The sequence below is a fragment of the Ambystoma mexicanum genome, chromosome 5p, assembly GCF_040938575.1.
Source record: "Ambystoma mexicanum isolate Mex_15411 chromosome 5p, UKY_AmexF1_1, whole genome shotgun sequence".
NCBI classification, from domain to species: domain Eukaryota; kingdom Metazoa; phylum Chordata; class Amphibia; order Caudata; family Ambystomatidae; genus Ambystoma; species Ambystoma mexicanum.
Genome location: NC_090930.1, coordinates 263,072,474 through 263,144,562, shown reverse-complemented (window position 1 = coordinate 263,144,562; position 72,089 = coordinate 263,072,474).

The window sequence follows — 72,089 nt, the reverse complement described above, 5'->3', positions numbered from 1 at the left end:
TGGGTGCCCCACAGTGCTGGGGGGGTGGGGGTGGTGGGAGACATGGGTGGGGGCCTGGTGGAGGGTGTCCCACAGTGCTGGGGGGTGTGGGTGGTGGGGTACATGAGTTGGACATTGGTGGGGGCCTGCTGGCAGGTGCCCCACAGTGCTGGGGGGTGGGGGTGGTGGGGAACATGAGTTGGACATGGGTGGGGGCCTGCTGGCAGGTGCCCCACAGTGCTGGGGGGTGGGGGTGGTGGGAGACATGAGTTGGACATGGGTGGGGGCCTGCTGGCAGGTGCCCTACAGTGCTGGGGGGTGGGGGTGGTGGGAGACATGAGTTGGACATGGGTGGGGGCCTGCTGGCAGGTGCCCCACAGTGCTGGGGGGTGGGGGTGGTGGTGAACATGAGTTGGACATGGGTGGGGGCCTGCTGTCAGGTGCCCCTGCACTGCTGGGGGGGTGGGGGTGGTGGGAGACATGGGTGGGGGCCTGGTGGAGGGTGCCCCACAGTGCTGTGGGGTGGGGGTGGTGGGGAACATGAGTTGGACATGGGTGGGGGCCTGCTGGCAGGTGCCCCACAGTGCTGGGGGGTGGGGGTGGTGGTGAACATGAGTTGGACATGGGTGGGGGCCTGCTGTCAGGTGCCCCTGCACTGCTGGGGGGGTGGGGGTGGTGGGAGACATGGGTGGGGGCCTGGTGGTGGGTGCCCCTGGTGGCTGGGGGGTGGGGGTGCTGGGAGACATGGGTGGGGGCCTGGTGGAGGGTGCCCCACAGTGCTGGGGGGGTGGGGGTGGTGGTGAACATGAGTTGGACATGGGTGGGGGCCTGCTGTCAGGTGCCCCTGCACTGCTGGGGGGTGGGGGTGGTGGGAGACATGGGTGGGGGCCTGGTGGTGTGTGCCCCTGGTGGCTGGGGGGTGGGGGTGCTGGGAGACATGGGTGGGGGCCTGGTGGAGGCTGCCCAGGTGACTGGGGGGGTGGTGGGAGACATGGATGGGGGCCTGGTGGAGGCTGCACCTGCACTGCTGGGGGGTGGGGGTGCTGTGAGACATGGGTGGGGGCCTGGTCGTGGGTGCCCCACAGTGCTGGGGGGGTGTGGGTGGTGGGAGACATGGGTGGGGGCCTGGTGGAGGGTGCCCCACAGTGCTGGGGGGTGGGGGTGGTAGGGAACATGAGTTGGACATGGGTGGGGGCCTGCTGGCAGGTGCCCCACAGTGCTGGGGGGTGGGGGTGGTGGGGAACATGAGTTGGACATGGGTGGGGGCCTGCTGGCAGGTGCGCCACAGTGCTGGGGGGTGGGGGTGCTGGGGAACATGAGTTGGACATGGTTGGGGGCCTGCTGGCAGGTGCCCCACAGTGCTGGGGGGTGGGGGTGGTGGGAGACATGGGTGGGGGCCTGGTGGAGGCTGCCCATTCACTGCTGGGGGGTGGGGGTGGTGGGAGACATGGGTGGGGGCCTGGTGGTGGGTGCCCCTGGTGGCTGGGGGGTGGGGGTGGTAGGAGACATGGGTGGGGGCCTGGTGGAGGGTGCCCCACAGTGCTGGGGGGTGGGGGTGGTGGGGAACATGAATTGGAAATGGGTGGGGGCCTGCTGGCAGGTGCCCCACAGTGCTGGGGGGTGGGGGTGGTGGTGAACATGAGTTAGACATGGGTGGGGGCCTGGTGGTGGGTACCCCACAGTGTTGGGGGGTGGGGTGGTGGGAGACATGGGTGGGGGCCTGGTGGAGGCTGCCCCTGGTGGCTGGGGGTTGGGGGTGCTGGGAGACATGGCTGGGTACCTGGTGGAGGCTGCCCCTGCACTGCTGGGGGGTGGGGGTGGTGGGAGACATGGGTGGGGGCCTGGTGGAGGCTGCCCCTGGTGGCTGGGGGGTGGGGGTGGTGGGGAACATGAGTTGGACATGGGTGGGGGCCTGCTGGCAGGTGCCCCACAGTACTGGGGGGTGGGGGTGGTGGGGAACATGAGTTGGACATGGGTGGGGGCCTGCTGGCAGGTGCCCCTGCACTGCTGGGGGGTGGGGGTGGTGGGAGACATGGGTGGGGGCCTGGTGGAGGCTGCCCCTGGTTGTTGGTGGGTGGGGGTGCTGGGAGACATGGGTGGGGGCCTGGTGGAGGCTGCCCCTGGTGACTGGGGGGTGAGGGTGGTAGGAGACATGGGTGGGGGCCTGGTGGTGGGTGCCCCTGCACTGCTGTGGGGTGGGGGTGGTGGGAGACATGGGTGGGGGCCTGGTGGAGGCTGCCCCTGGTGGCTGGGGGGTGGGGGTGCTGGGAGACATGGGTGGGGGCCTGGTGGAGGCTGGCCCTGCACTGCTGGGGGGTGGGGGTGGTGGGAGACATGGGTGGGGGCCTGGTGGAGGATGCCCCTGGTGGCTGTGGGGTGGGGGTGCTGGGAGACATGGGTGGGGGCCTGGTGGAGGCTGCCCCTGGTGACTGGGGGGGTGGGGGTGGTGGGAGACATGGGTGGGGGCCTGGTGGAGGCTGCCCCTTGTGGCTGGGGGGTGGGGGTGCTGGGAGACATGGGTGGGGGCCTGGTGGAGGCTGCCCCTGGTGACTGGGGGGGTGGGGGTGCTGGGAGACATGGGTGGGGGCCTGGTGGTGGGTGCCCCTGGTGGCTGGGGGGTGGGGGTGCTGGGAGACATGGGTGGGGGCCTGGTGGAGGCTGCCTCTGCACTGCTGGGGGGTGGGGGTGCTGGGAGACATGGGTGGTGGCCTGGTGGAGGCTGCCCCTGCACTGCTGGGGGGGTGGGGGTGGTGGGAGACATGGGTGGGGGCCTGGTGGTGGGTGCCCCTGCACTGCTGGGGGTGGGGGTGGTGGGAGACATGGGTGGGGGCCTGGTGGAGGCTGCCCCTGGTGGCTGGGGGGTGGGGGTGGTGGGAGACATGGGCGGGGGCCTGGTGGAGGCTGCCCCTGGTGACTGGGGGGGCGGGGGTGGTGGGAGACATGGGTGGGGGCCTGGTGGAGGCTGCCCCTGGTGGCTGGGGGGTGGGGGTGCTGGGAGACATGGGTGGGGGCCTGGTGGAGGCTGCCCCTGGTGGCTGGGGGGTGGGGGTGCTGGGAGACATGGGTGGGGGCCTGGTAGAGGCTGCCCCTGCACTGCTGGGGGGTGGTGGGAGACATGGGTGGGGGCCTGGTGGTGGGTGCCCCTGGTGGCTGGGGGTGCAGGGGGACATATGTTGGTGGGCAGTAGTGCAAGTTGACATGTGGGTTGGCTGGTGGGCATGGCCATGGTGGATGGGGTGCCTGCAGGACATGTGCTGGGTAGGCCCCTGTGGTGTGAGCCACCTGCAGGGGCCGTGGAGGCTGTAGAGGGAACACCTGGGAGGACCCACACGTGCAATTCACGTGTGCTGCTCCCGGCGCACCCCTGTAATACACGTACCCTGATGAGATCGCGTGTGGAACTTCCCGCGCACCCCTGGAATACACGTACCCTGCTGATGTTGCGTTGGATACTTCCCCCACACCCCGAAATACACGTACCCTGATGAGATCGCGTGTGTGACTTCCCACAAACCCCCGAAATACACGTACCCCGCTCAATCGCGTGTGTGACTTCCCGCGCACCCCCGAAATACACGTATCCCGCTCAATCGCGTGTGTAACTTCCCGTGTGCCCCCGAAATACCCGTACCCCGCTCAATCGCCTGTGTAACTTCCCGCGCACCTCCGAAATACACGTACCCCGCTCAATCGCGTGTGTAACTTCCTGCGCACCCCCGAAATACACGTACCCCACTCAATGGCGTGTGTGACTTCCCGCGCACCCCCAAAATACACGTACCCCGCTCAATCGCGTGTGTAACTTCCCGCGCGCCCCCGAAATACACGTACCCCGCTCGCACAGGCCCAATTGCTGTATGTTGCCACTTTTGTGATGCGCTGGGACTCTACCGCCTGCCATCGTGTGGCAGACGTGTTTCAGCTTGTGCGTGTCTTTGGCTGTGCGTGGCTTTGCCCTATTCGATTCCATGAATACGTGTGGTTCGAGTGCGTGTGGGCGTTCCGTCTGCTTCCCTGCAGTACATCCCCAGTTACGCCCTTATTTTCGCGCGTTGTTCACCATTCCGCGCGTTACGCCCCGTGTCCCGCCCACTTTCTGGTGTATGCGCCGAGGTTGTGCGCTTTCACTGTGCGCGTCGCGCACGCCTTTCGGGATGTTGCAGTGACTTGTGCGCCATGCACGGGTTTGGCGCACATCCCGAGGTGTACACGCGCAGGGACTTCCATGAATCGCACGCGTGCGCGTGCGCCTGTTTTTTTCCGCTTGCGCCTGCTTGCGCGGAGATTTTCGGCGCACGTTTGTTCCATGAATCGGCCCCTTAATGTACTGACTGCTTGAGGTTTCTTAATAAAATTGTGCAGTGGTCAATACTGTGTAAGATTCTGCAGGGAAAATGTGCCAAGGACGAGGTATCTCGTCCTTGGGATTACCTCCCCAGTGCCAAGGAAGAGATAGCTCGTCCTTGGCATTAAAGGAGTAAATGTTAGAAGGCTTTGCATGGTGAAATACTGAAATTACCAAAAAAGGCCTTGGCACTGGGGGGGGTGGAACCCATGGCAGTTAAAAGTATGTTTCCATGTACAATCAATAAATTCAGTGCTACCAGTGAAAACATGTAAGAATATAAGTAAGGAAACACTTGGTAGTATGATGTTCTTCTTGTTCGTTATTCTTGGTACCCATAACAATCTTACTTACGTGGTTTTGACTATTGTAGTGTCAAAACTCTGGGTTGCCATTGGGTGGAAACGTATTTCCTTCACTTGGACCACCGTTCCCCCCTTAATGTGAGATACTGCCTTGTCTGCATCCATAAATGGACTTCCAAGTTCCATGTTTTTCTAGTGTTTCCTGCCTTCCTCTGACTGTACCTCACCACCTGAGATTGTCTCCAGTACTACAGGACCAGTCGAAATACACACCTCCTTGCCCCCACAATTCAATTTGGAAGATGCCTTGGGTTCAGCAGCACTTTCACCTTTTTCACTTCTGGGATGGTGCTGGTGGTTGCACCAGGTACACAAGATGGTGAGTATTTGGTAGACTACTTCCCCAGAATGGGAATGGTTTGATCCCATCCTGAGACACACTGATAGTTGGAGGTGGTCACTTATTTACTTCCTCCAGATACTTTCTTTGAAACCATTTTCATTATGCTTTCTCAGGAACTTTAAGCTTGAATTATTGTTCTGCCTACATATAAGGGAAAAAAAACTCTAAATCTTCATGCACTTGCAGTAGTCATTTAATTCGGAAAAACACAAATGTTGCAAAACGTATATTATTGTGTACGCTTGTTCAGATGAAATGGAAGGTGCCTAAAACAGGAGACGTGGCAGTCGAACACCTCTTCTACAGAATGGAAAACAAAATCAGTTTTGATTTGGATTGGTGCATGTGAATATCCCTGTATGTTTCTTTCTATTTGTTAGTGTATTTCTTCAAGGTGACATTTCCTTGTGTATGTGTCAGGATATTCCAATTTTGCTGCAGGGTTTGCACTGTCCCAGGTTAGAGTCAGTGGTGTCTCCTTTTTGCCATTCAATTTGGGTGTTTCTTCCTTTTCTTCATTCAGGCAGATTTTTACTTGGGGGGTGCCAGATCCTCATTGGAATACTTTAGGGCAGCATGCCAAATTTGCAAAGTAGTCAGATGATGATTTGCTTTTGTATAATATTGTGAATAGCCACATGTTCAAATGAATATTTGGTTATCAATCTACTAAAAGAGCAGAGACGTCATTTCACCAAAATGCCTGGGGAATCGTAAGTGACATCACTCAACCCTCTGATGACATCACCAGAAGTGATGTCATTTGACCCCACCTCCAAGTGACATCACGTCAAGTGATGGCAAATGGCCTTCACATTTTTCAGATGCGTCTAGCAAATGTGTTTCCAGGCGCTCTAATTTCAGCCAGATAATAGAACCAAGGCACAGAGGGAGGCATGATTGGTCCACGACCACACATTTGGAGAATGTCATTTTCCAGATTCAACGAGGGGTCTATATGTAAAACATACATAATGCAGTTTTTGTAACAGGGTAACCGAAATCTCTAACAAAGGCTACAGCTAGTGTATGGAACATATATAGATCAATGGACACAGAAGTATGCAATATCTGTGATGTTGCTGTGTTAAACAAGCCAAAAAAGTACTGACCTGAGGAGGCGTGTGCTGCTGTTTACCCAGGAGAAAAATGCTGCACGAGCAAGACCTGAAAACGAAATAATTGACCAAGATTTAGTTGTGAGGGACCGGAGGGGGGGGTCTGTACTTCCGCTCTCTATTTGGTAGAGGAGAGGCACAGAGGACCCCTGCCAAGATTCTCAATATTGGCATGTGGTTGAGCAATCAAGGCCTAGCTTCTCAGGAGGTGATGCAGGTTGGTTCTTAAGTACAGTGTAGTCCCCAAGCACCCATAAAGGAATGTCCACACACTGTATGGTTAAAACACAGTCTTTATATAATTAATAGTCAAGGTTATATACAATATCACGATAACGCACTTTGTACTCGGTTATCTATAATGGCAAATATACAATTCTATGTGGTACCACAATTACTATTAGATTTCTTTAAAGTGCATCAACTCTATGGTTCAATAGCACACAAATCAGTTCGTAAAGGAAACCAATAATAAAGGTAAGAGGAAAGCAGTTGGTAAGAACAATTGGCAGAAATACTGGTCACTACCGTTAAACACAGTTCTGTGTGGAGATCCCACTACCCTGGGAAAACTGTAGAATAAAGATACACGCCCAGTCCATATATTGTTCACAAGGGACTTCCCAATAGTTCTGCAACCCCAAACTACCTGGCATTGTAGCGTTCCTCATCGGGGAATCGACGGCCCTTCTTGAGTGCCCTCCCTTTAAGGCAGGAGTCACGGGTCATCGAACGTCCGATGGAGAACAGGGTGAGCTACGACGGTGAAGTGGCAGCTTCGTTCCTAGCGGTGCTCGTTGACGGGGAAGCGTAAACGTCCTGCAAGGAAGAGGCGTGCGGGGCACCTTGTTGTCGATAGTTCTGGACCGCAAAGTGTTTGAAGAACTGTGGCCCAGGAAGGGCGTCGAGGCACGGGTGTCTCTGTGGTCTTTGGGTGATGGGAAACCCACTGGTGGATGCTCCTTGGTGTGTCGATGGTCAGGCCTTCTCCAGTGGGATACAGCAGCGACGATGCAGACAAGAGCGTCCTTGAACCTGAAAGTTCTTAGGCAAATGGGAGCACGGCGGCTCTGGTTGGCAACGGCGGTCATCGACAGTGGCGGACAACAGTCCGGGAGCTTCTCCTTGGGATTCCGCGGCATCTCCGTCTCGGGTCGGCAGCCTGTCGAAGGTCTGTCTACCAGGTAGCTTTGGCAAAGATCAGCTGGTGCACGATGGTCCCTTGTAGCTCGGGAAGAGGGCGCCTTACTAGGTCCTCTCTGGGTCAGTCCTTGGAGACACAGCAGTTTTCAGAATGTGAAGGAGAGCAACAGCAATTCTTCTCATCAAGCAGGGCTTCAAGGTCAAGCTTCAGTTTACTCGTTACTCCTCGTAGTGGACTTCATCTTCTGAACACGATTCCTAGCAGTGAGAGGTCCCCAGATATACTGTTGATCTCCCATTCATTCCGCCAGGTCATACTCAAGCATCCAATCACGGCAAAGGGCATTCATGCAGGCAGGCAGCCAATCAGGAGAATAGTGCATTCAGGCCATTCACTTCTCTCCAGACACTCACAACAAGTTATGTGTATTGGGACGAGTACCCAACCATTCAACACTCCACACTGCATTCATACTAGTTTCGGGCAGGGCTTTCTCAGTAATTGAGTCAAACACCAGATACTAGACATCCACAACATAGAATGCGTATTCGTCACACACTCCATTCACCCAGGTCCCACCCAAAGGCGTACCCACAACATACGGTCATTGGGAAGGCTCCAGCCAGTCTGGTCAGCACTTCTCCACACTACCATATATGGAACTTCCACCCAACAGCCAGTCAGGGGGAAGGGACAGAGTCAGGGCTTCCTGGGACTTCGGGAAGATCAAGGTAACAGGCGATGGAGGGCAAGAGGCCATGTGGGCCATCTTGTCTCCATCAGGAATCTTCCGATTCCAATGACAGGGCCTTTGCATCCCAAAATGGAGGACGTTTAGGGCACCAGTCAATTCAGCACGGAGCTGCCACCAGCCCATACCCTGCTCTGTGGGCTACACACAGGTGCCCAAAACATACATGAGGGGAACAGGGTTGTACCCCCACCCATGGGTGCTATAAGGGTATCCTATGGGTCTGTTCGCCAAAACCAAAGGAGAGAGCTGCACCGCCAGGAGTCCCACATGAACTCCTGCGCGGAAAACATGACAGAACACATGATAAAAAACAGTAAAGGACAAGGATACGGAGGCCCTGTCCCTCCGATGCATTTCCAGCATCACATTAGTATCAACAAAATTCCATGGTTATAAATCTATCTATGAGTCAGGTACCACTACGATAGAAGAAACCTATTACACTGGTCTGCGTGCAAACAGGAGAGTGCACCTGATAATCTTATCTTTGCTGGATTATAATACCTGAGAAAGGTTCTTTCAATATACCAAAGACCCCCCATCATTTTTATTATCTAAGGGTACTACTGGGTGCCAGAGGACTTTTAAAAAGTTGTGGGTGTAAATATTTGCGACAAGTATGTGATTGCGACTGAGCATAGTGAGCGAGCCCCGACCTAACAAAAATGGGTTTGGGGGACGGGGGATCAGGGAGATTCTTCTCTCTCCCCTGTGAAAATGTTTTAAATAATGGGTTAAAATGGTCCATTACACAGAACACTTTCTCTGAAAATGTGGGTAAAAGTCCAACAATTTGGGTAAAAGGCCAACACTCAGTTTTGAAGGGTGTAGGGTAAATCATGAAAAAAAGTACAATAGATGCAAGTCACCAAACATGAACAGGGCTTTTCCCCATGCATTATCATGCCGGTGCCTGCAATATATGTCAGTATGAAAACCCATTTTTATGCTGGCTGTGCCCATACATTTCCATTCTGGCTCCACCAACATATGGTAGTATTCCCATATATACTCATGTTCGATTTAAACTTTTTTTATAGTATCATTACTGGCACGGGCACAAAACTGGCTCTGCCAATATAAATTTAAATTGATTAAACTTAAATTTAATTTACTCTGTCTAGTCTATAAATCTCTCCATGATCTGGCTCCCCCTTATCTCTACTCTCTCCTCTCTTTCTATAATCCCTCCCGCTCCCTCCATTCAGCCGACCACTTCCTTCTCACCCTCTCCCCTTTCCCATGTGCCTCCTCCCGTTTCTGCTAATTTCAGCTACTAGCCCCCCTGCACTGGAACTCCTTACCTCTCTCAATCCTCTCTATACCTACCTTTTCCTCCTTCCGCACTTTCCTGAAATCTCTCCTTCTCCATTTCCCACCATGAAACCTTCCCCACCTCTCATTCTCTCCCCTTCCCTCTAATATTCCCTATGATCCTCTCTTCCCTTCCCATTCGCCTTATTCTACCTCATTTTCACCCTTATACCCCTCCTGTTTTTCCCTCCTCCTTTCTTCCTCACCCATTCCCTCTCCACTTACAGATTAATTGCTCTACTTACTGTTTTTATTGGTTCGATTCATGATTGTAAATTGCTTCTACTGTTATAATGTTCTATGTATTCTGTTGTTATAATGTAAAGCGCTTTGAATGAAAGCGCTATATAAACACAATAAACACAAATACAAATACATACAATATATGCCAGTATTCCTATCTAAAAACATGCTCCCATTGGTTTGGCCATTAAAATTGCCATGTCACAATACGAAAACATGTCCACACTGGTTCCAATGTAAACCAGTCTAGACCCATAAGAACACTTATCATACTTGCTTCATCATAGATGCTCAGTTAATAAAATGTCATGCTACAGTAAAAAAACATACAGGCTGTTATACCAAAACAACAGTATAGTGAGGTCACACTACTTCTCATACTTGCTTTTTTAAAGATGCTTAGTAATAAATGTCATGCCACAGTAAGCAATGACTAGACTGACTGCACCAAAATGCCAGTCTAGCCAGTTAATGACACATATGAACTTGGTTGTGCCCGAAATACCAGTAAAGCATGCAAAGTCAATAAAGGATGTGGCAAAAAGGCTCCAGTGATCCCCAATCTCCCAGGGCCTTACACACACATGCATCCCTTTTCACCCACCGGTTACTCACCCATACATTCCCTCTCTCACTCGCTCACACTGGATTCACCACACAGGCACACACCAAACCCCACCCAGAACATTCAAACACACACTAGCACATTCATACTCATTCATCCACTAGTCACTCACTCACAGCTTCTCTTACATCCACTCATTCCATTCTTTACACAGGCACACATCCATCCACCCAGAACATTCAAAAACACACATCACATCACATCACCTCTCAGTCACCCACCGGTCACTCACACCTTTTCCTACATCCACCCATTGCATTTTCTACACAGGCACACACCCACCCACCCTGAACATTCAGAAACATGCATCACATCACTTCTCATTCACCCACCAGTCACTCACAGCTTATCTTCATCCACTCATTGCATTATGTACACAGGCACACATCCACCCAGAACATTCAGAAACATACATCACATCACTTCTCATTCACCCACCAGTCACTCAAATCTTCTATTACATCCACTCATTGCATTCTCTACACAGGCAAACACCCACCAGAACATTAGAAAACACACATCACATCACTTCTCGTTCACCCACCAGTCACTCACAGATTCTCTTACATCCCATTCTCTACACAGGCAAACACCCACCAGAAGATTAGAAAACACACATCACATCACTTCTCATTCACCCACCATTCACATAGATACATCTGACACATACTTCACACATCATATATTTTTTTAAAGCCTTGCTACCTTTTTCTTCCAGCTTTGGTCCATCCTTCCGGGCCACCCTGAGCTCCCTCCATGCTGCTCACAAAGAATGTGAGCTGCAAGGAAGCCGATGGAGAAGGGGTTGGAGCTGAACATGACATGCAACATCTGTGACATCTGCGTCATCTGCAACATCTGCTCCAACATCTACTGAGCACCTCCCTGGCCCAGCCTTCACCGTGATGGTGAGGACTGGGCCAGGGACCCACCAGACCTGGTGTGGTAGGGCCCCATGCACCATGGACGCCCCTGCTAAACCAGGAGCTTCTGGTTTTTTTTTTACAGCAAATAAAAAAAGATTTTATTTCTTTTAAAGTTGGGGCCACAAGGGAGTCCCCAGGGGTTGCAACTGTTGCCCTGTAAAATAGGCACATGACAACTCCATTACACATTTATTACACTAGTATAGCATGTCCACACTTAAATAACAATGGGGTGGCTAGTTGTGCATTGTGATGACAGGGAAACTGCAATCTGACACATACATTTGATAGAAAAACTTTTCCAATGATTAGCACCAAAGGAAAAGTGCACATAATGGCTGTTCATGGTACAATGGCTGCCATAAATACAGGACAGACTGTAACCATTAAGATGGCATATGCAGTGCCTGTGGTAGTGTGGTGCCACCTCTTCCTTTGTGAAAATTAATCTGTCCCATGGTGGCTTCAGTCAAGTGCCCACAAGAATCCTTCCCATGGTACCGGCACATTAATGCTCCAGAATATCTAAGTGAAGATTTGCTGTGTGCCACAGTGTGTGGTCCTATAGAAGTCTACAGAGACATAGTGGGGATTGTAGGATGACACTGAATGGACCTGCTCTGCAGGGAACAAAAGAGGGAAGTGAGCCCCTGGATGAGACCTGACATGTGGACCATCATGCCCATCATGCTGCAATCCTGATTAAGACCCTCGCTTCTCGCAGTGCGTAGCGCATTGAAAAGTTGGTCTGACTCAGCCCTGTAAATTGATTACAGCTTGTGGAATAATGACACGGGGGTAAAGATCACAGGATCGTGTGAGACACAAACTCACACTAAACATCCTCACACTTCCTTATGCGGATGGTGGCATCCAGCTGCCTGACTTCCAGAGATATTATCTAGCAGCACAATTGTCACATGTCTCAAAGTGGCTATCTGATGAACCCACGGCTGAGACAGACCTCCTCCGTCAGCTAACTTCACCTATACACCCCAAAGAGGCAATATGGAGCACACGAGTGGGACCCACTAACCCGCCCATTATAGTAAAGCTGGGGAGACAAGTCTGGAACAAGGTCAGATCTCTGCTTGCACTGCAACACTCATATGTACCTGAAATTCCCATGCTAGCAGATGTGTGCAAAACCCCCGCCGACTTACCAACAATGAGGAGCTGGGAGAACTATGGCCTCATGATAAAGGAAAATGGGCCAACTAGACTAGAGATGACAGCTGACTATTGTTCATATCATAATAGTTTTCTGTTTATTGTACAAATGCATGTCATACAAAAATATATACAATGTTTATGTTCATTAGTCGGCTCCACAGACCAACCGCAATACATCCTTTCCCAAACAGTTCATTCACAACTCATTCATACAGTTATCATGTTTACAAAGAAATAGAAAAAAGTGATGTTCTGTTTAGATCACAATAATAGGTCAGACAGTTGTAAATTAAACACTCAATTGTTTTACAATGTGCCCCTCTGTTGGTATTCAGGGGGTTTAGAAAACCATTGTCAACATGTTTCGGTTGAGTTCTCTTAACGAGGATGAGACAGTCCCCTCGTGTCGTGACTTAATATTCAACCTTCTTCAGGACAGGAGAGCAAACGCCAATTCCGCGTTGCCTCTTGGTGAAAAACCAAAGGTGGGGGGTGTATGTGGCAAGAGAGCCTTTGATCTCCTCTGAATCTTTCAGGGCCTGGCGAACTGGTGGGGTGGAATAAATCCCGTCGTGAATGCTCCCACGACGGGATTTATTCCTATGGCCTCTACACATGGGGAGACATGTTTGATGAGGGGCTGTTCAGGGACTTTGACTCACTACAAGTGAAGGACGGGCTTGCCCCAGGCCAATTCCTTTGGTACCAAAAGGTGAAGCACGTAGCCAAAGAAAAATGGACCATGTGGCCCGAGGAGCCGGAATCGCACTCCCTTGTGCAGGAAATGTACAGCCTTAGTCACGGCTGGAAACCGACATCGAGGCTATATACCCAGATAAATTTCAGACCCAACCCAAGAGGTGCACGCCTGAAAGAGAAGTGGAAGACCAACCTGGGGACTGAAATCACGGAGAGTGAATGGACAAGAGCCCTGCTATATCCGAAGGAGGTGTCACGGAACGCCAGGTTCAGACTGATCCAGCTTAATGTCCTTTATAGGTCCTACATGACCCCGCACAGGATAGCCACATTCAACGACAAAGTCCCCCTGACATGTCCATGGTGCCCCTCCGATCATGCCGACATGATCCATATGTTTTGGGCCTGTCCCAAATCACAGAAACTCTGGCACGCTGCTGAGCAGACCTGCAGGAGGGCCGGACTGGAGATGTACGAATGGACACCCAAGGAGTGCCTGTTGCGCACTCACCCGAGGCTGAGCAAAGTCAGGTATTTGGTGAAGCTCATGGACATGGCGTGTGTATTAACGAAGAGAACGATCGCCATGGCCTGGAAATCACCAACAGGCCCCAGGTATGAACACTGGATTAAGGAGATGGAGAGATGGACCGCCGCTGAAACTAGAGCCTGGGAAGAAGGGAACAACCGGAGTGGAGAAGTAGGGAGCACCACATTGGAGTCCTGGAAGGCCCTCCTGAGAGACATGATCTTTTCGACAAGCTACAAACCACCCTGAGTTTACTCCTCTGACACTAACTGTAAGCGTGAGACACAGAATCGAACGTCAACCCACGCACACCTCGACGTCACATCCCACAGAGAGCCAATGAAGAGCGACGATGTCGGCCCTGGGGTCCGAATAAGCGGGGAGGAGTTCGGCAAGTCAGAAGGAAAAAGGACAGTCAGAGTTGTTATTACTGTTTGTTTATTGTTATCTGTAGTTCATATGGCACATGAGAAACGCAATAGATGATGTGATGCACACCATGTGTGCAAAGGTTTTTTGTATATTCATAAATGCCAATAAAAACATTCAAAATTTAAAATAAAGAATGGGGGACAACCACAGTGAGATAGGACAAGTCAGACAACATTACAGAAGTGAGCATTTCTAAGCCAAACAACAATGCAGTAGATATCTTCCATCAGGGCCACTTTTCCCAGCAGTATAATACACAAACCCACAGATTAAAACATCATAGCTGCCCCATTTCCTGTAGATGAAAGCTGCACATTGTTACAATCTATAGTACTTTTACGTGCCTACTGAATGTGTCGTGCTGTAAAAGGCTGGTCAATCGAATGAATAAAAAGGGGGTTATACTACTTCGGCCTACCTATTTGTCAACAGGATGCTGCCATTGCTAACCGATTTTTTTCAAATACCAATCTGTGCTGAAGGAGACAATGCTTTGCCATCGTCTGCGGGCAATACGCTCTGCTGTCCCCTGCAAACACAGATCCTGTGTACCCCAGGAAGAGCATTCCACCCTCTTAAAGGGACATGCTCCCTCAGCCATGATCTTTTCTTCCACATTGATTTGCATAACAGAAAACATGACTTCAAGTATGACCATGAGAAGCGGTAAACACACTAGCACTGAATCACACATCAAAGCCCTAGATATGGGGCAGAACTCTATGCTCTTATACCAGCAACCTCATCAAGATCCTCATATGCCACTGATGCAAGATATTCTACACACCATTAGGGCTCCCAGGAACTTGGATGTACAGTAGAATCATTGGAAATAAAGCTGATTACTGGGGGAGCAGGCCTTGGAGATGAGGACTGAAGAAATGAAAGCACAATCCTGCCAATAGAGTGAAGAGGCTATGGGAGCGAGAGGAGGGTCAAGATACTGTGAGTTTTCTTAAACATTTGACCTGAAGGAAACTGATCTTGCAATGTTTCACATTTGAGCATTCCCATTGAGTGCTGATGTATCTTCCATCTATTGCAACCCTTTCTTGTGCACTCATTTTGAAAATGATGATTCCATGATGAAGAAGCCATACATAAGTATGTGATGACCATCCAGGATTTCATATCTGTCACAACCTAGCTGCCCATGTTTTCGAGTACACACAAAACATTCTGAAAAGAAGGAATACCTTCAGGCAGTGAAGGAGAAGCTGAACTCACAGTTTGAGATACGTGCTTATTTACCCCCTCTAACAAATGGTATTTATGAAATAGCACACCTTCCTCGAGCCACCTCCAGCAGAGCAGGAGCAAAAGGACAGCCAGAGCCTTCACAACACTACCGGAGTGACATGAGTTATTCAAAGGGATGGTCCATAGTGGCCTGTTTTTGAAGGAATGAAGACCATCATTCAGCCACAGCTCTATAGTTTCATAAATGTCAAATACCAAGTCCTTGCTTCGAAACCTCAAAGTAGGTTATGAAGGGGAATAACCCAGCACTATTGCACAAGACTGAAGTTGACACACATTGCAAAACTGCATGCGTGAATACATGTGGTGTTTGCCCTTTTCTCTTCTTAATGGGGCCTGCTATGTATTTGAAATATCTGTTGTTGTGCCATAGTAACTGATTAGTTCACCTATTTACTATTTAGGTATCCCATTTTATAGATTGTTATATACTCCAACACAGGTCTGAGAGGGAGTAGAAAGAGTTAGTGTCAGCTCCTTTCATGGTGGTCTTTGTATTCTGGCCTCCTACACTCTTGGTTCTGGGACCTTACCAGAATTGGGAGAAGGACGTCATACACCCAAGTACCATGAGTGTGCTCCGATCCCTCCACATGACGATCCATCTTGATAGATAGGCTGTGAATCTAGCAAAGTTTGGTTTGCTGTATTTCAAAATGTATTTAACTTTTTCCTTTTCTTTCCTGTGTCTTATCCACTGAGAGTTCAATGGTCAGAGGTATGCCATAGCTGAAAAAGAAGCCACAGTTGAATGTAGCATTACAAGCATCATATAGATTTGTTGGCATGTCCCTATATGGGGGATGGGAGGACCACACAAGGTCAATTATCAATGAGTTTCTCTGATGTACTTGATAGCTGAAATGTCATATCTGGTATCCGTGCTATTCATGCGGTGCTTTTATGAAATTCACCTTTTGTATTCTCTATTATATAATAGGTGATGTGACATGGCAAGTTCATCGTCTCAAATAGATACAGATAGCTATACTTTTAGAAACCCACCTTGTTGGTAAAGACTTGGGGAAAGTAGCTAAGACAAGTAGAGGTCAGATGTATACCGTGTGATATTCATCCAATTTCTGTGGTGGTTCTCCCAAACAGAGTTCCGCTCTCACAGACCTTAATGGCTGATTTGTAACCTGATCAAGCCGATTACATAGCTTACACGTATGTCTGATTAATGTCTATATGTACATCGTTTGGCTGACTTGAACTTCCTCCTTGATATTGGGTAAAATTCTGTTTGTTTAGTGAATGATATGTGGATTCTGGGGTGGGGATTACAATGGTACAAATGACCCTCAAATAGCTATGTCCAAAGTGGTCAGGCCATCCGGGGAAGTAACAGAAAGTAACAGCAAGTGTTTTACTGAAGGCCATAATACAGATAAAATGGGTAGATGTTTGGTTCTCCTCTTTTTTCTCCCATTGTGCATGAAGTTCACACTACGCTTGACTACATATTCACACAAGAATAACACTTCCACATATTGAATAGACTAAGCTACTATGCCAGATTGATTTCTAGAGACCCCTCTTAGTAGGCAGGATTGCCTCTCTTTAAGTCATGAGGGAAGTGAGCCCACTGGATGAGCCCCGACTAGTGGACCATAATGCACATCATGCTGCAATCCTGGATAAGACCCTCGCTTCTCACAGTGGGGAGGGCATTTAAAAGTGGGTTTGACTCTGCCCGGTAAATGGATGACAGCATGTGGAATAATAACGACAAGGAGGAAAGATCTCAGGAGCGCTCTATAAATACAATAAACAAACAAACAAACAAATTTGCTGGATCATGTGCAATGAAGAATGGGGGCAACCACAGTGGCATAGGACAAGTGAGACAACACTACTACACTGACATTTCTAAGGCAAACCACAATGTGGTGGATATCTTCCATCAAGGCCACCTTTCCCCAGCAGTATGTCCCATGGCAAGGTCATGAATACCCCTGCCTCATTGCATGTCATTGTAGTGCCCATTTAGCATAGGGCTTTGCATGTGCCACCATATCACACTCACCAAAGTCATGATCCTCCCTGCCCACATGATTCGCCTTGTGTTTTGTTTTATATGTTTTTAGCAGTGGTAAATAATGCGGTGGAAGCAACAAAAAAAAGTTTGACATGAGGGCTTGTGCTTGCCTGCATGCAATTTACATAACATGGTTACCAGGACATAGAGTGTTTCCCAGAAATGGGCCTAGTTTTTTTCCCCACTGGCACTTCCATGGCAGGCTGGGCCACACCCTGCCATCAGCATTTTCATTAGTCTTGTTTTTGTTCCCTGGACTTTGAAGCACCCAGGAAACGTAACGAAACAAATAAACATTTGTTGTTTATTTCGTTTAAGTTTCCTGGGCTCCAGATTCCAGAGAACGAAAACAAAGCGGGTGTGTCACCATGGGCTCCAGCAGGGAGCCATCATCAGACAGCTCACTTGCACTTGTGGTGGGCAGGAGCTGTGAGCAGGGCTCATGACCAACGAAGAGGACATTCCTCCCTTTGGTTGCTTCGTCTGGGTTTGGCATTTTTCTGCATGTCTGCATTGCAGGGGTGGAACATTTTGGTGGGGGTTCTAACCCTTCAATTGTTGGGAGAAGGGTTAACTTCAGAGACTGTCGGCGGCAAACGTACTTGGGTGGGGTCATCAAACTTCTTTACACATTTTAATGAGAATATTCTGGTGCAACTTCAATGTTATAAGTGGTTATCTCTCTCCTGATACCAGATACTTAAGGACTACTGCGAGAATGAGCTGCATCCCCTACACTTCCAATCACCCCACTGACATGCAAGTGCTAACACCTCATTACTATTTCAATTGCCTAACATTGTATGCATACACATGCAGGTGCTAACAATGACCTGCTTTATACTAGTAATGCCTATACAGTGGCATGTTCTAATTTGCATTTTTTATTTCATTTGTCAGTGTGTTTTCTTTTGGGCAGCAACTTCTGGCATTCATATAGTTAATTTCTTCTTTTCTCCCCTCTTGCAGTAACATCACTTGTGGGCTTTTTGAATGGGCAGCAGCACGGAAGCATGATGCTTGCGCTAGTATTCTGCAACCTAGGAGGACCTTCGAGGTAAGGCAGATGTAATCATAAGAAGCAGCATTAAGATACACTCATCTGTTTGCAAATGGGAGAGAACTTTTATTTGGTAGAACATGTGACTGCTCGAATTGTGATCGCACTGGTAGAAGTGTGTTATTGTAATCATGCAAAAGAAGGACTGTCATTTGCATCTAGTCATCTAGTGCCAGAATATGATAGCAAATGTGATTCAACGTTTTCCTCTCTTCAACTACCTAGAGTTCTGCACTGAAGCTGCCTCCTGAGGGTCTTTGCTGCGATCGAGGGAATTCAATCAAGCCAAGGTAAGCCGAGGTAAGACATGAATGCATAAATGCAGATGCTGGCACTGCCCTGAATAGACCTTGTCTGTGGTTAGGCAGTCAAAATACCCAACCCCAGGGAGTTACATTTGCAAGTAAAATATGTTTCAACCATTTTTGAGTTTGAATGTACACAACCAGTGTAGTGTGCATTGTAACCTATTTAAGTGCTGTAAGGGTTTTATTTAAGTGCCCAGTCTATAAAGTGCAGCCTGGCAATAAACAAGTAAACTACAGGCATTATGCTCTTTCTGAAAACAAGAGATAGTTGATCTGTTATGTGTGAGGACCACTGTTGCTGATATATTAGTCAGGTACAAACATTGCAATTGTCACTGCAGATTCTGTCCTATGAAAGGCTTACTTCTTATTTTACTTTTAACAGACACAGAAGTAGCCAGCCAGAGCCACCACAAGAGCAAGAGTGTAAAATACCATGCTTAATGAATGCAGTTGATCAGCTATTAATACAGCCATTCATGGCCGTATCCACTCAAGGAGAAACAGGAAGTGAAATGATTGGGACGCAATCATCCTGAAATACATTTTGAACAAACTGCAAAAGATCGGGGTACAAAGTATTCACGCAAGTTTTCAGCGACTTGGTATGAGAAAAAGTACTGGCTTAGCTGTAGCACTTCTAACAATGCAATATTCAGGTTTCCCTGCTTGCCAGTTGGTAGTGAGGTTGTCTGGAAAAAAGAGGAGTTACTGACTTAAAACATTAGTCTGGGAAAATTAAAAAACACAAACTTTGCAAATCCCACATGGCTAAAATAGATACATTTTACCAAAATGTCAATACTGTGTGCAGTTTTGTGATGCCTTTGAATTGGCATAACGAGGTCACAATGAAACAAAAGATTATTTAGAGGCTTATTGGATTTAGTTTCAAACCTAGACAGTACAATGGATGTTCATTTAAAAATGGTGACTGTATTTAAATGAGCCTTCAAAACTATCCAGAATGAGCTTCTGGATTGCATGCTGGATGTAATGAGAAAATGCATCATGTGGCAATGCAACACACTACATTTGTGGTTCTCCAAGCTGAGGACACAACTGACGTGTCTAATGAGACTCAATCTGTGCTGGTTTTTCGGTATCGTGATAAAAATGATAAGGTAGTTGAACCATTTTATTGCTTTCTTCATTTAACAGATTCCTCAGCTGATTCTATTTCTACAGTTTTACTTCATCAAGTAAACCTTCTACTTCCAGACCCTCAAAACAGACAAAAACTAATTGCACAAAGTTACGATGGTGACAGTGTTATGCGTGGCACTGCTGGTGGGGTCCAAAAAAAGTCAGGGATGTGTAGCCAAATGCACATTATGTCCATTGTTAAACACACCAATTGAACCGTATCATGGAGCAAGCATCATCGAAAAATTACCAAAACAAAAATTTTCTTTGCTGATTTGGCTGCAATATCAAACTTATTTTCGCGTTCCCCAAAAAGGGCGGTGGTTCTCAAAGCAATTGTCGGTAGAAGACTTTCTAGGGCGCTCCAATTAGATGGAACCTACATGACGGGACAGTTGGGATGGTTTACCAATGCAGGGAAGATATTATTGAATGCCTTCATACAAATGAAGCCCGGGAGAACACTGGCTCAGTCACGCTGGCCGAGTCCCAAGCGTGTCTCCGATTCCTGGAAGACAGGGAGTTTATTTTCTTTCTCTTTATATTATATTATGTCCCATGTTGAGATTCTCTATAATCAACTACAGAAGATAAACATTGACACATTGCATGTATACAAAGCCACAGAACACTTTGTTAGCAGTATCAAAAAGGTAAGAGAAACCACTGACAATATAGTAAACTGCCACATGATCCTATGTTTGTAAATCGCAGAACAAAGCTAGAGCACTTGAACAAAGTGGCAAAGGAAGTGTGTGATATTATAATTGTCAATGCCACATAATGTTTTACATTTACTGAACATATAGTAAGTAACACATTATTGCAGTTTCAGAGATACAATGCATATTTTCCTTTTGAGGTACTAAGTAAAACTGTCTTGCATACACCATATTGAATAAAGACAAACTGCACACTGAATTATTCATAATCTATGGACTACCTGTATTCCAATGTGTTAACAGTACCTTAGCTTTATTTAGGCTATTCATTGATAACAATCCTATCTTGAAGATCCATTTTCACACACAATTTGTTGAGGATTCTCATGAACACACCAATGACCACATCAAAATCTGAGCAATGCTTTTCAACAATGAAATGGATTAAAACATTCCTAAGAAATAAGAAATACCATGACCAAAGACAAACTTAATGCACTGGCCATGCTGTCTTTTGAAAAGCAACTTATTAATGAAATTCTGGAATTCAATAAGCAAGTTATTGAGGCGTTTGTACGTCTTAAAGATAGGCATGCAACATTTCAATAAAAGAAGTGAGCAAGAGTGACACCTAACAGACAGTGCATTTTTCAATTGTATTTAAGACTTGTAGGTTGGCTCATATGTTCGTCATTATGTCAACCACCTCTGTGCATGTGAAATCTTTATTTGGCTTTTACAGAGTAAATCCATTAGAAAAAGCTTCTCCTTTATAGATGTGTTCTTAATGTTGCTAATATAGATTTACTGCATTTAAAATATATTTTTTGTTGTATTGAGGCTACCATTTAATAGGGCCACAGGTACATGTCAGTTTGGTCTGAAACCTAGAGGTACCTTTGTATTGTTCTCTCTTTTTAATATGTGTGTGTGTGTGTGTTTGTTTTATGTTTGTACATACATACATTTGTATATCACATTAAAATGTTGAATTGTTTTCAATAGCTAAACTTTTTTAGACTAAATTGTGTTTTTTCATGAGATAATTGTGGCAGTGCTGGCATTCAATGTTAGCTTCCAGAGCATGCATCTTCAGTATCTTTTCAGGCATATAATGACCTCAGGATTTCTTTGCATAATTTTACGCAGAAAAGAGGCAGACCTACTTTACCGTTAAGAAATAGTGTTTCTTTGTGTGACATAAAGGCATGTTTGTGATTGCTTGTGACAGTTTACAAAGTAAGACATTTTGTTTGTTTGTAAACATTGTGTGAGTAGTACCAGGACCTGTAGTATTGGAATACTTAATTCTTCTTCTAAGGAACTACTATAAAACTGATACATTTGTGGTCTTTTCATTTGAAAACATCACTGTAAAACAATGCTTACTTTTAACCCTTTTTTCAAAATGGTCTTGGGGGAGAACCCCCTAAACTCCCCTAGTGTGGTTTTAGCTTGCTCACTACGCTTACTCGCATGTGCTTACTCACAGAATGCTAAGGCCCCACCACTTGAAACTTTCAGCAACCACCACTGCTGCACTTGCAAGGGCGCCATATAGTGAATAGAGGGCCCTTGGAATACCCCTCCTGACCCCCATAAGCATGACAGCCCGAAGAGACAGAAATGCAAGGTGCCAGTCACTGTTTGGACAGCCCCCGGAGAGCCAGTGACATCCACATATGCAAACAGATATTGTCTCAGACAAGCATTCAAACCTTATCCAGCTGACGTCTTTCTGGATTCAGGTGCCTCATTGGTTATGGATGGAGGCGTCTCACTGGACCTGATCGATTAATGACAAATATCTAATGGTGCTGACATCATTAGAGACACCACAACATAGTAACGTTAGCCATGAAGCAAATGTGCATCCCTGCACGAAATTACACAGACACACACTCGCACACACAAAGAACATGCTTACACAGTTCTGTAGATAGAGGACAGCTACATATACATACTATTTTCTCTCATTAGCCAAATGCAGAAACGCAAGGAAGCAAGAGATGCATAGCAGGCTTGCAGCAGCTTATTGCAACTAACCATATGAAACTACAGGATCGTATAAGGAGCCTGGAAGAGTCAAAATACTGCTAACTTGTAAGAAAAATAGCACAATATATACATACATTAATTATAGCATAACTATAGTAGAATTACATGAAGCCACAGGCCTCAGATTGAGAGGTGAAGAAAAGCAGAATTAAGCTGCACCAAACCAAGACTCGCAGCCAAGGTCAGAGACAAGCAGAACATTCCTAAGCCACAGAGACATGGAGCCACCTGCCAAATAGCAGAATAAATCCTCAGTAATTGCAGACCAGAAATATCACTTTTCCGGTCTTCATCCACGTGGTGCAGCTAAGCCAAACAATGGCCATTTGCTCATGGTGGGAAGAGGAGCAGTTCCCAGCGAAGCAGATACAAAGTGATACGTGTATTGTTTTACAATGTTGCAACCCAGCAGGCACTCTCTAAGTCAAAGTGGTAATCCTGATGGCAACAATGGTGACACATAGTCTTTCTCATCGCCTTGAGAAGGTACACGGAGTGCTGAGAACAGAGCTGGTTCCCAGGCCTGGAGAGACCAGCTCCAGCCTATCAGGGAAAACTAATCCAGGGGTGAATGGCAAAGGGCAAGGGCCAATGGTAATCCTGCGACCCTGCAACAATGTTATAGATCATTTCTGGGGAAGGTTCAGACCTCGACAAAAGTCCTTGACACAGGCTCAGGAAATGTGATTGCTGGAGAATTCTGTTTTTCCTGTATGATCCCTATCTGTAATGGAAAATAAAGAACAGTTGTAAGTTGTAACTTGCCCTTGGCTGAGTCCTCCGTCTGTATACCAGGGGAGAGTTTGTTGGGACCTGGGTGCTCTGAACAGTGAATGCATAGTGTGAACCCTGGTCCTCTCTGGAATACCTAATACAACAATTGGTAGCAGAGGATGGTTCACTATGCCCGTTCAGCATAGAGCTTTCTCTTCCGTTGCAGTGCTTGGAGGGTGTGAGGTGCCCCGCGGAGTGCAAGACCACACAGGAAGTGCACCCCGTGCAGAGACCATCAGGAGTTACCTTGGAAATATCCTGCCCACAGTCCTTGAGGAGCCCAGCAGACCAGAAGGGTGGTGTGGCAGTTATGGGGAGAGCCGGTTGCTGAGCAGCATCAGTGGATCACGAAGTGTAAGATTTTGACTCAGCCACACGGCAGTTGAGGGGAGTGGTAAACAAATGTTGGGTGTGGGGTGGTGATGAGTATTGTTGAGTATCAGTGTAGTATTGTTGAGTATTGTTGAAGTATTGTCGAGTAAGTATAGTAGAGAAAAGAGCAAAGGTAGATGTAATTTGTTTGTGGTTAGGGAACATTCAATCTTTGAAGTAAAAGGTTCAGGTGGTTAGCCTTAACTATTCACTTAAGTGTGCGAATGACAGAAGTTATGTAAATATTGGATTTCCTGTGGATTAGGCATTTTAGCTTGTATCATGGATGATGGTATCCCTGTGTATATGATATGATGTTATGATAAGGTTATTTATAATGCACTTAATACCCAGAGGTTTCTAAGCGCGGAACCGGGGATCGAACCTGTGTTGCTCCATGTCGTCTTGCTTCCAATGCGAGCACATTGCCCCTGAGTTATCCTCCTGAGACAATATGGCTTAGAAAATGGAGCAAGCTTAAATTGTGGAAGGTGTTCTTCAGGTTAAGTCTTGTGGAGGCATGTTATCTACAAGGAGATGCTGTAAGTACAGATTGAGCATGTGAAATATTGATATTCCCTATTAGGAGTCAGGATGGTATATGTTGGGTTTCTGAAAATATATTTATAACAGAGCTCACAATATTGTTGTGAGTTCTGTTAGTGATTTCTAGTATTCCCTTATTGTTGAAGAGGTGACGTCACCAGGGCTGTCTGTGAATAGGATTTGGAGGGCACCAAGAGGTGCAGAATTCGTGATTTTGGCAAGAAAAACATATTGACAGAGTAAGCTGCTCTGTGGTGGTGTGCATAAGTGCATGCACGAGATTGGTGGGTGTGCCTGAGAAGGCAAAGAGTTGCAGAAGGGCAGTGCACACAGCATGCCTGAGAAGTTGGTTGGGAGCCACAGAGGCTTGTGATATTACAAAAACAAGTGGATTAAGAATAGTTATTTGGAAATTTGACATTGTGCATGATAAGGTATATTTTGTAAAAAAAACATGCAGAGTTGTCGAAAACCTCAGCTTGGGGTCAAGTAAGTATTAAAAAGCAAAGTATTGTGGTAAAGGTGTGCAGATCATGCCCCTACAGCACCTGTGTAAGGCCCTTCCACGATATAAGGACATTTATAAATATAGCGTGGAATTGATGAAAAGCACAAAAGGTACATTGACTAAGCCATGGTCAAAGGACGGGAGCTTCTCCAAATATGTACAGCAACTGTTACACACACATTTACAAGAGGTTTATAGAGGGGGAAAAGTTGAACAATCGTATGGCAATATTTGACTTCTGGGAAATTTTTCAGGACGATGGCGTGGGATGTGTCGAGGTGTCAATGGATGCTGAACTAGCAGGAGCCCCTGGGTGAAAAGCCCTCGCCCCCGCTTCCCAACCTCCTCCTGACTTTGAGAGCAAAGGATATGCAGCAGGAGCACAGGGACTGTACCAATACGAGAATTGAAAGCAGCAGAGGGGTACACAAATACAATATTCGCACCTCCGCCATACACCAAGGAAGAGGGGCAGAAAGGGGCCGCACTAGCAGGAAGTTGCAAAGGGGTGCACAGAGAGACCCAGACAAGCACACGGGAAGGGCTGGAGAACATAGCATAGAACGAGTCAGTAGGAGGACAGATACTTCTGAAATTAGATGGGAAGACAGCGGGAAAAATAGCAGGGGCGAGTAAGGGAGTTGTTCCTGCTCTCTTTGCTGGTTGCAAAGAGAGCAGGAACAATGAGAGTGGGCAGAGATAATGGAATAATGGAAGAGGTAGAGAGAAAAGAAAAAGAGGAACAAGAGGAATGTGAGATAGTGAGAAGGGAAAAGGTAAAGGCAGAAGAGAAGGAGCGAGAAAGATGAGGGGAAAGAGAACTAGAGGCGACAGAGAGGAGGGAGGAAGACGAGAAGGAAAGGTACATTTTAGTAAAGAAGGAACAGGGGAAGTGGCAAATAGAGAGGGTCGCAAGAGAGCGCAAACACAAGGAGGAGCAGGAGCGTGCAGTGAGAGTCATAAGACTAAGATTGGGATCAACCACTTTTGAAGACAACAAAGGAATGAATAGGCAAGTGGAGAAAACACACAACAAGACGTGTGATAAGGCAGCTACGCTGTAAGACAAAACCAAAACAGGATTCTCCGTGATGGGGGACTGCGAGAACTTGATTGACCTAGAAGGGGAACTACAGCGAGCAAAGGTACTGAGGAGACTGAGTTTTCATGACAATTTTGGCAGTGACTTGGGAGACACTGAGTCAGAAGATGACTTGGTAGTAAGTGAGGACGAGGGAGTATGGCAACTTGATCATGGATCGACAGGGAAACACACTGATTGAAGCCCAACATGGGAAGTGGACAGAGACACAGCGGGATTGCGGGGCAACAAGGATGAGAGACCACATCAGTCCAGAGCAACATCGCATGGCATGGATGACGTAACCCCATACGTGCAAAGACTCAGAGACTTTCCAGCACAAAGGAGGGGAGAAATTGCAAGGGCATTCACATCCACCAGAGACACCCGGAGACTGAATGGGGAAGCTGGGCTGACAAAGGGACACAGTCCCTTATTGGAAAGGGAGGGGAGCAACCTCAATACATGCACTGGAAACATATTGACAAGGAAGATTTGAGGTGTAGGCCTTGTTGACCGCTGGTGCAGGGAAGTTGATATACAAAATGGAGAGAATGACAGCAGGACAAAAGCTAGCCGTGGGGGACATGTAAAGTTTATTAGTGGCAACCCTTGGAGAGGCTGCCGAATACATATGGAAAAGGGTGGGGTACTCAGGAGTAACAACCCAGAACACGGTGTGCAATGGTTCACCATTTTCTAACTGCCAAGTGGCTGTATGCCAAGCTCTACGGATGTAGTACCCAGACATGTCAGATATTAGTACGATTATGGCACATAGGATGGGGAAGACGAGGACCCTCTCCAATTTATTCAGGCCATTCAAGAGTTATTGTGCCTTGAAACGTGAGAACCATGGGACAAAACAGTGGAATTGTTCTATCATATAGTATGCCAAGGGTTACCAGAGCAGGTGCAAAGGCAACAAAAGAAGTTGCTGGGGATGGAAGCAAAACCGTGATCAGAAATACATCACTGCGGATTCTAGAACCTGGCTTCTCTAGAAATTGCAGCTTAAAGCTGCGCTCCTGTGCCCTGAACTCATCTCCTATTGCTACAATGGCTGATCTGGTGAATATTGAAACATCTCAATATTCTAAGAGGCAAAAAGGAGGGGACACTGACACTACTGAAGAGGAAAAAAGAGAAGACAAACTTTTGGAGCTTTTAACCAAAGTGACATCTGACATTGCAGACATTAAGACAAAATTGTTTGCTTCAGAGGGAGGATATACGGAATTATTCACTTAGGATGACTCAGTGGAAAGTCACCTGAACACAGTGGATGAAGATACACAGAAAATGGCTGAACAGATAAGGGAATTACAAATACAAAATGAGAAGCTATCCCTTAAAGAGTCTGAGCAGGTACCTTTTTCTAGAAGAAATAATATTCAAATTGCAGGATTACCGGAAAATGCTGAGAACTGTCCCATGGATTTTCTGGAAAAATGTTTGCTAAAACTACTTAAACTGGATCCTAAAATGCCTTTTGATATTGAGAGAGTGCATAGATCTTTGGGTCCAAAACCAGCTATGGGACAGAGACCACAAAACTGTATTGGTAAATTCCTGAGATTTCCTGTAAAGGAACCAATCCTCAGAACAGCACGTGAATCGGCTGACATCTCCTGGGGGGCTGGGGCTCACAAAATTATGATTTTCGGAGACGTGAGTAGAGATGTTCTTGACAAAAGAAGGGCAATTAATATGGTGAAAGAGGAAGCAGGGCACAAGAACCTAAAATACTGCATGGTTTACCCTGCAATCTTCCGAGTAGTAATTACTGGACAACTCCACTTCTTTAATGATCACAAGGGGGCTGAGGCATTCCTATCAGAACTAGAACAAGAACCAATGGAGGAATCAATACATACTCAAAGGAATGTATCCACAGGAAAAAAGAAATGATGATTGTTTATTTCATATGAAAGAGTAATTTGCTTTTACTATTGTACTGGATCACATTGGCTCTGAACGAATGGTAGGGGAATGCTTATTCTTATCTTTGAACTCTTTATATTTTGCTTTATTTTTTATTACAAATAAGTATTTTTAAATAACAATTTAACGCAGAAAGTTGAAACCGTTGGAAACCGGTTGCTGCCTTTGCTTTCATTTAAAGTGAACGCGAGTAAGCAACTTTGAAAAAAAAGGAATTTACCGGAAAGAGGCATGCGCATGTAGTGCAGGAAGTCCTTAACTTCGGTGTGCCTTGCAACGTGATATGATCGGGAAATTAAATATACAGAGAGAGGCATAATGGTTGTTGAGGTCGCAGATCGGGATGGCTGACAAACATGTAGTGATAGTTGTACAAGCTTGTGGCAGACCACGCTGTATTTCACATCCTGACTAAGACAGGTGACATTTGATTAACATTAAAATGACTAAAGCTCGGAGTTGAGCAATGAATATAATGAAATGCTCCATGTCTACAATCTATACGCGACTCCAAAGCACTGAACATGCTGGTTGTTTGTTTGTGGAGGGTTTCTGGAAAGTGATTCTAGATGTTGATACTGTACTCTCTCTCTGATGTATGTTAAAACAAAACTCACTATGCAGGGATATTGTATTCTTAATAGACATTACATGTGTATGTCGTGTGCCCATTCTACCCATTTTCAATTCTGTAAGTGCTTGGAAATGCTTGTGCTCTGCGACTGCCATCTCAGTTTTAACTTTGAAGTTTTAATGGAGTTTCATTTTGACTAAAAGATTTGCATAAACACTACTCTTACTGGCCATATAAGCAGACTGGTCTGGTATTGAAGTGAGAATGGGAGACTCACTTAATGAGTTAGGATTATTAGAAGTGTGTGGATAGTTGCATACTGAATTATCAACAATACACTTTTCTAGAAAAATGGCGGGGGGAACCCTGGATACAAAGCGTATCTAATGACTTGTTCAGTGAGTGCAACATGTACCACAAATTACTGATCCCCCCCCTCGAGAAATTAGCAGGATGTTGGGGCCTGGGAGGATATGTTCATGGCTATGGGCCTCATTACGACCCCAGCGCTAAACCATGGTGCTATTAGCACCATGGTCCATGCCGGGGTCCGCCATGGTGAATGGCGGAATTACCGCCCCATTCCAAGGTTGGCGGGGCGGTAATTCCCCATTCACCATGGGCCCTTCCCCATTCCCATTTTTGCCCCATAGGGCTCAAGGGGGAAGGCGCTAAGTACGTTGCCGCAAATTGTGGCACCGTACTTAGCACCAAGGTCCCTTTGCGGCACCCTACTTTAACGGCTGGTAAAACCAGCCGTTAAGGTCAGGTTCCGCAAAGGGACCTCGTAATCAGGCGTTAAGGCGCTGACACCTTTACGGCGCCGTTAAACCCTTAACGCCAGGGTCGTAATGAGGCCCTATTGATATTATTAGGTATAATGTTCATAGTTTGGGGTTACTCTGTTGGGATTCCTTCAGCATGTGAGGAGCATAAGAGTTATGGTGTAAGGAACTTACAATGGGGTGATTACAATTACATGCTTTGAACAATCTGATAACCTGTGAAAGTGAGGATGGGAGGATGGGAGGAAGGGGACATGAGTAAAATGGCATTATATATGGATCTACTAGATGGAACAGTCACAGATAAACATTCTTGCAGCTCTGTGAAATAATCCCAGGTTGAGGTACTCTAGAATATCTGGAGGGACAGTGATGACTGTAAAAAGTAAAAGTTGGTTGATCTAAAATGGGTGGATGTAGAAATTTAGAGAGGATGTGGGAAGTATTATTTAGTTTTTGCAGCCCCTCATCAGCATGAAGGTAATATATATATGGATGAAGGTGTGAGCTTGCCTCTATTCCCTTCTAGCTATGTTGTTAAACCTTGGGGATGAACGGGATAGTGACTTGATTTTGTTGATTAAAATAAGAAGTTCATAGGTTGGATTATTATAATCTGATGCAAGAGAAGAAGTGATATAAATCTAACGCTTTGGTAATGGGCAGCGATTGTTGGGAGTCTATAGTTCAGAATATGATATATACAACTCAGATCAAAGCTTTTATATAGTTCAGTCTCTTTTGGACTGACATGTGGCAGATATGTTTTATTTTTGTCTTGTGTTGTCTATATATGTTTGTTATGTCTACAGGAAAGTGTTAAATGAACAGTACATATAGACATGGCTGCGTAGTATGTTGATAACAACTTGGGCATATTTAGGCTACTTGAAGTACAATGAAGGACATAACGTGTGTGACCTGGAATGTTAAAGATATGAATTGTCCAAAAAAGGAAAAACGTAATGGCCAGGATATGGAGAACGAAGGCTGATGTGTTTTTTTGCAAGAAACACACTAGCTAGACAAGACTAGAAAATATCTTACTAATGTAAAATATCTGCGTGAGCTATCAAACTGTCATCTTTCTATATGAAGAGGAGTTAGCATTTATTTAAAAGGGGACTAAACCTCAAAAGTAGCTAAGCATGGTGTGGGTAGTATGATACTCAGGGACATGCTTTATAGTTGTAGGGTGATAACAATAGGATGTGTATATGGTCCATGTCCACCAAACAAGTCATTCTTTGGGATTGTTACTCAATGGCTGCGTGATTTGCAGGGAGAAACTATTATAAAAGGTGGAGACTTCAATTGTGTCCTTAATCATGCTGTTGACCATTCATTAGGGAACGTGAAACTTCTGACCATGCTTTGGTAGATTTGCGCTTGAGATTGGGCAGAGAAAAATCTATTTTTCTTAGGTGGCGACTGAAAACAGGTATATTAAAAGATGAACAGGAAATCATTAACCTTAAACATTTTATTGAGATGTTCTTTAAAGAAAATGTATGCTCAACAGATATTCAAGTTGTTTGGGATAGTTTTAAAGCTACAGTGAGAGGTGAATTAATAAACAGGACTTACTCTAGAAACATTGAATTACAGGAGATAAACAAATTAAAATAACTAAACTAATATGATGGTGGAATGGGGACTTTTTTTAAGAGACAAAAATACCGGGACTATGGAGGCAAAAGTGATAGCTTGCACGCTAATAGGTTGAAGGGGATGATGGAATCATCATAAATACAAAGTTTTGAGAATGCAGAATGTGGGATAGTTATTAAAAGCACGGAGATCTTACTATAAAGCTTTATATATATATATGTATATATATATATATCATATATAGTAATATAGTGAATTTTTCAGGTTTTTGGAAGGGGAACTTAATCATAACATTGTGTCAATGAAGTTGTTGTGCAGAATATACACTGTCATCATGTGATTGTGGGAGATATCTAGTATAATGTACATACTTGATATACATTTAACATAGAACATACAGAACCCCCTCCCTATTGATATTAGAAAGGGACAGACTAAGCGCCTGTTTGCGGACAGGGGGCGGACAGGATGAACATTACCTAAAGATGCAGGGGGTATCTGAAAGTGTACTATTGTCTTAAACAAAAAATCAATCTGCAACGTAGAAGAAGGACATAAAGACATTATAAGTAGTAATAAGAAAATATGGAAACCTAAAGGTGTGAAATGAAAACAACACATTTAATAACCATGTAGAATGAAATGGATGGTACCATAAATAAAAAAGGATGCCTCCATCGTAAGCACTTCAAAGAAACTCTGCAGCCTGGACCCACAGTGGACGGACGCAGTGGGATGAAGGGAAATTACATCAAAATAGTGAGTGAAGGTCATTTTGTTGTATGTGTGTGTAATTATTTTAGTATGTGGTGCAGAAATAATAATTTCGTTCTGTTGTTTTGAAACAGAAATGGCTAGTACTTTGGAGTGGCTGGAGGAGAATTTTCCGCATGAGGATATGTCTGAAGACAGCGACAATAATAGTACACACTCCTCTGCATAGGCAAAATACTGATCAGTAATTTATAGGCATATATGTATATTTTTTGTGTACAGACCAGACAAGGAAAGAAAAGAAGAAAGGCCAACAAATGAGACAGGATGAAAAGGATTGAGCAGAAAATGGATGTACTGAATGACAATTTTAAAAGTTTAAGGGAGTTTGTGGAGGACTGTGTGAAAGGAAAAGTACGTTACCATTGTCCCACCTGTACCTGCCCCGCTTCTCCATTCCCTAGTGAACCATCCCCAAACCTTCAAGAAGAAAATATACGTTTTGACGAAATATTCATCCCTTCTTCCCTTCAGAAATCTTCTCCTCATAACCAGCCCGTGTTGAATCCTAATTCCCCTATATTTTTGTCAGTATCTGCTTCCCCCGCTATTTCTTTGGATTGAAGTGTGTGTATGTGTGTGTTTGGAATGTTTTTGTATAGTTGTTGTAGTTATAGAGTTTTGTAGACTTCTTTTTTAAAAAAAAGACTTAAAATGTTCGCGAACAGTGCACCTGTTCGACCTATACGCAAGGAATGGAATGTGGGTGTTGTAAAGGCAGTACACCTACCCTTACTACTGTCAAGTAAGATGGAGTTGATGTTTGACCGCAACATCTGTTCAAGGTTTGTGCACATAAACAGAAAGGGGCGTCCTAAGGACATTATACCTCGCCGTGCCGCTTACAAACAAGAGGAAACATGTTCGTAGAACACACCAGGTGTCCGGGATGGTTGTAAATGAGCAAAATGGGAGTGTGTTAAGTACAGTATACCTGTCCGTATCATCCGCAGCCAAAATGGTGGCGTGGTGGCCGGCAAGTTCTAAGTCAAACAAAATGGAGTTGTCCTAAGGACACTGGACCTGTCCGTACAGTGAGCATATCATGTATACACATGCACAGTACAACCGTAAGTATAGCGAACATCGCGCCTGTCCCTAACTGTCTGTCTCACTTGTGTCACACTTTGAATTAGTTTGCGAACCTGAACACTGTCTGTAGGACACATGAGCGCATGCACACGTTTGTTACTCTGCATTTACTGTCCAGCGGACTCCCACTTCTGTCGTGGATGAGTTCAGGACGTCATCATGTGACCGCACCCACGCTGAGCGTGTGGACTAATTTGCGCAGTTTGTGTGCTTCCGCAGCAGTACAAAAGAACGTGTAGACACAAGGCAAAATGTTGTAGAGTGTAAAAATATCATTTCACATATCCCAGACAATAGCTTACCTAAGGACTTGTTGTGTCAAATTTTCTTACCGCTTTGAAGGGATGAAGATGGTCACAAGGCACACCCCTCCACCCCTATAAATGGCCACACCCCCGAGCGCATCTTCATTGTCCTTCTAGCTATAGCAGAATGAGGTGTATTGCCTTTACTGCTGTAGTGACCAAAAGGAAAGTAATCGGCATGGCTTCCATGGCTGCTGTTGGTTCATTAGCCTCTGCACCACCCCCAAACCGGCATCACCACCACCTCCCCAAGGGCCTGCAGAGAGATATACAGGTGAGGATGTAGAGAGCGAGGAAGAAGAGGGGGAAGAGAATGAAGTGGAGGAACTCCGCACTAGGAGCACTCGCCGGGAGTCGTGGGTGTGGCGGTTGTTTTCCGTTTATGGGAACGTACCAAAAGCACGTGCGAACCTGGTGAGGTGTAACCAGTGCGAGGTGGTGCTGAGTTGTGGGAGACCTGGTGCGTACAGCTTTGGTACGACAACCATGAAGCGACACCTCACTTCGTTCCACACTGTGGACATTCGCAAGGTGGTGCAAGGTGGTGCCATGTGAAGAGCGTAGTCGATTGAGTTCCTCCACAGCATACTCCGAGTCCGATCATCCCACCACAAGAGACACTCCTGTGGGGGAGCACCTCCCTCCAGCTGCCTCACAAGCCATTCGCAATACTGTTGACCCTTACCTTTCAAAGGTGACAATAGTGTGTATGTTTTGTGACGTAGTACTCTGCAGGGGGAGAGTTTTCAAAGTGCTTTTGAGGCCACAGTGACGGAGCACCAGAAGATCTGCTCCTTACTTAAGTGAAGCTCACCCTATATCTTTCTCTGTCCACTTGCCCTTTCTTATCCCCGTGGCCGGTGTCCCTTCTTTACCCTCCTTTGGCCTCCTCTCCTAGTGTGTCGTGTGCTGAGAACCAATAAACGAGAAAACAACAAAAATTACACAAAAGGCTATTTCTCAGTTTAAAGATAGAACTATGAAGTGACTGTTGTAGACCCCTGCGAAGTTGTGGAAAAGTTTGCGGACAGTCGTAGGGAAAAAAAAGGAGGATGCAAGGGGAGCAAACACAATGAAGTGTACGCTGGGAGTAAGTGGTGGCTTTGAAAAGAGCCTTTTGGTGGTGTGTTGTGTGGGTCAAAAACTGTGGATTGTAGAAAACAGATTGTCACATAGGTTATTGTGAATCCAAAAGAGGTTGCAATGCATTTTGTACATTGCGAAGAAAAATTTGATTGCCAGCATATGTGAGATGGACTCCATCTCTGCGGAAAATGAAAGAGCTGCGAAACAAAATGTTTTCATTGTGGAATGAGGACATGCCAACATCTCTTAAAAAGGCACAAACAGCCTTATTCACATTGCGTCTCGCTTTCTCCATTTGTGGACCAAAAGCAGAAGAACGCAGCCATATTTGTCTGTGTGCAATACGGCAAAAAATTATTTGACAATTTGGAAACATGTCCATGAGCTTCACAAGTACTTCCTTCATTGCAAATTGCAAAGAAATTCCAGAGACATGGCTTAAACTGTGTCCTCCGCAATGAATGATAAGTATATCTGGAGGACGCTCTGTCAGTAAAGTAACACAGAGAGGTACCAAGTCCAGCCACCTCATGCCACGCACGCCATGCCAGTGCACTTCCACATGAGGAAATCTGAGATCTGCAGATAAACTGCAGCTTTCTGCATGCTCCTTCAACCAATGTATCCATGAGTCTCCCAAAATCCAGATAATCTGTTTGCAAGCACGCAAAGCCATGGCTGTGTGGTCTCCTGTCAGGGAGAAGACGGTCTTACTAAATCTCGGCGTTCAGAACACACCCACTGAACTTTTTGACCAATCCCTAGGTCCGCTCATTTTCATTTGCATGCGTCACCACCCCAGAATTCCCTTTGGTGATATGCTCTGGCTGCAAACTACTGCCATGTCTGCATATATGTATAGGATCAGAGCGTGACAACGGTACATTAAAGTATTATTCCCCTTTTTCCCCTTTAATGTGGGCTCTGAAAAGAGCCATCTTTTTTAATTTTTGGGCAGATACCTTACAGACATCTGTTATTTTGTTTATTGTTTTATATTTTTTTTTATTTTTTGTCCTTACTTTACTCCTACAACCATTACAGAACATTCTCTAAAGCAAGCCTTACGTTCCAAAAGAACATCGCATTTCCCAAAGAAGATAGCGCAACACCATCTGCTTCAAAGTAATCTGCATTACTTGGAACAATGTTTTCGTGGCTGCAGAAAAACATACCAGCACGTAACATAAATGCACGCATTCCACGATTAATGATACACCTCCCAATACTTTGATCTGGACAGAAGAAAGAATTGTTGTCCCATTGTACTATAGGGAGTAAACCAGAAAAAATTACTTTCACAGTTGGAAAGATGTTCATGAGTGCATCAACCAACTGTCCCAAATCTGCCAACAAAGTATGTGCAGTCACGTAGCCCAAATGACAAGCACTGTAGTGCAAAATTACCACATGAGGAGAGGTCATCGTACGTATGTGTCTGCAAACTTGCAGAATTGCTGCAACATTGGCATCAGTCTCAGCGTTCCACACCACCTCCACTCCTCTCACATCGAAATGGTGTGCCACATGCCTACTCTCTGTTGTAAGCCATGGACAAAAATGTCTTCAAGCACCAAAACCGGACCCTCTCCACCTCTGCCCTATTCAGTGTACGCACCGTCTTTGGACACAAAAGAGTAATGTGAACATCTGATTGGCTGATGCCTACAGTCCCCTTTCCATGCAGGATTTGCTGTAGAAACCCGTATGTGACACGCCCTACCTGCAGACAAGCATTGCCTACGTGCATCACGCAACTCTTACCCAGTCCTTTCACCCTTTCCAGAGCGGTAGCAAATCGAGTCCCTCATTGGACACAACTAAGCAGTCACACAACCATCCACCAAACACTTTGAAAATTGCTAAATGTAACTCCGTCATAAACATTGCACACTTCAAAATTACTGTTGATAATTCTCAATGGAAGTTGCATATCATTACAAAGCACCTACTTCAGAAGCTACTGTGCAAGTGTTGTGAATTTCTACGCACAGCTCCATGCATGTGCACATGCATGAGTATAGAGTACAGGTATTTATATTTCAATCAGAGAACATGTGCAACCTTTATGATTTAATATAAAACAAATGAATGCTGCTAAATGTACATAGGCAATACATACCAACGCTCCCCCTTTTAAGTGCAAGATGTCCGATTTATCATTGACAAACCGCACGACTTCTTACTGCCTTCCGCATAACCTATACAAACGTTGCAAGGATGCCTATTTAGGGTGAAACTCGATTTTGTATTAGAAAATGACGGAGTTGTATACTGTGTACGGCCTACAGTAATGCTACTTACAATGTAATCGTATGACAAAAGTAAGCGCTCCCGATTGTTGTGGTGACATCTCCCTCTGAGGGTCTCCCGATTTTTCGGCATCATGCTTTTAAATTGCAAGTAGAAATTGTTTTCCCATCTACTACTGTGCCCTATCGCTTACAAACCTCTCTCCTATTGGTAGTACACCTTGTAAAAAACAAGACATTTTCATAACCTTAAAAATGTTAGCAATTTTGAAGGACTTGCAAGTAACATATTGCAAATACCATGCAAAGCCTGCACAGAGTGAAGTGAAAAACGCACATGCACTGGGTTCAAATATAGAGGAGAATGCTCTGACGAACGATGCACAATTAATGTGTGCAGTATCAGCACTGCTGTAAACACACAAAGTAATCAATTTTGTTTTTTTGAATCGCAGTGAATACTACTCTCCTGAGAATCAACAGCATCTACACTGCAGACTACATATCCGAAGAAACCTAGTCATTTTGCAAAACAAGTAAGTACAGTACTACCTTTATATTGTAACTACTCCTCAAAGAGGCTGCATGGGTTATTTGTTTAATTTGGGAACCAAAGCAAACATTGATTTCTGAACCATTCTACTTACAAATATCCATTTATTGAACAAAGAATATAAGGCAGAATGGCTCACAAATCCCTGTCGGTTTGGAACTCAAATAACATACTTAATCCTTAGAAGGTTAGATATAGAAAAGTATTTGCTGTTGCAGGTTTATGGCATTTCGTTTATTAATAATGCTTCTGGTCACCACTAGCCCACTTTGTAGTCTCATCTGAAGCACATTGTACTAGTATACAAACAGCAAAATAGCCTTACCAAATCATTTCAAGAGTCCAATACACATTCACACACCATAACAAAGAGCTTCCCAATCAGACTCATGCACGCATGCACACAGCACACATACATTATACGACAGACCAAAGTATGCCTTCTTTTTTTCAACAGACACCAAATAATGCCTACCAAAAAGCAACTCAGTTGAAAGGAACGCAGAAGTAGAGCAAATTAAAATAAAAGTGCTCAATCTAAGCATCCATCTGTTGTAGAGTTTGTAGAGAATGTTGGAAGAAACCAGCTAATGCAGTCGGTTAGCAAAACAAAAGAAGCTTCAACTACCGAAACTGTACGTCCTCCATCAAAATGTGTCACAAAACACAAAAATGTTGGCAAAAAATCGGCTACCAGTACAGCTAACAATGCCAGGGCTGTCAGAAGATGTGGTGAGGCCCGGGGCAAAACATTTGGTGATGCCTCCTTACAATTCTTTGCACTCAGCCAGCGGCGGCACCTCCGCAAACATGAGACTCGAGAAATCTCCCTTTGAGTTTGTGTGCAGGATCCCAAATATGGTTTATTAATGCAACTCCAAATCAACTACAGCAAAGTTAGATTTCTCAACTGAAGAAAGGTTTATGCCGGACTAACTTTTGTATCATATGCATAAATATATATAGGATGGCATGAGCTCTCCACTCTGCCACCTCCAACTCTCTGATGGTCAGTCACTATTCCAAGCAAAGAGTTGAGGGCAGATCTGTTTCCTCGGCTGGGGCCTCCCTCTGAAAACAGCCTCCCTGCCTCTCCTAAACTTGAGCAGAATCAACAAGGGAGAGGAAGAGAGAAGGCAGAAGCAAAGAGACAGGTCTTGAGTTGCTTCCGGAACCAGAGAATGGTTCGGGAAGCAACTCAAGACCTGTCTGTTTGCTCCTCTGCCTTCTCTCTTTCTCTCCCTTGCTGATCACCTGCCTGATCCATGCAGTAGTCACCTGGTCAAGCTCTGAATTCGGGCCCAGGTCCCTGCATGTCCTGTTGCAATCCTAACACACAAAGGGGAGTCCCCCAAATGAACCATTAACCAACTGGTTTAGAAGGCATGTTCTTGCATCAACTTGGCCCTATTCAATGGGTTTCTAATTTACCTCAAAGAACAGCACACACAAAGAGTAGTGCTTTTGTTACATTAAAAACAACACATTTATGACGTAGACCATAGGTGCTACAAGTTCAACCTTAAAAATGCTAATTAAGTATGTTTATAATGATACAGGTAAGCCAAGACATAAGTTAATACATAAAACAATATGACAAATTCATACATTCACTATTGATACCCATACCCACCCTATATGCAACGCATATAAACCATAACCCATTCACAATGTCATCTCTTCTAGATTTGTGAATGAATAGTGTGACATAAAATGGGGAAAGAAAGGGAAACAAATCCTCAATGTAATAGATATGTAAGGGTATCAAATTAGTCAATGCAAACCTACGTGGCACAGTATGGTAATTCAGTTTGAGAAAGCACAGACAAGGACTATCTTACTGGCCCTATTGGTCTAATAAATCACAGACATCCTCAATTCAGCAGTGCCACTTTCCCTAAATTCTAGAAATCATTGTTCAAGACCGAAAACACATCCCAGTGTCCTGTTACAATCCTGCACTGCCTCATGGCTCCACTGCACTTGTGGTCTGTATCTGTAACCCTACAGTCCCTCTCTTGCACTTATTCTCCACCCGTTGGCTGCTCTTATGAGTGCCTACACTTGCCACCTGTTGGCTGCACTCTTGTTTCTCCTTTGTTCCTGGACTTCTGCATCCTACCCCACCCTCGGCACTTCTTTCCTCCCCCCTTCCCTGCTCTTGTGCGATCTGAATTTGTTTCCCCCTCCTTGCCTTGTTGCGCATAGAAACACTTGTGTACAGGCACATTATAAATGCCATATCATATCATTAAGGAGCACACTGTCCCTGTGTGCGCATTAAAACACACATCATACACAGTGACAAATGATGTACAGTGGAGGCTGGTACATTTCTGAACTTAAGAGGCTTAAAAGTTTGTGCCAATTAGGCAGGATCAACAGAGCACAGTTATGGAGCCCGAACCAAACAAGGGTTGCTTGAGGAGGGGTTCTCACTCCCCAGAAAATGCTTGAAACATTGGGTTAAAATTGTGCATTTTACAGCACTTTATTTGCAAAATTGGGTAGAAATCCATACAGTTTGCAATTCGTTTTGTATGGATCTGTATACATTTTAATGAAGGTCCAGACCAGTGCCAAGGTTTCAAACTCTTCCCCAGAGACCGCAAAGAACATGCACACTCTGGGATTCTGGGGTCGGTGTCTAGGCAGGTGGTCTGGACAAAGAAGGGGAGGAGGATGTGAGAGGATGGAGAGGAAGATGTAATAGGACAGAGACAAAAGGGAGAGGAGGATGTGGGGGAAGGGAGACAAAAGGAGGAGAGGAGCATGTGAGATGAGAGTGACAAAGGGGAGCGGAGGATGTGAGAGGATGGAGAGGAGGATGGAATAGAAAAGAGACAAAGGGGAGAGGAGGATGTGAGAGGAGAGAGAAAAAGGGGAGAAGGATGTGAGAGGAGAGAAACAAAGGGGAGAGAAAGATGTGAGAGGATGGAGAGGAGGATTTGAGAGGACAGAGACAAAGGGGAGAGGAGGATGTGAGAGGAGAAAGACAAAGGGAGGAGAGGAGGATGTGAGAGGAGAGAGACAAAGGGGATAGGAGGATGTGAGAGGAGAGACAAAGGGAGGAGAGGAGAGGAGGATGTGATAGGAGAGAGACAAAGGGGAGGGGAGGATGTAAGAGGGTGGAGAGGAGGATTTAATATGACAGAGACACAGGTGAGAGGAGGATGTAAGAAGATAGAGCCACACACAACACAAGAGCCTTCATGACAGACCGCCATGTGGCCTCCGAGGCCGCATTAGTTCTGCTGCTCAACTGCGACGTGCCGGGCACACACCAGCCCAACAAAGGCAAATAGCGCAGGGCTTCATGCTGGAGGCCTCTCGAGTTGAACGTTTTATAGACCTAAACAAAGGGCTGTATCGGGTGTTAGTGGCCCTGAAAACCCAGTTAAAGGCTCAAGCACAGCGAGGGTGCTCAATGAGGTTCACGGTCCCCATCGCCTGCTATGGCCGGATGGTCTAGAAGGCCAATAAAATCCACTTTTTCCCCCTCAATTTGATATTTTTATTCACAATTCATCAACATAGAACACACTATGCGGTGGGTTGCATATTAATGTGTATGAATGAGCATGTGCCTAGTACATAAATCTGCCAGGGCAATGCACCTACCTCGCACCCTTCCCTCCCCACCCCCCCAACCTCACCTCCCTTAAAACTGAAATGGTCAGATCACCCCAAGTGCCCACTGGCAGAACAGGCCCAGCTTCGTACCCTCATCCTCCATGTTGGGCAAAAAGGGACAGTCCCAACTGTGAGTGAACACTCGGGGACAAAGCACAGTGTAGGAAAAACAGAGGTTTCTGGCAAATGAAACACGCTATTGGCCAACTCCTCCGCCATCCTGTAATCTCCCCCAGTACTAATCTTTCTCAGCCCTGCCATCCAGAGCGCAGAAACAATTTGTATTGGAGGCCAACTCCAGAAAACCAGAGTGCCACTGAAGTGCTTTGTGGACAGGGGGGTGCAAAGAGGTTAAAAGGCAAAAAAACACAAGGACTGAGAGGTGGGGATATGGAAGAAAGCCTGGGAAGGGACACCACAAGAAAAAGCAGTGACAGATCAGTGTGGATAGAACTGTTACACAGTAGAAGTATAAAGAAAAGTACCATGACAGAAACAGGTGACAATATTAGCACGCAAGAGGCAAGGAGTTTGAGAAAAGTGTGGGTCTGCAATTGCAAAATGAAGGCTACAAGACAATCCGAGGGGAAAATAAAGTAAATAAGAGGGACAATGGAAGGAAGAATAAGCTATGAACATTGTAGGTGCATAACAATACACCATAGGCAACCAAGATGCACAACCCTGATGAAGCCCAACAAGGCCGAAACATGTCTGGCGTGGCTTGTGTCCCGGTACGGAAGGGGCGTGGTCAAGCGGGTGGGCCCATACAGTTCCTGTTCGTGGAAGCCCTAAGACAAAGGGGAGTGCAGGATGCCAGAGTACAGAGATAAAGGGGAGAGTAGGGCGTGAGAGGAGGGAGAAAAAGGGGAAAGGAGGATGTGATAGGAAAGAAACAAAGGGGAGCGAAGGATGTGGGAGGACGGAGACAAAGGGGAGAGGAACATGTAATGGGACAGAGACAAACAGGAGAGGAGGATGTAATAGGACAGAGACAAAGGGGAGAGGAGGATGTGAGAGGAGGAAGACAAAAGGGAGAGTTGGGCGTGAGAGGATGGAGACAAAGGGGAGAGGAGGATGTAATAGGACAGAGACAAAGGGGAGAGGAGGATGTGAGAGGAGAGAGACAAAGGGGAGAGTAAGGCGAGAGAGGAGGGAGACAAAGGGGAGAGGAGGATGTAATAGGACAGAGACAAAGGGGAGAGGAGGATGTGAGAGGAGGGAGACAAGGGGGAGAGGAGGATGTGAGAGGTGGACAACGGGGAGAGGAGGATGTGAGAGGAAAGAAACAAAGGGGAGAGAAGGATGTGGCAGGAGAGAGACAAAGGGGAGAGGAGAATGTGAGAGAAGGGGGACACAAGGGAGGGAATGATGTGAGAGGATGAAGACAAAGGGGAGAGGAGGGTGTGAGAGGAGGGAGACAAAGGGGAGAGGAGGATGAGGGAGCAGGGAGACACAGGGGAGAGGAGAATGTGAGAGGAGGGAGACATAGGGGAGAGGAGGATGTGAGAGAATGGAGATAAAGGGGAGAGACAGGAGTGAGAGGAGGGAGATAAAGGGGAGAGGAGGATGTGGGGTAAACCCAAGTAACATGGGTAGAAGAGAACATGGGGGAAAGCAAAGTAGCAGAGAGAGCGTAGAGTGACAAAGTGAAGAGGAGGGAGTCAAAGGGGTGAGCAGAATGTGGAACAAGTCAAAATAACGCTGAAGGAGTGAGACACTGAGTTGAGCAGGATGCAGGCGAAATCCAAGTAACAGGGAGAGGAGAGAGACACAGGGACGGGGATGTGGAGAAAGCCCACCTGGAGTGGAGCCGGGAGACAGAGGAATGAGCATGACGTGAGAGAACACAAAGAAACGGAGAGGAACGTGATAAAGGAGACTTGGGGTGGGTGACATTAGGTGCACGGGCAGAGGAGAGACAAAGGAGAGAGCACGGCGCAGAGGAAATCAAATGGGAGGAGAGACACATGGACATGCTGTCTGACAGGAGAGAACTACTCTCATATCAGTCAGCATGTTCAATCACACTGAGCAACGTGAACACGCTGACTGACAGGAGAGGAGTCCTCTCTTGTCATTCAGCATGTCCACGTTGTCAGCTGAATAACGGATGCAGCAGAGCTCACTTCTGAGCCCTGCTGTCTCCCATTATTTTGCACTTTGTTGCAGAGCCAAACGGCTTTGCAACAAACAGCAAAATCATTGTGGGGGCAGAGAGGAGACAGCACAGTCTCCTGTGTAAATAAAGGACACGGGAGACTGTGCTTCCTTCTCCTAGGAGAGAGGGCCGCGAGGCCCCGCGCAAGCGTGAGGCCCGGGGCAGTTTGCCCCCCCTGCACTCCCCTCGTGACGGCCCTGAACAATGCTCCTACTAATCCTGATAGTGTAACAAGAACCCATAGTAAAAAAAGTATTTTATCAAAAATGTTTTGTCACAGAGTCCTTCAGAATCTACTAAGAAGAGGACCAAAATCATCCTCACCCCTTAAAACCTACCATAGAAAGTTAATCCTACAAGCTATCGTGGACAGTGCAATCCTTCTGAAAAGGAACTTGTTTATATTAGTGTTAAATACGATGAAATCACTAACAAAACTAAGTACCAAACTACAAAAGAAACTCAGCAATAAACAGAATGTGAACAAAAATATTTTTTTAAATGTTTGTGGTGGTGAATGGAGTCACACAACAACCACAGAACCATATTTTAATGAAGAAGCATACAAAAAAAATCAAACAAACACAATTGCCATCCATAGCAGTGGACAAGGGTATGAGAACATCAATACTACCATAATGGTACAAGAAACACTGCTTACAAAGGTATCATCTGTAAACTCAGAATTACCTCTCGATTCAGCAGAACTACTCCGACCAAAATACAAATGGCCATGCACATCAATGTGTGCCATTCCAAACAAAGCTTTCAAATCTTTACATCAGTTCCTCAATCAGTATGTAAAAGGTAAAGACAAAAGTAAAATGAAAGTGCTGCAAAATATGGATATGTGTCCAGTGCGCAAATACTACAAGGACATTCATTAGCCTGCACATCCATAAATACACAGGACTACAAGGAAAAGGACATTCATTAGCCTGCATATCTGGGCCTATTTGCAAAAGCACCTTCCATGATATCAAAAGGATATCAATACATCATTCAAGTGTAAGAAATCTAGTGTATAAAATATACTATGCAAAAACTCCAGCTTCAGAATTAGGCAATTTAAATAACACTCTTCTGCATGGTACACCCAAATACTTACAAGAAGAAATTGACCGTATTCAGAGAAAGTATTTTGGAAGTGAAAGCCACTTACAAAATGCAATCGTTTTAGAACATAGTAGCAACAATTCTGCACATAGCAACCTTCCATTACACAGATACAGAAAAGAAATAGTAACATTTAAAAGGTCATTGGCTGAAGTACCAAACCATGTGTGTGTGTGTGTGTTGCTGCTGAACCTTTTATAAAAGGAACACAAAAAATGTAGACACAGCATACAAAATAGAAGACAATGAAGACTCTAAATGGTTTGAATTAGCTCTCTACCTTTTAGCAGAAAACAAATATGAACTAACTGAATGCCTAATATGTTGCAGTTACTGTACTACAAAATTAGAACCACACTCCTTCACGTGCTATTACAAATAATTTGGAATTGCTCCCACTACCAAAAATCCTGCAACAACTCAATTTGTATGAGAGCATAATAATTCAAACAGTTCACCCATTTCAAGCAATTGTACGCCTTCATCCAAAAACCGCAAAATTACCTTCCTCTGAATTGGTGAAAGGCATTTGTGGCAAAGTAGTTTATTTGCCATTAGATCTAACTGAACATGTACACACTCTAGGAGTGCAATGTTCAATGGAGCATTCTTTAATAGTCTTGGTAAATGGTGTACCAACAAAGGACAAAATAATTTGGCAACAACTGGTGGAGTTACATAAAGTTAGACAAGCATTGCAATATCTAAAAGACAATAACAAGTACTACAAGGAAATTTATATTGATGAAAGCTTAAGGGAAACAACTGAAATAATTGAAGAGCCATCAGAAACTGGACAATTTGAACTTCTGGATCTTGCTACAGTATGCACTCTTTTGGACCATTACACAATTCATCCATTGCATTCCAATGAAAGCATGCACTAGAAACTTACCAAATGCAACAAACCAAAGGGTCACCAATGAGTATATGGGAAAAAAGTATAGAAGCACATGCTTCTCCACTGCTATTTCCTAATGGCAAAGGTGAAAGGTAAGATGATAGGCCCATTCAGATTGGAGCACCAGAATACCGCTCTTTACGAATGTATTCACAAGATCCCAGATTTAGACAAAATGTGGAATACATATTCCACCTACTCTATGAAAGTGAATTAGCAACACTATGTTACGGAGTTGCACACATTTTGTAATCTGGAACCCACTTTCAAAATATGTCAGCTACACAGATAATACAAAAAGTACAGGAAAAAGATGAGGTTTTACAAGCAAGTATAACAAATTTGTTTGCAAACATGCGTGGTACAAAGGAATACTGGTTCTGACGGCACGGAGACGTGCGTTGTATGATCAGAAACTTTGGACCACCGACTTGGTTTGTTACGCTAAGCTGTGCAAAATATGCATGGGAAGATTTACATGAGTTCCTACGTATAGCAAACAGCAACAAAAACAACATAGATATAATAACACCTGGATAACTTTGCTCTCTAGATGCAGTTAATGTGTCTAGATGTTTCCATCATCGTTTCATTGCCATGCTACACTTTATTTGCAATAAAAACGTTCCTCCCCTTGGAGAAGTGCAACACTTCTTTTGGAGAAAAGAATATCAAGCTAGAGGAGCACCACATATTCACATGGTGTTATGGATCAAAGGTGCACTGAAATTTGGTCACAACAGTGATAGCACTGTTTTGCAGTTTATCCAAAAATATGTCACTTGTGAAATCCCTTCACAACAGACACATACTGAGCTGCATGAGCAGATTTAACAATTTCAAGGACACAAATGTGGCAAATATTGCCACCTCAAATACAAAAACAAAGGTAAATACTACACCAAATGCTGCTTTGGTTTCCCTAGACCAGTTACAGAAACAGGTGAAGTAAACAACTTCATGTCTTCAGTTCGACACAGTGTTAAAGGTAAATCACCTAAGAACAAGTATTATATAAAAAGAAGGGAGAATCAAAATATATCAATGATTACAATGCAATCATTGCCCTCTTATGGAATGCAAACATAGATGTGCAGTACATTGCAGACAATTCAACTGCTGTTGCACGATATGTTACAGCCTACTTAACAAAAGCAGAAAAAAACAGAGCTTCAAGACCTCTGGGATGACCTAGCATCAGACAAAACATTATCACAGAAATTGTACAGCCAAGGCATAAAAATGCTCTCTCATAGAGAATGTGGCGCCTATGAAGCAGCAGATCGTTTAACCGGTACTGCTTTCTATGGTAAATCAGACAAATTAGTATGGCTAAGTCTTGGTCCTGAAAAATCTAGAAAAAGAGTGTTGAAATCATATGAAGACATAGAAACAATTGCCAGAAATGATCCCAACAGCCAAGACATTCTAAAAAACAATTTACTGGACACATACTATCCTAACAGGAGTAGCACTTTGGAAAGCATGTGTCTATACCACATAGCTCAAAACTTTGCATACAAAAATAATGTAAAACCCGATGACAGCAAACGTAGATATAGAGTGACCGATTGTGAAGTGAGCTTAGGGAAACTTACCAAACAAAGCTTAATTAATCATGTAAAATTGTAATTAAAAACTCCTCAACAGAAAGAACTATATTACATGTCTCTGTTACAACTTTTTAAACCATGGAGAAAAGAGGAAGACATACTAGAAAACTATGAATGCTATGAAGATGCTTTCAAAGCAAATGAAAGCGATATCACCGATGTGAACTTTACGCAGTACAAAACAATGTTACACAATGAGCAGCAACAGGAAGAAGAACTTCAGGCCCAACTATATAAGGACTCTTCGGACAGTAGTCAACCTTCTGCTACATTATGTTATGTTATGTGTCTGCTTCTATAGCGCCGGCAGCCCGAGGGCATCAGGGCGCTTTAGACAAAACAAAACCCAATCAACAAACAATGATCTATCCTACGCTGCCGCAGTGTCTGCCAATTCTAACTCATGAGTGGTAGCATGGTCCAACCTAGTGAGAGGTGCTTCACTTGAACAAGAAAGTTTTCAGGGTTTTCCTAAATGTTAAGTGATTTTCTTCCAATCTTAGGGTTTGGGGAAGACTATTCCACATCTGTGGTGCAAGCACCACAAATGATCTGCCCAGCCCTCTTTTCAGCTTGTATTTAGGCACTATAAGCAATCCTTTGTCTTCTGATTTTAGCCGTCTCTTTGGAGTGCACCGTTCCAATCGTTTTATTAAGTAGCTGTGAGCTTTGCCAAAAAGACACTTATGGACGAGTCTCAAGGTCTTGAATGTAATTCGCTCCTCAACTCTGAGCCAGTGTAGCGATTGTCTATCTGAGGTGATGTGTTCACGCCTTCTTAGTTTTTTTACAATCCTTACGGAATAATTTTCTAAGACTTGACATCTCCCTAAGTCTTTTGCCATTGTTCCAACAAGGAGAGCATTGTCATAATCCAGTCTTGATAATACGATAGCCCTACCTATAGTGGCTATGTTGCCTTCATCCAGGAAAGGGCTAATGGCCTTCATTAATCGTAGATGGTAAGCTGAGTTTTTTTGGTAGGTAGTTCACCTGTTCTTCTGCGTTCAGTGAAGAGTGTACCATCATTCCCAGGGTTTTTACCTGGTTTGATACCTCGATTTTGGCTTCATTTATCCTGAAAGTCCCGTACTCCATGCCAAGTTTATCGAGAGAGCTGCTGTGTCCGAATAACATAAGTTCTGTTTTTGTGTGATTAAGGAACATCCAGTTTTTCTGCATCCACTCATTTATTACCCTATAAACGGATGCGATCTTCTCGCTATCCTCGTTATATGATCCTTTTAATTAAATGACCAGCTGCGTGTCATCCGCATAATTCATGAAAAACACACCAGCTTTCACTAGGATATCGCACAGACTACGTATATAAATATTAAAGAACATAGGGGAGAGACTCACACCTTGAGGGACTCCGAATATTATTGCCAAGGGGTCAGAGAAATTATTCCCCCAATGTACTTTAGCTTGGCGGTCGATGAGAAAGGATACTAGCCACTTAGTGCCACTTTGGAACAACCCACGTTATCTCTCAAGGCCTTTGCTAATAATTTGTGATCAACCAGATCGAAAGCTGCACTTAGATCCAGCAACATCAAAATCGCTGTTTCTCCTCTGTCCACCAGCCCCAACATGTGGTTCAGGAGGTCCAAGATTGCAGTCTCAGCGCTGTGAGAGGCCATGAAACCTGATTGTTGTGGGTTTAGTTTAGTTTAGTTTAGTTTATTATTTGATAATGCGCACCAAAACCCAGGGGTAGCCAGGCGCAGCAGTTACAAGAATACTTGAGCTTAGTTACATACAATAGTGCATACAGAATGCAGGGTGTAATATTTCCTGTTGCTCTACATATTCTTGTAGTTGCAGGGTGGCAATTCTGTCCATTATTTTAAGTAGAAAGTTAGAATTTGTGATAGGATGGAGGTTCGCTGGATCCTTGGGATCCAAACCCACTTTTTTCACCAAAGGGGTGATTGTTAACCTTTTTATTTCTTTAGGTACTGTACCCTCCTTGAAAGAGGCATTTATGATTCTCGCTAGAATAGGTGCGAACTGTTCCTTTTTTTCAAGTATAATGTGAGTGGCTAGAACATTTTCTGCACACGACGTGGGGTTCATGTTCCCCATGACTTCACTAGTTCCCCTACTGTGATAGGAGAGAAATTAAAATTCTCCAGTCCTTCCTCTGACCTACTATCCGCTAACCGATGTTCCTGTTTCAACACATTCCATGCTTTAATTAGATTTTGTCTCGCTTGTTCAATTTTCCCTGCAAAAGCTTCTTGTGCCACATCACAGTCTTCCTTAGATGGAAAGAAGGGTGGAGTAAGCATCTTTGGTTTCTCTATATTTTTCAATATTTCGAATAAGTTACTCGTGGAATTAGCAGCGGCTTCTATTTCCCTGTTCAAAAGGTTAGCCTTTGCTAATCTTATATTGTCTATGTATTTTTTAACAGAAAGTCAAGAACCACTAGGACAACCACTAATAGCAAATGAGCCTGAAGTGGCTATGGCAGAAGTTGAAAACACCATGTATTGTATCAAGATGATACAGAAGACTTATATGTACAACAAGCAAAACTTAACAAAGATCAGCGCACCATTTTTGAAGACGTAACAAAACAAATTGTACATGGTGTACAACACGAAAATAAAGAATGTACCTGCCAAAATTACAAACCTATACTGCTGTATGTGAGTGGTGAAGCTGGATTAGGGAAAACATTCTTAATCAAAATCATCAGCAAATTCCTTCAACAATTGACAAACAACAAACTGTCAGCTGTTGTAACGGCCCCCACAGGTTTAGCTGCCTACAACATAGGCGGTGTCACTTTACACCGATTACTACTGCTTCCAGTAGAACATCAAAATAAATTAGACTATTACAAACTTTCTGCAGAAGCAGCAGAATTACGCAGAGTATTACAACAAATTGAAAATGCTACTAATAGATGAAGTGAGCATGGTCTCCAACCTAATGTTGGCTTTGATTCACCTCAGATTACAAGAAGTACTTAAAAGTAACAACGAAGAAGTCTTTGCAGGGAAACACATTATAGTTTTCGGCGATCTTCTACAATTGACACCAGTGAAAGGTGAACCTATTTTTAAAACCTTAGGCCACAAACTCTGTCGGAGAACTGTAGGTAGCATAGGTAATGTCAACCTTTGGCAATATTTCCAATACAGAGAATTAACTGAGAACATGCAGCAATCTGCAGATCTCACGTATGCCAAAATCTTAAAAAGTATTGGAGTGGTGTACAAGTTGTATTGAAAAACTGTCACATTCATGCACTTTATGGCGATAATGCATGTGCAACTGATGTTATGGAACAAATAGGGCACACAAATGTCAATTGTATGGCCTTAATGCCAACTCTTGCAAGCTGTTTCAAATTCAATGAAACAATGTTAAGTAAAGAAATGCAACCAATAGTGGAAATTAGCGCCACAGACAAACTAGACGTACATGGTATTACAGTACCCATGTGTGAGCAAGCCACAACAAGACTAAATCGTTTGGAAAATTCAATCTCCAACACAGCTGGGTTGGAAAAAATATTAAAATTATGCTTAAATTGTAGAGTATTGCTTAAACTTAACCTTGGCTCGAGCAAGGGCTAGTTAATGGAGCACTAGGTACAGTTGTTGGCTTTCAATCATACCCACGTGACAGCAACATTCAGTTTGTCAATATTCTCTTTGATAAAGTTTCAGAAGTGAAAAGGATAGGGCACTCAATTGCTCGATTCCTTCTCTTCAAAGACATGTATGCATGTAGAGAGCAATTTTATCTAACTCTGGCATATGCAGTTACCATTCATAAATCCCAAGGTCTTACCCTAGACAAAGCATTGATTGATATAGGAAACACAGTCTTTAAAGAAGGAATGAGCTATGTAGCATTATCACGCTTACGTACACTTGACGGTCTATTGCTAATGAACTTTGATGCAAGTAAAGTGAAAGCTGATATTCCTTGCATTCTAGAATACAATAGACTGCATTCACTGTACACCCCTCATCTGAAACAATATCATTTTCCAGATAAAGTAAAATGTGGTAAAAGGAAACTAAATGAAACAGAAATGCAACAGAATCCAACAGCAAATTCCTCAAAGAAAAGAAAAGAAGCTAAAGTTTCAGCAATTACCACAAACAATGAAGAACCTATTAGGGAATGTAAACCAGGGCCGTCGGCAAAGAAGGAACAGAAATTCCAAAAAATGCACTCAGATACAGAACTAGCTGGTCCATTCAAATTGGCAAATAAAAGTGGGGTACATTGCTATGGAGATGTAGCAATGAATATTCTATTTCAATTGCCACCAATTGTTAGCAATATTTACATGCACAGTACAGACCAATTGTGTTTGCAAATGTTAGTGCTTTATAGAAATGCAACAAGCAATCCTGACAACACATACAGTGTTCATGGAATACGGCAAGCATTGGACGACTTTGCTGGAATGGTGAGATTCACTCTGAACTCACAAGAAGATCCACAAGAATTTCTAATGTACTTAATATTAGTATTGGAAAACAAAAGCATACCTGTAAATGAAATGTTCCAGATTTCGTACATGTGGAAACATACACGCACTCTCTGTAGCAATGTGATACAGGAAGAAATCCCAAATGAGCGATTTGTGCATGTTTCCATACCAAATTGTGAAAGCATTCCATTTCAGCAAATTGTACAGAATGGAATCCATGGCAGATTATGTCCTATTTGCAATTCAGACAATCGCTCCACCTTACTGATACAATCACATAGTGCCTACATAATTCTTATGCTTCTATGTTATAATGCAGATGGTACCAAAAACAACTGCAAACTGACTGGATTCACGCACGGTCAAGTGTCACTTGGAAAGAAAACCTTTACAACAATAGGTATAATCTACCATGCAGGAACTACAACCAATAAAGGTCACTACACTGCATACATCAAAAAGAAATGTGGATGGTTTGAATGTAATGATAGCACCATTAATCTAAAGCAAAAATTGCCAGCTAATCTTACAAATGCGTATTTCATCGTCTTAAAGCCAAAGTTTAATAAATAATGTGTACTTCAAGATTGCCAAAAAATTATGTGAAAGACCACAAACAGTTAGAATACGCCAATAGGTATCTAACTGCCCAAGAGGATATAACAATGACACAAATAAATGGATTTCACAGATTTGTAGGAACAAATACACAGTTAGAATACCCCTACAGGTATGTAACTGGTGTTAAAAATCGGCAGGAAGGCAACAAACATAACATTGATCAGAAAGATGAAGGAAACAGTATATAACAACGACACAAATAAATGAATATCACAGATCTGTAGGAACAAATGCACAGTTACAAAATGCCTACAGGTATGTAACTGGTGTTAAAAATCGGCAGGAAGGCAACAAACATAACATTAATCAGAAAGATTAAGTACACACTCAAAGGAAAGAAGGAAGTAGTTAGTACCATAGCAAAAGAAGTTTTTTTTTAATCCGACAAGGATTTTTTTTCCCAGACCCAAGGATTAGAAAAGCAAACACAGAAACTGAGCACAATGCACAGTACACTGGTTTGTAAACTAAATATGAGGGTAAGAAAAAAGGTAAACTGTCTATTATGCAATGTAGTAAGTTTTCATAAAATGCAAAGACTAACATACCTTTTTTCTTTTATCACAGAAATTAAAAAAGGGATACTTCCGCAAAGTACGAAAAGCATTTAAAAAATATATGTGGATTATGAACAAAGTAAGGAGTAAGTATATTGGCAGTCATTTTCTACACATGCAAATCTACACGTCTAATCTATGGTAGTAATATACTCTAGTGACTGGACGCTGGTCCTTGCATCTTCCGTGTCTAATCTGCGACGTACGCCTTACGACCAAAGTACAAAGAGTATACTTCCTAGCCACAACCATTGCTGCATATTGAAACCATGGTCCTTGTAAATTAGCTACTTATAAATGTACTGGTGGGACCATTGTCTGCAGCCATGCAGCCAAGACATTAGGGCGTGCACACAACTAGCATATTACACCACTCCCATATTCATTTATAAGTACATTGCTAATGAATTTAGTCTTGGGTGCATGGCCTTTGGGCATGCAGTCAAGACTCTGGGTCCTGGCCAGAAACACCACAGCATATCGGAACCATTGTGCCTTCTCATTTCACTATATACAAAGTTGGTTTTGGGAGCATGGCCTTTGGAGATGGGGACACTAATTCATATGTAATGGAGTTGTTCTAGTTCAATGAGTTTTTGGGGGGAGGTGTTGGACATGTTAGACGCAATATTATCTATAAGTTTCCTGAGAACACCCTTTTCTACAATTCTGATAGAGGAAACTGTGTAATTTCTAAGAGATATAGATGTTGGATTGACAAAGCATTAATGGTGGCAGTGAAATAAGGCTTAAGATTGTGGAAGACTAGGGAAAAAAACATAAGTAGAGAACTGGGTTAGTGATATGCAGTGGTTGTCAGATTTTGAGAAATTAATGTTTTACGGGAGAAATCAAGAAAATGTCTATTTGGATCTTTGTATGCCCTTTAATGATCTATATAGTTCTTAGAAATAAATTGTATGAATAGGGTGCTGATAAGAAATGTGTGATTGCATGTTAATGCATTTTGGTGTATTTGTGTTTCGTGTGTGAATGTGTGTGTTGTGTGTTGTATTTTTTTTTCTCTTTTCTATCTCTCTCTATTTTCTGCACCTTAGTTAATATACAAATACAATGATTGTGCTCAGAAGTGTGGTAATATTATTGATATTTTGTTAGTTAACCTGGTTAGATATTTATAATCTTTTAGGAATTATTAATTTAGCTTCAGGATTAGATTATTATATGTTAATATTGATGTTACAATCTTTGAACTGTTGCTTGATGCTTGTTTTGTTGCATATCTATGAAAAAAGAAAAATAATTGAAAAAAAAGAAATACATCATTGCAGGCAAATGCAAGAAAGCGTGATTAAAAAGTGTGAGGAAATAAAGCAGGAGGAGGCAAATTTAGTGCTGAAGAAACTGTCTAAATACACCATTGAAGGGGCAGTGTTATGCTATATGATATATAATAAGTCATTTATAACACGCCTGTACACAAGTGTTTCTAGGCACAACCGTGGGAGGACAGAACACACCACAGACACAGTACGCACCGCGCCCATGGGAAGAAAGTTCATGGGGTAGAGGGATGCGCAGTATTGGTTTCAAGGAAAAGGGGGGCCACCAAGGGGATGCAGGCATGGGCATCAAATGCAACAAAGGCAAGAGTTTATTTGGGAGGGTATTGAGGATAGAGACACCAAATGCAGCAGGCTCCTGAAGGAATCTCTGGAGAGTATCAGAGGCAAATAAGAAAACTACCCCATTGGTGTGTGTTAGGACAGATAAGACATATCTCTAGAGTATGTAGAAGAAGAGGTGGATGCCACAGAATGGGGGGATGCAATACCAGCCAGCATATCCAGGGGAGCATAATGAGTTCTATGCTCATGACCAGATTCAACAACAAAGATCGGCACCAAATGCATACCTGCAGACAAACCAGCACATGACGCAGACACCACAAATGCAGGTGCTAGCATAACAGTATTCACAGACACCTCAGATAACAGAGATGCAGAATACCATTAGGAAACTAGGGGAGGTTACTGCAATGGGGGTAACCCATTTGTAGAAAACAGAATCTCATTATACCCTCAATAGGACAGGCCACAAATGGACCTGATGTGTCCATGTTATCGATCACGCTCAACCAAGAGGCGGAACCACTCACAGGGGTGATGATAGGTGACAAAAAATTCTCCTATCTTGTAGATACAGGGGCGACTAGATCCTGCATCCGGGAAGGGAAGCATAAAATGTCAGGTGATGCTATGAATGCACAAGGATTCTCTGGGGCAATTGAATAGGTCCCATTTACAGATGATATTGCACTTTCTATAGGAGAAGCTGACCTAGCTACCCTTACTGTATTACCGACAGAAACCAGTAAACATAATGGGGAGAGGCATCATGAGCAAACTTAACATGACCATCTCATTTAATGACAAGGGGATAGTTCCTTCTACAACTGGGATACACTTTCTAAACGAGAGGGAAATTATTCAAGCTTATTGTGGACGCAAGGCACAGAGGGGGGGTGCCACAGTATGAGGAGCTATTTTGATATGGGACTGAAATAATAATAGCATGGCTCCCAGGGATTCAGGGAAAAATGTGGCACATTCCAAATGAGTGCTTGTTCAGGCTAGAAATATCATAAGATGAGAAGGAAGGGATGATAGTGCCACTAGAATTAGAAGCAGTAATAGTGGGGTACGACTGGATAGCAGTAAATGGGGAAGACGACACACGGCGGCCATGGCAATCAGTGATCGCCATGGCAGAAGGGTACGGGTTGAATACTGATACAGATGAAGAACTGTTAAAAGACAACCAATCAGATCATGAGATTTTGAAATTAGCAATACGTACTGGGTGAAAAAACATTACAAAGAGGTTCCACAGAGAATGGTGATGATGATAAAAGCACGGCCAACATGTCTCGAGGAAGATTTGGCAAAGGTCCCCAGCATTTTATGGACCACAAGTACCTATGATGTGGGACTTCTGAAAGGGATAGCCGTAAATATAAAGATGAAGCCAGGTGCCATTTTACAATGAACTAGGCAATATCCCCTATCAAGGGAGGCAGACAAGGTATTTATGACACAAACACAGCATTAGTAATAGTAATAGTAAAGTAGGGCATCCTAGTACCATCAGAATCACAGTTCAACACGACGGTGTACCCTGTCAAAAAGGTGACAGGGGATCATGGCATTTTATACAGGACTTGCGCCCTCTAAACCATATTCTAGAAGCAGAATTTCCTTTAGTTCTGAATCCCGTAAAAATGTTGTCTAGCATTCCCACAGAAGCTACCTACTTTATGGTCATAGATTTGGAGAATGCTTTCTTCTCTATACCATTACACACAAGACTTACATTTGTTTCTATACAGAAATTAGAAATGGACACATACTAGACTTCCTCAAGGGTACTGCAAATCACCCTCTATATTCAACAGAGTACTTCAGATGGACTTACGAAATGTAAAATTAGAAAGCATGGTTATACAGTACGTAGACAACATATTGATTTGCAGCAAGACAGAAACACAGTGTAGAGATGACTCTGTGCACATGTTGACATTACTAGCAGACAAACAGTATAAGGCCAAATTACAAAATGGCCAGAAAGAAGTGTTGTACATTGAACAACTGATATCCAAAGACGGGCGAAAAGTGACACCAGAAAGGGCAGAAGCAATATGCAAAACCGCTAAGCCGAAAACCATAAGACAAATGCAGCAGTTTGTAGGACTATGTAATTACTGCAGGGCATGGATATTCATCTTCAGAACTTACACTAGGGCCTTATTGAGTGTATTGAAGGAAGCACAAAGAGGCGATAATACATTAGAATGGACAACCGAGATGACTGAGTCCTTTAACGAAAGAAGTAATGTGCACAAATTCAGTGTTAGGGATCCCAGACTATCACAGCAAATTATTCTTATTCTCGCACTTCAAGGGAGTGGTTATGATTGAAGTACTTGCACAAAAGACAAGCATGGGGCACAAACCTTTAAAATATTACAGTGGGAAATTAGACCCAGTAATGAGAGGACACTATACATGCAAACAGGCATTGGCTGCCGCTGCATTCGCAGTAGATAAATTAGCGAGTATTAACATGGCATGCAGCGCCACACTTATGTGGAGCATGCTCTATTCGTAATAATGGAAAGACCAAAAAGTACATTGACAACACAGAGAGCTTCAGGGTACGAAGTTTTACTGTCAAACTCAGCTATCAACAAGCCCAAACATGGAGGGTGACTATGTGCATGACTGCACAGCCAGCATAGAAGAATTCAGTGACCACTAGAAAAATACAAGAGAATGCACTTGAGGGGGGAGACATGATGTTTATTGATGGGTCATCAACAATTGACCAAACGACTGGGGGAAGACATACTGGGACAGCAGAAGTGAAATTGAGAGAGGACAGGACGAGTGAGGTGGTGACAAGCACACGTCTACTGTCACATTTATAAGCACAAGCAGCAGAATTAGTAGCTTTAATATTAGCACTGAACTGGAAAACAGCAAGGGAAAGGAAGTGACCGTGTATTCAGATTCAGCCTCTGTGACATCAACAGTGCATTCTGGGCTGTCAGGTTGGCTGAGGAGGGGCTTCAGATGTGCTGATGGGTCACTGGTGCAGCACACTCTCCTATTGGATAGACTGGTAGAGACACTCCAGTACCCCCTGCACAATGCAGTGGCGAAGTGGCAAACACAAAAGAGGGAGCACCCATCTCTAGGGGTAATGAGGCAGTAGACACAGAGCAAAATGTGCTGCCTATTTTGGGGACATTTTATAAATGATGCTTCATCCCCAGCACACAATTATGCATGAACACTGAAGGAAGGATATAACACATTACCAGTGACACAGATTATGGAGTTGCAGGGAGCTGCGCCAAGGGAAGAAAAAGAGTTATAGATTAAGAGGGGATATACAGTGTCTTAAACAGATGCCTTATGGTGGCAAAACAATTGTCTAGTTTGTATTCAATTTCCTGCAGGTCATACATTAAGGATAGTGAGAGGAGTCATACCTCACACAATGGGTCAATTCCAGCATCTATACGTTGACTATGTTGACATGCTCCAAGTATGCCAGGGCTAACGCTACATGATAGTTGTTGTGTGCTCATTTTCCCAATGGATTGAAGCTGGTCCTTGTTCCCATCCTGATGCCCTTAGAGCAGTGAAATTCCAGGTTTGAGAAATCTTCCCATGATGGAGGTGTGTGAGGTCATGCAGTCTGACAATGGTCCTCACTTCGCCAATGAGATATTCCAACACATCACAACCTTGTTAGAAATAAAACACAAATTCTCTTGTGCCTATCACCCGCAAGCAAATGGATTGTGTGAGCTGCTTAACGGGCTGTTCAAAGAAGGCATCACCAAAAATAAAAGGACCCTCAATAACAGTTAGCTGAACTGTCTTCCATTATCATTATTTGCCTTGCGTAATAAACCAGGGTCCGACCACCATTTAACCCCACATGTGGTGGTGACAGGACTGTGCATGCAACTTCCCCTGGCTTCTCCCACTAGGGAATTGAAATATGGAGAAACAATGGGCCTCATTACGACCCAGGCGGTAAGTTACCGACTGGGTCGTACCCTTACCACCATGGTGCAAACTACGTTTACACCATGGTGGATGGCGGATTTACCGCCCCATTCCAAGGTGAGTGGGGCGGTAAATCCCCATTTCCCATTTTACCCTTCCCCATTCCCATTTTTGCCCCATGGGGCATAATGGGAGTGGGGAAGGCGCTAGTTACGCCACCGTAAATTACGGTGGCGTAATTAGCACCATGGTCCCTTAGCGCCATGGATTTTAACGCCTGCAAAAAGCAGGCGTTAAACTTACCATGGCGCAAAGGGACCTCGGAATCAGGCGTTAAGGGTCGGCGCCGTTTACGGCGCCGTTAACCCCTTAACGCCTGACTCGTAATGAGGCCCTATGTCTGATGCATAGGCTCAGGAAATGTACGACTAAACCGCTTCCTTGATGGCTAGTGCCTCTTTTATTTCTCATCAACTGCAGCGACAACAGGAGAGGCCTGAAGCAAGAGTAGAGAATAACCACACAGAAGCAAACAAGACCTTTTAAAGCAGCCACAGTTGGATCCTGGCGACAAAGTTCTGCTAAGGAACTTCACAGGAAAGTGGAACAAGCCACGTTTTACAGGACCTTATACAGTGTAGCTGGCCAATGAGCGAGCACTGTTATTGGAATGGAATAATCTTTTAGATAATGCAAAGGTTCAATATATCAGGAGGGTCAATTCGATTCAATAGGCCAGGCCAAAGTCAATAGTCTAGTGTTCTTAGATAGGATAGCACAGTTCTGGTACAAATGACGAAAAAGCAAGATAGGTTGGGTCACAAGCTGATTAGGCCTGAGAGTTGGGAAAGTTGCACAAATTCCCACCACGAGAGTTGTGATCTCTCAACCATATGACACAGTAGCTTAAAGTTGAGCAAAAATATGCAGCTAAATACGTTGGTTCCTGGCAGGTCCTGCAGGTCTCGCTGTTCATGAGCCTCAGTCATGGGGACAAGAGGGAGGACGTCGGGGGGACATCTGCACGGGATCATCGTTGGAGCCAACAAAATGGCATCACTTCAGCTTAAGTAGCTGTGGCTTCCAAACACAAACTGGTGTCCTTCCCCCTGGTTAACCTTAACCAGCTCAGAGATTCAGGCATTTGCTGAGTTGATTGGACCCACCAACTCAAAGGGAGAAGCCGTCCTTGAAGGATCTTCTCTGTCGATTGGAGATCTGGCAATTCGGGGTTGCAGCAGGGCTTCACCGGGCAAACCAATGGTCCAGTGGTTGCAGCAGCCATCCTCTTCTAGCTTGTCTTCAGTTCTTTCATTCCAGTGGTCCACTCGGCCTTCCAGTCCTGGAGACTCGCCTTTTAAACAGTTTTCTCCCATTCATTCCAGCATAGCTGCCACTCACCCATCAGGGTGGCTGTTCTTGCCGGACAGTCAGCCAGCCAATCACACCAGAGTGCATTTGGGTCTCATAGGAGACTAAGCACAGGGAGTTTTGGGCACCTCCCTCACATCCTGTCCACCCCAGACACTCAGGTGCCAGCACTGAAGCCTGCCAGAGGGCATCGAACAAAGGGGCCAAACCTGGTTTGCTGCGCAGAGTTAAACACAAGAAGGACCTTTCCACCAAGAAACAGCAAAAAAAGATGACTGGAGTCTGGTTTTACAGAGGGGTCCTGGGCGCCATATTGAAAAACATGGCTACCCTGATTTTTAGCTACCGGTGTTCATGGTCGGGAAAAATCATGGTAGTTCGTTCTAAAACCACTGCCATCAGCCATTTCGATAGGAAAGGGTAGCATTTCACTGCTACAATAGTGTTTAGACCCAGGGCATTGTAAGATGGTGCAAGCTGGGTCTATGAATTGTAAAAGACTAGTAAAATCAATTTAACTTTACATTCTCTGGGGAACAGTAGTTTGTCCCAGAGAAGGTATTTAAACCTTGGGGAGTCCAAAGGACACCCCTGTGACACTGCACTAAAGGTGCTGTGTGACACAACAGTAAAAAGATGATACCTTATGGGGGTTATCTAAAACTCCATAACCAAAGAACATCAAAGTAAAACATACATCAAAATACATGAAAGAGTGGGGAAAAAAAGGCTCACACTCTTTCCAGATACAAATTAAAATCCTAGAAATCCAGCAAAGTGCTGGGGGTCTCACAAGGTAAGGGAAATTAGCACATTCTTGAGAATTCTCCCTAACACTCATCAACATACCGCCAAGTAACACAAAAATGCCATGAAAATGGATAGGACCATGAGAAAGACAAATGCGAGAGGGAACAAACCCAACTGAATGCCAACACAGATCCACAACTGCAGAACACACCCTCACTAACAAGACTGAAAACAGAATGACCATCGACAGAAGAGAGAAGTCTTTATACCTAACACCATAAATTGCAGTCAACCACTCACCAAAAGAAAAATCAATCCGACGAACGAATCAATAAAAACCGACAACAAAACACAGCCACGCAGAAGACGAACAGACAAGGCCAAAGGGAACAAGAACGCGACCAACGCTCTATCCCATGATATCACAAAAACACAAGGACCCACCCGTCAACAGCTACAAAACATAGAAGAGGAACACAAAAACCCAAGACTTAACCTGGAGGAGCTAATCGACGATGACACGACACAACACAAAGGCGACTGTACCACCACCCCAACTGGAGACCTACATGGAAGAAAACCAAAACACCAGTCAGAAGACTACACCAATAATAAAGCAGAAACCAAATCAAACCATAAATATCCACTACAACCTAATCAATGCAAGATTGATTAAATTCATACTGATATACAGACCACCGACATACAATGCAAATTTCATCAACAATTTCATAGACATAGCCATCCAACATGAACATCTGATAAACCTCAGGGACTTCAACATAAGGTTTGAATAAAAACACGCTCACAAAGTACACTAATCAGGCAACTAGCAACCATGAAACTACACTTACTTGTCAAAGGAGCAACACACACAGCAGGACACACACTTGACACAATTTTCGCCAACAAATATCTTATCATCACTGCACCAGCGATACAGTTACTCTGGAGTGACCATCTTATCATCCCATGTGTGATCAAGCTACCAAACAAAGCAACCAACCAGCCCCTCAAACTCCTAACCACCACAAAAAGAAACTGGAAAGCCAACAAAGCAAGCAACTTAATAGAACATCTTGAACTCACAAAACCATCTAACCAACTGGACAAGGCAGACCTAGACGGAAAAACAGAACTACTACATAAATATATCACTGATACAATCGACAGCATCTTCACTGGAAAAAACGTTCACCCCTTCAAGAAAAAGAGCAATGGGCAAATGGTTCACCCCACTACTAAGCACCATGAAAAAAAACAACAAGCGGCTGGAACTAGAATGGAGATAAGAATATGACCAAGAAAATAAAACTCTGTTCCAGAGGCAAATCCGCTCGTACAAGAAGGAAATTCGAAAGGCAAAGAAAAGGTACTATGGCAACAGAATCACCAGAGCCACCAACACAAACAACAAAATGTTGCACATCATAAACGAAATGAGGAACCCACCAGGTTGCCACAACACTTCGATACCTTCACAGAAATCATCAACATCCAACAAATCATACAAATCAGACCCATCAATCCTAACACACAACCAACCAGATTCAAACTCCAAAACTTCCTAGAAATATCAGTAGAGACATTCGTCAAGCTGGTAAAAGAGATTAAGAAAGCTGTCTTCTGCATGGACCCCTGCCTCCAGACATTTACAAATAGATCATCACACAAGAAACACCATTAGCATACTCCAGAAATCTCTTGAACCTGTCGCTCGTATCCAGGAATGTACAGCGAGATTTAAAATCAGCATATATTAATCCACTCCTTAACAACACAAGTGGTGACATGGAAGACCTCTGCAACTACAGAACTATTTCAAACATCCCCTACCTGGCAAGACTCCTAGAAACCTACGTATACAAACTAACTCAGGAACAAGTAGAAAAACACCAGTTGCTGGACCAAGCACAAGTGGGCTTCTGACCTGTGAGAGGAAGATAAACATCACTCTTATCCCTCTGGGATGACCTAAATAAAATGCTGACACCAACACAACCTCCACCCTGATTCTACTTGACCTCTCTGCAGCATTTGCCTTAGCACTTGACACAGTAAGCCATGACACCCTCATCAAGAGATTAGAAGTAATAGGTATAACAGACCTAGCCTTACTCTGGACAAAATCATTCCTAGTAAACAGGACTGAGACGGTCTGGATAAAACCCTTCAGATTAGCTCCACGAGTGAATGACTGCAGAGTACCATAAGGATCCTCACTATCACCACTGTAATTCAACATCTAACAGGCTCCACTAATCAAGATCTTCAAAAAATATAATCTTACGTGCTGCAACTACGCAGAGGACACTCAAATCATTTACAAAATTAAAGACTCTAGGAGAATGTCTCAAAGAAATCTACGACTGGATGAAAGCCAACAACCTAAAAATCCACCTGCGAAAGACAGAAATCATGATTATATCTGAAACCAAGAGAACAACACCTATATACAATGGACAACAGAATTAGGACCAGCATCCACACCATCAAAATCAAAAGTAGTCAAAAACATGGGAGTCCTAATGGACTATGCACTAATATTAGAACCACAAGTAAACACAATAATTAAGAAATTCTTTTTCCTTCTACACTCAACAAAAAGAATCCTACCATTCCTGTCCTTCACCCACAAAACACAGACAGTCGTCACCCTCATGATGTCAAGAATCAAGTACGCCAACAGCCTCTACCTCGGAATGCTGGAATACCGACAGAAAAACCTATAATGCATCCAAAATGCAGCAGTCAGACTTCTCCTCAAACTATCTAACTATCTAAGAGACCACACCACACCAGCGCTACAAATGCTACAGTGACTTCCAATCAAACAATGTATCATATTCAAAACAATGTGCATAACACACAGAGCAATCAGTGGCCAGGGAGCAGAATTCCTACAAAAGAAAATAACAATCTACAAGCTGAGGAGACTCCTCAGATCAAGCAACAAAATCCGTCTGGAACCAAAACCATATGTAAGGAAAAAAACTTGGGGGCTCCTCTTTCTCCCACCTGGTGGCAAAAACCTGGAACAACCTCCCAAAAGAAATAAGAAACACAAAAGACCACCTAAAATTCTGAACACTGCTCAAAACCTGGCTCTTCAAGACCTCAGGACCAGACATAGACAACTGAAACAATCAAACCAAAAATGCAAAAGAGAGCTATTTAACAACAAACCCATGATAGTACAGAAACACAGAGAACCAGCAGAGAAGGGGACCACCCACAGGAACTAAAGCGACAATGCAAGCCTGACCCGATTAAGAGCGACAATCCAACCTGGACCAAACAATTCCTAACAATAACAGGGCTGACACGGACAACTGACACAAATAACAACCAAACCCAACCTAACAAACCATCCCCCTTGACAGACAGAACAACATAACCTCATGTGTTAAACCACAATCCAATGCAACCTTGCATCCACTAATCAACAATTACCTCATGATCACAAAATAGCCAACCTCAAACCAACCTCACCATATAATCTTCCAGGTAGCCAGTTGACTATTGTCACACTAATAAACCTGCACCTAAGCTATAAGTATAAGATAGAATCCACTAGACTAACATACAAGAAACCCAGGCGGAATCTCTGGAGATGGACTTACATCTCACACGACTAACCCGACACAAACAACCAAAATCAACTGGAGTCATCGGTATGGTGACTGCCTTGCGTCAAATCTTGACATGGTGGTGATAACTGAGCTGCATTGCATCCAGATAGAGCCACGGGCATGGGCCACAATTAGATAAATCCATGGGGTCCAGTTTGCATCACACACAGGCTGGGATTGAAGGGTTGGCCTGAGTAATAACAAAGATAACATTGTAGAGACAGACTGGCATGACATATGGACAGAGAGACGAGGGACAGCCTTGTGTCATCATGGAACAAGATCACTGCAAGGAAGGATATTTGTCTAAACCTTCAAAAACCCACAAAATGAGTGTGCATCTATACAGACAACAATGATAATAACCAACCCTAGTAAAACCTCACCTCTCTGCATACACCTCTCAAACTCTAACTAAACACAACCATACCTCTAAACACCACAGGAAACCGCACACACTTCACTACACTGCAATAACAAACAAAACACATAGCCTTAGACAAGAGCACATGACAGATACCGACCAGATACCACATCAAGAAGCTCAGCGAACAGAGTTAACCAAACTGCAGCACATCACAGCTCTCTTGCTCTTTGTCCAAACTTTGTCCTACTAACGTACCCCAACCAAACTCACCATAAACACTGGAGCAGCACTCAACTCAGCTGCACTTGTAGCAACATTGCACCATGGCCAATGTACCTGGACAGTATTTTTCCTTCCCACACCTGGTGAACCCAGAGTATGCTGGACAGACTGGAGGGATGGGTTCACCAAATATGTACTTGCCGTGTTTGGTACTAATTATTCTAATGACAGTAAGGAAGTGCTATTATTTCACTGTCTTAGGTCTGCTGGTTAGGGCACTCTGTAAAAGCTACCAGAACCAGTTGGCTTCGAAGATGTAGGCATGTATGAGAGGACACTAGCCAAACTTGACAAGCACTACGAAGTGCAGGAGAATATTATTTTAGCACGTTATCACTTTGCCACCATGGTAAAGAAGGTGAGTGAGAGCATTGAGAAGTTTATTACAGCCTTGAGAGGTTTGGTTGTCAAGTGCCATTTTACTCATTGTCAGGAGGAACACCTTTGAGTCCAACTTTTGATTAAGTGCAATAACGACAAGATATGGGAAGAGATGTGGAAAGAGCAAAACCTCACCTTGGCAAGGGCAGCTGAAATAGCAAAATGCATAGATTATAAAGAAAATTGTATCAACGCTCATCAGTCAGACAAGAATTCTGAAAGCCACTGGGCATCTCCAAGTGAGGGTTCGGTGAACAAGAGTTCAAAGGTGTCTCAGAAGCAATGGTCAGGAGCAACGAGGAAGGGAGACAAAAAAGCAAATGAGACTCAAAGTGATATTGGTCTTCGCAACAATAAAAACACGGGACAATCGTGGGGCCCTCCGAAGGAGCCCAAATCCACCATGAGTAGAAGATGCTACAGATGTGGTAGTAGTTTCCACCTGGCCTATGATAAGGAGTGTGTAGCCATCCACAAAATTTGTCTTGAGTGTCGGGCCAAAGTTTATGTATCCCACTGCTGTAAGAATTTCAGATCCTTCGGGCAAGTGAGGGAGGTGGTTCAGTATGATGAAGAGGATGAATATGAAAACATGGGCAAAGAAGTAATCAGCTTGATACAGGCAGTCTCTGGCAGAGTGAGAAGAAGCAAACGCTATGCCAAGATAACCATCAATGGTGTGCCCATTTCCATTCTAAGAGACAATGGTGCAGACTACACGCATGTGTGTGTTCAAGTATGGGGAAGTATATTTTACTGCTGCACATTACAGGAACCAGAGATAAAGGCCAATCCATATGGTGATATACCTATCGACACAGTGGGTCAGTTCAGCAGAGAATTTGAATTTAAAGGCAGGAGGGACGTGGGAATGGTATATGTGGCAAGAAGAGAAGGAGAATTGTTGTCTTGGGATGACCAAGCAGAATTGGGGATGCAGTTAGATGCAAGACATCCTGAGCAGGTGTTTGCAGTGGAAGGAACTGAGCATTACATCAAATCGACAGATTTGGCAGACGATTCCTCTGGAGTAATCGAGAAAAGAATAGGGTGTCTCAAGGGATTTCTGCATCACATCAGACCTAGATAAGGAGCTAAATCCAAATGGCTAAGTTGTGGATGGTACCCCTAGCTTTGCACAAAGATGCTGAGGAAGAGATCACCAGAATGGAGAGGGAAGGCATCATTGAGAAAATTTAAACATCTGAATGGATCAGTCCCATTATCATAGTAAGATAATGAAATGGATCTATGAAGCTCTGCATAGATCTGAGAAATTTAAACAGCATTGGTGGTGGCTGAGAAGTTCCCACTACCAAGAATTGACGATTTGTTGACAGGAATTGCTGGGGTTCAAGTGTTCTCAATTCTAGATGTCAAAGCAGCTTATCACCAAATTGAATTTCATGAAAGCTCAATTGATTTGACTGCCTTCATAACACCGATTGGTTTATTCAGATGCCGAAGTATGCCGTTTGGACTTGTGTTGGCAGCTAGTGTGTTCCAGAATGTTATGCAGTGATTGTTGGGTAGTGAGAAGGCAGTGCTGTTTACCAAGATTATGTACTAATTTGTGGTATGAGTGAAGAAGTGCATGACATACAGTTGAGAACAGTGTTAGAGATTTTGAATGAGGCAGGCCTGACAATTGCCAAATAGAAGTGCACCTTCAAGACACAAAAGGTGACATACTTGGGGCATGACATTTTAGCAGAGGGTATGAGACCGAAGCATGATACTGTTGTAGCTATCAGAAGGATGGAATGTCCCTGCAATGTGTCTTCCTTTCTTGACTTAGTGGAAGGAGACTAAAAAGGAAGGGTGTACCATTTCATTGAGATGAATCCCTTGCCAAAGACTTTGAGGACATTAAGCAGGGTAGTATAAAGGCTCCAGTTCTTTCCAGCTTTGAGGAAGGTCGGAGAACCATGATTTATGCTGATGCCAGTAATTATGTTTTAGGCACCATGCTGATGCAAGAGTATGGTGAGGAACTTGTGACTATTGAGTTTGCTTCTAGAACGCTGAAGGAGACAGAGTTGAAATATTCTGTGGTGGAGAAGGAGGCTTTGACATACACATGGGCTGTCAATAAATTTAAAATGTATCTGTGGGGGCGTGAATTAACAATAAGAATGGATCATAAGCCACTGATTAGCATCTTTTCAAAAGGTTGGTTAGAAGGTGCATCCAAAAGGATAATTAAGTGGGTCAGTCTACAGTTTTGCACGGATCATGTTCCAGGGAAGAATAATGTTGTTGCAAACACTCTGTCTAGATAAGTGTTGGATGATGAGGTGACTGGTGAGAGTGTCGGTAATGATGAGGAGGATGTTGATGAGATTTCTCGGGTGCAAGAGTGCCTCATGAGAATGGATTGGGATGTGGCCTGTTCTGAGGATAGCATGTACCAGTTAATACTTGGTTTGATGAGTAAAAACTCCACTGACATTGGAGATGAAAGGGTTGGGGAATACAGGAAAGTGAGCAATGAACTTTGTGTGAGGGATAATTGCGTATGAGGTGGGCATAGGTTGGTAGTCCCTGAGAAGATGAGGTGAGCGGTTATGGAGTTGGCGTGCTGTGGCCATTTAGGTCTAGCAAAGACCAAAGGTTTGATACAATCTGATTTATGGTGGCCTGGGGTTGACAAGGACATGGAGGAATTGGTTAAATATTGTTCAGATTGCATGGATGGAGGCAAAGGTCTCAAGTACACAAATCTCCCATTTTGGTAAGAGATAGCCTGCAAGTACCCTGGGACGAGATTGCCTTGGATTTGTTGGGGCCTTTTGATATTCGAGGTTCCAAAGATACCTATCTGTTGGTGGTGATGGATCTCTTATTGAAGTGGCCGGAAATCTGTGTATTGAAATATGTGTACAGTAGTAGTACAATAAGGTTCTTAGAACTGCTGTTTTGGAGCGAGGGTTTCCCTCACCAATGTTTATTGGATAATTGAGCTCAGTTGGTTTCAAAGGAATTCAAGTAATTCTTGGAAAGGTCTGGCATAGAACAAGTCACAACTGCTCTTTATCATCTGCAGGGAAATGGTTGCGTAGAGAGATTTAATCACACATTATTGGATGTTATCAGGATTACGGTGGCTACTGGAGGAGAGTGGGTGAGGGCGGTTATGGAGAGAACATTCCAGTATAGGTTTGCTCCATATGCAGTGAACGGTATGGCCCCATTGAATTGTTGGTGGGAAGAAAGCCTAACACACACCTATGTCCGGGCTGGATGGGGAAGTCAAGATGGGAGAGTTTGGATGTGGAAGGGGTGACACAGAAATTGTTGCTAAGTGGTAACAAGTCTAAGCAAAGATATGATAAAACAAATTGTTGCAAGTGTTTCATGGTAAATCCGGGTGATGTGATTAAGTTGAAGGTGCAAGTGAAGGTGAGGATGGGCAACTCTGTGTTCTCGAGCCCAAGGAAGTTGTGAAGGATCTGGGTCCTTCCATTCTGGTCAAGGGTGGAGGAGTTTAGAACAAGGAGAGAGTGGCTCTCTTGCACAGAAATTAGCTATATGTGAGAGTGTAGAAGGAAGGGTGTTGTTAGGAGTGCTCAACATGCCTGTTGGAGCTCATTAACTTGGATGTGTCAAATTCATAGTTTCACATTTTATATAGGTTACATTTATTATTATCATAGTTGGTTGCATGCATTGTTACATGGAACTAGGAACCAAGGCACAGCCTGAAGGTGTTCCATGAAGTGTCAGTTGGGAGGTGTGGAGCTCGAGGTCGCTATGGAGAGACTTGCCTTACCTAAATGGCAATAAAGGTAACATCTGCAAAATTATGTAACACGCCCCTCTCTGTGCTTTCTGAACATAGAATGCTCTAATGAACTCACAAGCATTCACAAAATGGATGACTGGTGTAAAATAAATTATTCCCTCTTCAGTGAAAAACTTGTCATGTTTAATTTACACACAAAATCCCTCCCTAATATGTTTACTGGTGTCTTTTGAGTGTATATCAATGGCATAGACATCTCATGCTCTCCTATGGTTATAGGCAGTTTGTCTGTGAAAGGAAACTTTGACATGGCCTCAGAGAATCCTTGTGTATTCATTGATATTTCTGACATTGGACACTTCCCTTCCCTAACACAAGATCCCATCAGCCCCATCTCTACCAAGAAGGAAAATGTCTTGTCACCAACCATTGGTTCTTCTTGAGGGTCTGGGGTAATTGATAGGATTGGACACATCAAGTCTCCCTGTGGGCTGTCCGATTGTAGATATATGTTCAGGCCTGTTCTCATAAAATGATTTCCTCCCACTACTGTCACCCCTCCTGCTCTGGGTGCTGCTAGTCCCTGTGGCAATATGTTTGTGTTACATTGCACTACTACATTCTGGGGTATTTGTGGTTGCACTTGTGTTTGGGATATGTGAGATTGTACCACCTGTTGAGGTTGTTCCACTTGTTGTGGCACTTGCAGTGTTTGCAGCATTTGCATTTTCTCATACTGCGTGTTATCTTGAGTGTTATAATCTGGCGGTGAAGCACTATACTGTGACGGATATGTTGATCCCCACCTTGGACTGAATTGTTGCCAGTTTTGTTGCATCGCTCCCCTACTCCTACAAACCTGTGAAATGCTCAAAACCCTCTACCTCTGGGTGCAAACCATCTTCACATGGGTAATAATTACATGTTGCCCCTTCCTGCAAAGTCCAGATTAGCCCCTGAAGCATCTGCTGTGTCTATTGCCCATTGTGTTTCTCCCCATTATTTGTTAGTACTGTTCCTTTAATTGTCAATTTTGACGGCTTCTTATGTACCAATTTCGCTTCTTCTATTTTTCTTTCATCAACCTTCTTTCTGTCCTTCCCTGTTTTAATCTAAAATGATGGACAATAGTCAATTGTATCTCAGGCCATGGTTTTTACCTCAATCCCCACGATTTTCATTCATTGTCTCTGTACCTCTTCGATGAGACCCTGGCATAAAATGGGATAAAAAATAGTTACGTTTTTGTCCCACGCTTCCCTAGTATCTAAACACCATTTCCTCTGAAATCTTGTATATAGGCAACTGGATCTTTGTCTTATCCCATTTTCCTTGTAATTATTGCACTCATATCTGATGTGTCAGGGATTTTTACCCTAAGTGTAATCCAGACATCTACTCGACAGTTTTTGAAAGGGGTACTATCATGTAGAGTGTGTTGTGCTGTCACCCCAGGACAACCTGCTTGTATCCAAATGTTGTCTGATTATTCACCCAATATAACAGCAAACAAGCTTGTCATGTCTCCCACAGCTAATGTCATGCCAGCTGTCTCTCTTTCTAGCTCATAAATACATTTCCTTGCACCTGCTGTAAGTGATGGTAACCTATAAATATTATTATTTATGTCTGTCTGTGGTCAAGGTATCTACTGTGCTAGTCCCCTGCCTTTCTGTAATAAAGGAAATTGTGTTTGTCCGGTATTATGCAAGGGTGCAGCCACACCGTTTGTCTTCTTTGACATCTCTGTCATGCTAACTTTCTTTCTATCTGGTAAATCTTGTAGTATATTTACATAAAAAGTTGTCTTTTCTGCCCCGTTCGAGCGCATCCCTGGGAACCATGGATATTTAATAGGTTCCGGCCTTATCGCTGGTTCCTTCAAATCTGATAAAGCTACCTCTCTCCCTACACCCATGCCTATAGATGGGGCCTATGTGGCCTCTTCTTTCCTGCTCTCCTCATCATCTTCATCTTCCATCATTGTGTCTTCTCCCTGTTTTCCCTCTCTATCATCAAAATCTAGTCTTCTAAGGGGATCTGTCCAATATGTTCTACTTATTACCTCTCCAGGCACATCTTTGTCTTCCCCTTGCTGATACTTTCCCCAGCTTCCTCTTACAGTAATATTATCTCTTCTGTTCCTGGTTATGCTGTCCCTTTTTCTTCTTATGACATTTTCTTTCCCCTTGACTTTCCCCTTGTCTAACAAATTGTGTCTACTCATGATGTCATCAACTTCTTACGGCGTCCCTCTAGAATTTTCTTCTTTTCCATTACTTCATTCTGCCTCCTATCTCTTTCCCTTTCTTCCTCTCTTTTCTCTCTCGCAGACATCCTCTCACCTACTCTCTTTTTCCTTCTCCTCTCAATGTCTTTCTCATTCTCTCTCCCTCCAACCTTTTCTCCTTCTCCACCTCCTGTCCATCGCTATTTCCCCATGTCTTCTATTTACTTTCATTTATGCTCTTTCCACCAACTGTCAATAATATCTGCCCTGTAATAAAGCTGGCCTCTGCCTGCTCACTTTCTCGCCTCTCATACTGTCCTCATCACTATAAACTGGGGGCGCATATATGGGGCTGGAATACCATGCGGCTGCCTTTAATGGGTATAGTACCTGTACAACCAGGGACAGGTCATTTGTTTGAGAAAGGAGAGGGGGAGAAGCTGTGGGCTCTGTGACAGTTTTGTCACGCTGATTAAGCATCCATTCTTTTTTATCCTGCTCCTCATCCCCTCCGTCCATGGAAAGGTTCCATAGTTCAAGAATACTCAATATATTCTGTGATTGTTTTTCCTTATGTGCGGCATGTAAATATGTGCACATATGTTGCAGCACCAATTTCAAATGAGTGCTGCACTCTTGTGGCCATAGCATAAACATTTTGCCAGCTGTCAAAAAAGTTGATTTTATATATGGGAATTGTGAGGGGTTAGAAATGTGAGGCAAACACGTAAATGGAGTTTTTGCACAAGTCACCATTTTAATTAATTAATAAAGCTTGAAATGAATGCCTATCTTTCCCTAGCCTAACAAAGATTTACCTGCATAACAAACTAAGGCTAAAGGAAAATGATCTAATGTCCAAAAATAAGGTCCCTCATACTAACACATGCAACAAAGTATAAAGCAATCACTTAGTGATTTAAACTTCACAAATAACATATACATTCAAAAGCAAACGTTATACATAGGAATCCATGTAGCCAGTGTTCGATCGCGTTCCCCTGCATCAATTCAGGATGTTTTAAAAGAACAGTCAAATTTAGGAAAGTTCTTTTCCCAGGAAGAATAAACAGTTTCAATATATATTTCATTTGGCCAAATAATTAGTTCAGTTAAAAAAGCTCTCTTCACTCTTCAGACACTTGTTAAAACTTTCTGCTTGACAAACCAAAAATATTTTCTCTTCCTACGTCAAATCAAAATTAATGTAAAAGTCTTTTGCTCGGAAGACCAATCACTTTTAACACATTTACTTCTTCAAAGGTAATACTTTTGTCAGGATGGTTGCACAATTGTTCATCAAAATACAGTAGTGGAATTATCACTTTCTTTCCACCACAACCTTCTACTACATTGCAGTACTTCAAAACTTCCTGGTCCAATTGGCTGTCAGGAATAGCCACTATTTGTCCCTTTCCTGGTATACTTACCTGCCACGACAAATCTACTCCTACTACTGTACACTGTGTTGAGTTGTGTTCCAATGTTTTCCACACTTAACATTTCAATGTGAAAAGTTGAATCAACAACTGCTTCTTGATTCAGTCTCTTCACTTCCAACACAATTGATACAAACTTCTTCTACATGTATTTTATGTACAAGGAAAACACTTCTCATATTGATCTGTTTGCCATAGCCAATGCAGGTTACACTTTGCTCCCCATTGATCCTTTCTATAAGGAGAGCTATCTTCGCAGTCCCTGATTTCTTTCTACACAACCTATTGGCTTCTGAGAATGTAGTTTACAACTTTCTTCCACAGGGTATCTTGTCATGTGACTATTACATTCAAAGAGTCTTGATGTCACTCTTTGCTTTCTTTGGCTTTGATAATGTTGATTATAGCATCCCCTTGTTAGATATCCCCCTTTAGGTCAGTTGTACCCTTTTTTTTTATAATTGCCTGTGTTTGACTTGGGCAGTGTGGGTTACAATGTTTTAT